The sequence below is a fragment of the Heteronotia binoei genome, chromosome 5 (assembly GCF_032191835.1).
Source record: "Heteronotia binoei isolate CCM8104 ecotype False Entrance Well chromosome 5, APGP_CSIRO_Hbin_v1, whole genome shotgun sequence".
NCBI lineage: Eukaryota > Metazoa > Chordata > Lepidosauria > Squamata > Gekkonidae > Heteronotia > Heteronotia binoei.
Genome location: NC_083227.1, coordinates 23,570,961 through 23,640,360, shown reverse-complemented (window position 1 = coordinate 23,640,360; position 69,400 = coordinate 23,570,961). Strand labels below are relative to the sequence as shown.

At 46.8% G+C, this 69,400-nt stretch overlaps 3 protein-coding genes across 4 annotated transcripts in view; all 3 read left to right on the top strand.

Annotated features, from left to right (window-relative positions):
• The window catches only part of LOC132571849 (dixin-like), a 48,002-nt gene extending 43,112 nt beyond the window's left edge, over positions 1 to 4,890 (top strand). The window contains exon 5 of the mRNA XM_060238643.1: positions 4,793 to 4,890. Coding sequence (XP_060094626.1) covers positions 4,793 to 4,890 — 98 coding nt within the window. The remainder of the gene's footprint in view (positions 1 to 4,792) is intronic.
• A 4,189-nt stretch (positions 4,891 to 9,079) lies between these two features.
• Positions 9,080 to 28,830, top strand: LOC132571197 (zinc finger protein 436-like). Of its 2 annotated transcripts, XM_060237899.1 has the most exons (5): positions 9,080 to 9,203; positions 11,708 to 11,803; positions 18,481 to 18,648; positions 23,566 to 23,694; positions 26,747 to 28,830. In XM_060237899.1, exons 1-5 carry the CDS (start codon positions 9,170 to 9,172, stop codon positions 27,913 to 27,915), a joined length of 1,596 nt encoding a protein of 531 aa, XP_060093882.1. In that variant the 5' UTR covers positions 9,080 to 9,169; the 3' UTR covers positions 27,916 to 28,830. The 2 variants fall into 2 exon arrangements, with proteins under 2 accessions (XP_060093882.1, XP_060093883.1); XM_060237900.1 differs by lacking the exon at positions 18,481 to 18,648.
• A 9,882-nt stretch (positions 28,831 to 38,712) lies between these two features.
• On the top strand, positions 38,713 to 44,070 carry LOC132571848 (uncharacterized). Its single transcript, XM_060238642.1, has 2 exons — positions 38,713 to 39,370; positions 43,369 to 44,070. Exons 1-2 carry the CDS (start codon positions 38,717 to 38,719, stop codon positions 44,068 to 44,070), a joined length of 1,356 nt encoding a protein of 451 aa, XP_060094625.1. The 5' UTR covers positions 38,713 to 38,716.
• The last annotated feature ends 25,330 nt before the right edge of the window (positions 44,071 to 69,400 follow it).

The following is a 69,400-nucleotide window of genomic DNA, read 5'->3' as shown; positions in this document are numbered from 1 at the left end:
GCTTAGCCTCTGAGATCTGATGAGATTGGGCATGCCTGGGCTATCTAGGTCAGAGCCAGGGCTTTTTTTGAGCAGGAACACAGCTCCTGCAGGCTTGGCATCAGGGGTGTGTGGCCTAATATGCAAATGAGTTCCTGCTGGGCTTTTTCTACACAAAAGGACTCATAATATACTTTTAAGCATTCAAAGGTCTTCAGCTACTTTAGCTTACTAGCTTTTAAAATACAACAAAGTTTGAGTCTAGCAGCGCCTTTAAGACCAACGAAGTTTAATTCTGGGCAGAAGCTTTCGCACAGGAAGGCTTATCGCCAAAATTAAACTTTGTCCGTCTTAAAGGCGCTGCTAGACTCAAACTTTGTCCTATTGCTTCAGACCAACACAGCTGCCTACCTGAATCTAGTCTTTAAAATAATGTTGTATTATTCTTTTGTAGATGGGAGCTGATTTAAGGACAGAGACGACATTGCAATCCTAAACAGGTCTACTCAGAAATAAGTTCCATTTTATTCAATGGGATTTACTCCTAGGAAAGGGTTCTTAGGATTTCAGCAATCCGGTAAGTATTGACCAAGATCCGTCTATGGTTCATACTCAACACTGCTGTATTCCAGGATGTTATAGCAGGAAGTTATTTTTTTAAAAATAACAATAATAATAATAGGGAATTGTTTTCAGACCATTTTCTGGAAAACCTTGATCCGGGGGAAAAAAAATCCAGATTATTTTTCCTGGAAAATCCTTCTATGCCCTGCATTGATTAAGATCTCATTTACCATATTTATTGAATTTACACTAAGTTTACAAAACATTTAAAGTGTGCTATGTCTCCACCTCCCACCATAACAACAGAATTAAATTTATGGGGAAAATACTGGACACTGCATTGATTGTGGCTTAAATGCTGCGTTCGAATAAATTAAGAGTTTTACTCAGAAATTATTTTGAGCGGGGTGTTGGTTACAAAAAAAAAGTTCACTCTCTTTCCTATTCAATGCACTGTTAGTAGATATTGAATTAGTTGGCTAAATTTTAATTGTTTGAGCTGAAGTTTTACCGAACTATTTTATTAATTAATGCATGATTTTATTGTTGGATTACATGTTGTAAGCCGCTCTGGGCCCACTTGTGGGGAAGGGTGGGCTACAAGTCTCAAGAATAAAATAAAATAAAAATGGTATTGGAATGCTCTCGTTATGACTTTTACTGCAATATATGGATTGCTCCTGGAGAGCCAGTTTGGTGTAGTGGTTAAGTGTGTGGACTCTTATCTGGGAGAACCAGGTTTGATTCCCCACTCCTCCACTTGCACCTGCTAGCATGGCCTTGGGTCAGCCATAGCTCTGGCAGAGGTTGTCCTTGAAAGGGCAGCTGCTATGAGAGCCCTCTCCAGCCCCACCCACCTCACAGGGTGTCTGTTCTGGGGGAGGAAGGTAAAGGAGATTGTGAGCCGCTCTGAGACTCTTCGGAGTGGAGGGCGGGATATAAATCCAATATCTTCTTCTTCTTCTTAACTAAATTTCCTTTTACCATAACATAAGATAACATAGTTCCCAGTTTGTTGGTAGGTAGAAATCCAAGGGCCACATTGGTAGTGGCCAAATATCTCTCTACCATATTTTCTTTAAAGAAATAGAAGCCCCTCATTTGATGCTCAAGATCATTGGATCAAATGAGTTTGAAGGAAAGGAAAGAGTGTCTGACTAGAACCTGGAAGACCCCAGTTCAAATCCCCTCTCTAGCCTGGAAGCTTGCTGGGTGACTTTGGACTAGGGACACTGACCTACCTCACAGGGTTGTTGCTGTTAAGATAACATTAAGCCATTTTGAGTCTCCACTGAAGAGAAAAGTGGGGTATGAATAAGGTGATCAACCAACAGGTGGCGGCTGAAAAAAAGTTAAAACAGATCTCCAGGTGGACAGAGATCAGGTCATATGGAGAAAATGGCCGCTTTGGAAGGTGGACTCCAAGGTGTTATACTCCATTGAAGTCCCACCCTTCCCCCAAACCTCCTCTCCTCAGGTATTCCCCAAGGCAGCTCAAATGATTAAGGAGATGGAGGTCTCTAAGCCCCATCCCAGTTCTAGGATGCTATGTACTCTGAATGCTTGAAAGCATGGCATAGATCAGAGGTGGCCAAACTTGCTTAACCTAAGAGCCACATAGAATAAACTTCAGTTTTTTGAGAGCCACAAGACATGAACATCAGATGTTTGAGAGCCGCAAGGCAGGCAGGCAGGCAGGCAGGAAGGAAGGAAGGAAGGAAGGAAGAAAGAAAGAAAGAAAGAAAGAAAGAAAGAAAGAAAGAAAGAAAGAAAGAAAGAAAGAAAGAAAGAAAGAAAGAAAGAAAGAAAGAAAGAAAGAAAGAAAGAAGATTGGGGGGACAGAGGTGGAAAGAAAGCAACTTAAACTTTAAATGTGTTCTTCAAGCTGCAGGCTTGCTTGGAGAAGTGATTTGAATAGACAAATACCTTCTCCAAGTCAGCCGATGGGGCAATGGGGGCTTTGAGATGTGTGGAAGAGCCTCATGTGACTCCTGAGCTGCAGTTTGGCCACCTCTGGCATAGATCAAGGCAGCCAGAGTGGTGACATGATAGAGGTTCACAAGATTATGCATGGGATAGAGAAGGTAGAGAAAGAAGTACTTTTCTCTCAATACAAGAACTCATGGGCACTCAATGAAATTGCTGAGCAGTCAGGTTAGAATGGATAAAAGGAAATCCTTCTTCACCCAAAGTGTGATTAACACATGGAATTCACTGCCACAGGAGGTGGCGGTGGCTGCAAGCATAGACAGCTTCAAGAGGAGACTGGATAAACATCTGGAGCAGAGGTTCATCAGTGGCTATTAGCCACAGGGTAGGGATGGAACTGTCTGGGGCAAGTGATGCTCTGTATTCTTGGTGCTTGGGAGGGGCAACAATGTGAAGGCTTTTAGTGTCCTGGCCCCACTGATGGACCTCCTGATGGCATCTGGTTTTTTTGGCCACTGTGTGACAGAGTGTTGGACTGGATGGACCACTGGCCTGATCCAACATGGCTTCTCTTATGTTCTTACGTTGTGTCTGGGACACAAGACTGTCATGGATCGGTCATTGCAGTATGCAGTCCCTAATGTATAATTTTTTGCAGGTGTGTGTACCTTTAAAATAATCACTCTTAAGCCCCTTCAGATTTACATTTATGGTGGCCAGTGCCAACTCTACCTTGGAAAATTCCGGGAGATCTAGGAATAACTTGAGGTGGGCAGAGTTGGGGGAAGGGAGGAAACTCAGCGGGAATGTGATGTCATGGAGTCCACCCTCCAAAATTGGCATTTCCTCCAGGGGGACTGGTCTCTGGAATCTGGGTTGCCAACTCTGGGGTGGGAAATTCCTGTTTATTTGGAAGATATATCTCAATAATGTAACTTTTGAGTTGAACACATTAAGCTGCCTTCTACTGAATAAGACCTTCTGGTCCATCAAAATCAGTTTTGTCAACTTAGATAGGCAGCAGCTTTCCAGGGTCTCAGGCAGAGGCCTTTTACATCACCTTCTACCTCAGGGGTGTTAAACATGCAGCCCGGGGGCCTGCGATCCTATCAGGCCCCTGAGCAACTGGCTGTCATCTGCTTCCTTTTCCCTTTCTCTTGCTTCCTTCCTTCCTTCCTTCCGCATCACAGCACAGCTACAGAGCAAAGCCTCTATTTTCCCCATTTACTGAGACCCATCTCTTGGGGAGAAAGTGGGGGAGGGAGAGCTTGCTTTGCCAGGCTGTCTCAATTGCACAGCAGAACTACTGAGCCAAGCCTCTCTTTCTTCTATTGGCTGAGGCTCCTCCCCCTCCTGGCCCTCTGGGGAAGGAAGGAAAGCACCAGAGCTTCCTTTGCCTAGCTCCCTGGATCCCATGGGAGAGATACAAAGAAAGCACTGTTGAGACCAATAAGTGCTAATGTTTTAATAATGTTTTAAGGTTGTTGTTTTTTTTTTAAACCTTTAATTGTGTTTGTCTGAATTCTTTATAAAGTTTATATCTCTGCTACCTGGCATTGTATTTTATGACACACATGGCCTGGCCCGACAAGGTTTCATTCATGTCATAACAAATGAGTTTGACACCCCTGTCCTACCTGGTCCTTCCAGCTGGAAAAGCTGGGGATTGAATCTGAGAGCTTCTGCAGGCAAAGTAGATGCTCTACCACTGAGCCACATTTTTGTGTATGTTTGTCCTGATGCTAGGGATGCCAAGTCCAATTCAAGAAATATCTGGGGATTTTGGGGGTGGAGTCAGGAGACTTTGGGGGTGGAGCCAGGAGACATTAGGGGTGGAGCCAAGATCAAGGCTGTGACAAGTATAATTGAACTCCAAAGGGAGTTCTGGCCATCACATTTAAAGGGACGGCACACCTTTTCAACTCCTTCCTTCCATAGCAAATAATGAAGAATAGGGGCACCTTCTTTTGGGGCTCATAGAATTGGACCCCCTGGTCCAATCTTTTTGAAACTTGGGGGGTATTTTGGGGAGAGGCACTAGATGCTATACTGAAAATTTGGGGCCTCTACCCCAAAGAACAGCCCCCCTAGAGCCCCAGATACCCGCAGATCAATTCTCCATGATTTTCTATGGGAATAAATCTCCATAGGGAATAACAGAGTTCCCAGCAGACATTTCCCTCCCCTCCCCCCTGCTTTCTGATGACCCTGAAGCGGGGGGAGGGTCTCCAAACTGGGGGATCCCCTGCCCCCACCTGGGGATTGACAACCCTACCTGATGCAGTCTCTGATCCATGGTGTTTGTCTCTTTTTGCTACAGGGAGAAGACCCTTTTGCTACACAGAGCCTTCCAATACAATTGTCTTCCTAGATCTTGTAGCAGCCGGTGGCGTCACCTTATTGATACCACAGGGCTAAGGAGCTGTCTCCCCTGCAGGCGGTCTCTGCCTTAAGAATGAGGGCCGAACAAGGGGACCCTCTGGCTGTGGGTCCACAGCTAGAGGCTGCCCTGGAGCACAAGGTACAAATGAAAGAGCAGGACATGATAGCGAGGAAAGGCCCGCCTGCCGCCCAGGTGAGGGATAACCAGGGATGCTGGGAAAAAATGGAGGAAGCTTTTTCTAATGAGGACCTTGCCTGCTTAGATGCACAAGATCATCAAATGCCGAATCCAGAGCGGCCCACGAAGGAAAGCAGCCCAGAGCAGCTCTGGACGCAGGGGAGCTTGAGTAGGGGGACCGGCTCTGAGATCTGTGGCGTGGAAGACGTTTTCCAGCAGAGGCAGCAGGATGAAGAAGAGGAGCTGGTGAGCACGCTGGTGTTTCCTGAGAGGAAATCAGGTTTTTGAGAAAGACATTCTGCCAGGTGTCTGGTCAAAGCATTCCATAACTCGACCATGGAAAAAACCTAAGAACATAAGAGAAGCCATGTTGGATCAGGCCAATGGCCCATCCAGTCCAACACTCTGTGTCACACAGTGGCCAAAACCCCCAGGTGCCATCAGGAGGTCCATCAGTGGGGCCAGGACCCTAGAAGCCCTCCCACTGTGCCCCCTCCCCCATCACCAAGAATACAGAGCATCACAGCTCCAGACAGAGAGTTCCAACAATACACTGTGGCTAATAACCACTGATGGACCTCTGCTCCATATGTTTATCCAATCCCCTCCATATGTTTATCCAATCATGTGGCCCTTTTGGGATAGGAAAATGATGAAAGATGCCCACTGGATCTGTTACCCTTTCTGGATAAGCAAGGTTTCTTTTTCTGGGAAAATAGGTGCTGGAACTCTCAATAGGGAAATGAAGGAGAAATGTTGACAAACTTACTGTTGACAAACTGGGTACCCCCTCGTGAGTTTTTAAACATTTTTTGAGAATTGTGTTTCCATGAAGAGGTTCCGGAACTCCCTTCCACCACGTTCCCCCAGGAAAAAAGCCCTGTTGATAAGTATCGGATCCTGTCCTCTGCCTCTTTGTTTGCAAAGAGGGGAACCCACCTTGGGGTGTGGACAGAGGATATCAACTGTTTTAGTAATTATGACCAAATATATTGGGATACTTGGTTAATATAGCAGAGTTTTGCCCAGACATGGACGCGAGATTCTGAGTGCAGAAAATAAAACTCCCAAGAAGTATACTGCAAAATAGAGGGGTGGGGTGGAGGGTAAACTTACATTTATTTAAGATCCAGTACACATTCAGGTTGCAGTCGAAAGGAGAGCGAGGAACCTAATCTAAAGAATACCTCCCCTATTAGAAGAAGAAGATACTGGATTTATATCCCGCCCTATACTTTGAATCTCAGAGTCTCAGAGAGGTCACAATCTCCTTTACCTTCCCTCCCCCACAACAGTCACCCTGTGAGGTGGGTGGGGCTGGAGAGGGCTCTCACAGCAGCTGCCCTTTCAAGGACAACCTCTGCGAGAACTATGGCTGACCCAAGGCCATTCCAGCAGGTGCAAGTGGAGGAGTGGGGAATCAAACCCGGTTCTCCCAGATAAAAGTCTGCACACTTAACCACTACACCAAACTGGCCAGCTTGTCTGGCATCATGTCTGTTGCAGTATGAGGGCATTGCCTCTGCATAAAAGACTTGGGCTGCCAAGCTTCCGCTGGGGGCAGAACCCCCCAACCCACCAGCACAGGGCAGGCCACCCGGGGGATCCCTGCCCCCAAAGGCCCCTGTCGTCATGTGATGTCCCTGGCGCAATGACATCACTTCTGGGGGATGTCATCGCACAGTGTACACAAGGTGCATGAGAGAGGAGTCTCCCACTGCAGCAGTGGAGCACTTAGCAACCTTATAAAAGAGTTCTAGAGATGCATGTCTCTGTGGAAGGCCATGTAGAGACTGTGAGGAGAAAGAGGAGAGGGAGAGAGAGAGAGGCAGCTCCCAGGTTAAGACAAAGAGAGGCATCCCATTCAAGGAGATGCCATCTATACACACTTAGAATGATGTAGTCCCCCACTCCCCCATGTCCAGGCATGCCAAGTCACTCACTCCAAGACTCTAGGATTGCCAAGTTCAATTCAAGAAATAACTGGGGACTTTGGGGGTGCAGCCAGGAGATATTGGGAGTGGAGCCAGGAGACATTGGGGTGGAGCCGGCAGCAAGGTTATGACAAGCATAATTGAACTCCAAAGAGAGTTCTGGCCATCACATTTAAAGGGACAGTTCATCTTTTAAATGCCTTCCCTCCATTGGAAATAATGAAAGATAGGGGTACCTTCTTTGGGGACTTATAGAATTGGATCCCGCAGTCCAATCTTTTTGAAATCTGGCGAGTGTTTTGAGTAGAGTCACCAGATGCTATGCTAAAAATTTGGTGCCTCTACCTCAAAAAACAGCCCCCCCCGAGCCCCAGATACCCAAGGATCAATTCTCCATTATATCCTATGGGAATTGGTCTCCATAGGGAATAATGGAGTGCCCAGCATTCATTTCCCTCCCCCTCCCCACTTTCTGATAACCTTGAAGCGGGAGGAGGGTCTCTAAACCAGGGGATCCCCTGCCCCCACCTGGGGATTGGCAACCCTACAACTCTCCCTTGACTTTTATGCCGTCGAGCTTCACAATGTTCTGTGCTGAGTTCCTCATTCCAGCGAAATGGTACCTCCATGTTCAGCAGTATATCTCTGAATATCAGTTGCCTGGGGAGGGCAATAACAGAAGGAGGCACTGTCCTTCTTTTGGGCCCTCCTCAAACTCTTACATGGCCTTATGGGATAATTAGACAAACTCATGAAGGTCTGTTAGGCCTGCTAGAGTCAGTGGAACTTCTTTGTCCCCTCAGTCTAATAGCCGTTGATAGGTTGCCAATCCCTAAGTGGGGACAGGGGATCCCCTGGTTTGGAGGCCCTCCTCCTGCTTCAGGGTGATCAGAAAGTGTGTGGCGGGGGAGGGAAATATCTACTGGGCACTCCATTATTTCCTGTGGAGACTGATTCCTATAGGGTATAATGGAGAATTGATCCATGTGTGTCTGGGGCAGGGATGTTTTTGAGGTAGAGCATTTGCAGCATAGCATCCAGTGCCTTTCCCAAAAAGGCCCTCCAAGTTTCAAAACGATTGGACCAGGGGGTGCAATTCTATGAGCCCCAAAAGAAGGTGCCCCTATCCTTCATTATTTCCTATGGAAGGAAGGCATTGAAAAGGTGTGCCGTCCCTTTAAATGTGATGGCCAGAACTCCCTTTGGAGTTCAATTATGCTTGTCCAACTTTGCTCCTGGCTCCACCCCCAGAGTCTTCTAGCTCCACCCCCAAAGTCCCCAGATATTTCTTGAATTGGACTTGGCAACCCTTACTGTTGACAAACTTATCCTCCATGGATCTATCTCTCAGCCTAATTTACCTCACAAGCAAGGATTCAATAGCACCTTAAACTAACAAAATTTGTGGCAGGGCCAGGGGATGAGCTTTCATGATACTGAAGAACTTAGAAGAGTGACTCATGAACAATGCTCCCTCCAAGCTGAGTTAGTGTGAGGCAGCTCACAGTTTTTTAGCCTCCAGCTCACACACTTTTCTCTTAGCCCAGGAAAAATGTCCCCAGAGCAAACTAATTTATGCAGTAGCTCACATCTTTAATGCCAGAAGCTCACAAAGTAATTTCCACCCCCACCCCCCGCAAGACTCCACAGTTTACAGAGAGTATTGCAAAAGCTCCTCTTCTGCCACAAATTGTGTTAGTCTTTAAAGTGTTCCTGGACTCTGGGGCTCTTTGCTATTGCTACAGACAAACTAACATGGCTACCCATCTTGATTTCCCTCACAAGATTGTTGTGAGGGGAAAATGGAGGCAAGGAGAATGATGTCACCCATTGGGAAGACAGGCAGGCTATGAATGAAGTAGTACAATAAAAATAAAGTGTTGACTTTCTGAATATTCCTATTGTTTCCTATTCAGCAAACACAACTCAAAGGTTAAATGAGACCCTGAGATGATAATCTCTAGGAAAGCCTTTTGAAACATGGAAGGCCGGGCCCAGTCGGAATTCCACCCCTGGGTAATTGCTCCTCCTGCCCACACTGAGATTAGGGGAATCAAGGAAACAGGGTCTGGCCTGGCCTTGTAGACCACTAACCTCCTTCTCCCTTCAGGAAACAGTGACCTTTGAGGAAGTGGCCGTGCGCTTCACAGAGGGAGAGTGGGGTTTACTAGATCCAGGCCAAAGGGCGCTGTATAGAGAAGTCATGGTGGAGAACTATGGGAACGTGGCCTCGTTGGGTAAGCATCTCTTTGCTCTTCCTTGACAAAGCTTATGAAATCTGGTGCTGGTCAGAACTTGGATTGACTGTTCCAATATATTGCATTTTATTACGTTACATAGATCTTATTTTCTTGTTGTTACTGTTATGCAGGGATTTTTGTAGCAGGAACTCCTTTGCATATTAGGCCACACGCCCCTGATGTAGCCCATCCTCCAAGAACTTAAAGGGCTCTTAGTACAGGGCTTACTGTAAGCTTCAGGAGGATGGGCTGCATCAGGGGTGTGTGGCCTAATAGGCAAAGAAGTTCTTGCTACAAAAAAAGCTCTGGGAGAGAGAGAGAGAGCTAGAGAGAGAAGGTTGCCAGCTGCCTGGATTTAAAAAGAAAATGCCCAGGCCATAAGAGAAGCCATGTTGGATCTGGTCAAGGGCCCATCCAGCCCAACACTCTGTGTCACACAGTGGCTAAAACCCAGGTGCCATCAGGAAGTTCACCAGCAGGACCAGAACTCCAGAAGCCCTCCCACTGTTGCGCCCCGCCCCCAAGCACCAAGAAAACTGAGCATCACTGCCCCAGACAGAGTGATCCCTCTCTAGGGGTGTAAAACTCATTTGTCAGGAGGGCCAGATCTGACATAAATGGGACTTTGTGGAGCTGAGCCATGCACGTCCTAAAATGTAATGCCAGAGAGAGGAGATGTACACAGGCAAGGACACAGGCAAACACAAATATATTATTTTAACTTAATATACAAACATGCTTAAAACTCTTGCAAAATTTTGTTTAAAATGGAAAGGTAGGGGAATTGTGGGATTTTGGAATGTAATTTTAGAAATAAAACATCAAGGAAAAGCACAAGGATCACACAGAAAACTAAAAAAAAAATGCTCTCAGCCTGGGAAAACATGAAATGGCAAGGCAAGGCATTGCAAGCTACCCCCCCCTCCCCACATCGACTCAGATTAGCAATGGTTCTCCAGTGTAATATCCCCCTTTGGCTGTGGGTTCCCAAGTTAGAATACTCACTAGCCATTAGTTCTCACTCCATTTGAGAAAAGACAAAGCTGACTCAAAGCATCCACACTTGATTTTCAAGGACACAACTCAAGGAAGCTTCAGCTGGCCATAGGAATGCTGGAAAGTTAAACCTCTCCATTGAAATAAAGTTACAAGGAAAACGTGGAGTGGATTTCCCATTCCAGTCTGCTCTGCCTGTAGGCCCGAATGGGAAATCCATTCCACATTTCCATTGCAGCTTCGCTTCTGCTTTAGCCTCTGCAAAGAGAAGGCAGAAGGAGCTGGGATCATTGGAAGCCTCCGAGCTTTGCAGGGTGAGGACAGGAGGGGGGAGAAGAGAGCCCTGCAGACCTGAGTGAAGTCTTCTGGAGGCCAGTTTGGCCTGCGTGCCACATTTGACACCCCTACTTTACACCTTATGTCTAATAGCCACTAATGGACCTCTGCTCCAGATGTTTATCTAATTCCCTCTTTTTAAAAAACTGTATTCTTAATAATTAACAGATTTTTAGTGCACAATGCAGACATCAATAAACCATCATAACATAGGGTTGCCAAGTCCAATTCAAGAAATATCTGGGGACTTTGGGGGTGGAGCCAGGAGACATTGGGGGCAGAGCCAGGAACAAGGGTGTGACAAACATAATTGAACTCCAAGAGAGTTCTGGCCATCCCATTTAAAGGGACGGCACATCTTTTTAAATGTCTTCCTAACATAGGAAATAATGAAGGTTAGGGGCACCTTCTTTTGGGGCTCATAGAATTGGACCCCCTGGTCCAATTGTTTTGAAACTTGGGGGGTACTTTGGGGAGAGGCACTAGATACTATACTGAAAATTTGGTGCCTCTACCTCAAAAAATAGCTCCCCCAGAGTCCCCGAAACAACCAGATCAATTCCCCATTATACCCTATGAGAATCGATCTCCACACAGGGAATAATGAAGTGCTCAGCAGACGTTTCCCTCTCTCTCCCCCCCCCCCCCCCAACCCTGGTTCTGGTGACTCTGAAGCGAGGGATTGGCCTCTCTACTCACGAGTTGCTTCCAGCTTCTTCACAGCAACACAGACACACCATCCCAAGAGGAAGCCTTTCAGTCGGAGACTGAAGCCTCTGGAGGTGCAAAGGCACATGGTCCTCTGGGGGTGGGCTTCCCCCACTGGCCAGCTGACTGGGGGTGAGAAGCAGCCTGGGAAAGCGGAAGAACCCTGGCTGGGACCTGGGGATTGGCAAGCCTATAATTCCCAATATTCTATGTTGAAACCAATGTATTATTTATTCATCATATCCTGCTTCATTTTCCCTGAACTATCACTATCAAGCAGGGTAAGATGTGTGGTTGGTGAAGACACAGCTGAAGCATACCTGGGATACTAGACTGTCGTCCCTTTGGGGGGAATTTTGCCTCCTGATAGTAACTGAGCTCAGAAATAAGCTGGCTTTCTCTCCCTGAATGTTTTTTCCACACTTGAAAGAGTCACAAATAATCGCTGTTTCCTTCCTTAGAAGGACCTCCAGCAGCCAAACCTGACCTCATTTCTTGGCTGGAAGAAAAAGAAGAGGGATTTGACCAAAACTCTGAAGAAGGGGAAAGACCGGCAGGTATGCTTTTATTTGCTCATTCATTCCCTTGCTTTTCTATCCAACAGAGACCCAAAGCAGCTTACATTGCTCTTAACAGCCTCCATTTTATCCTCACAAGAACAACCCTGTGAGGTAGGTTAGGTTGAGAGCAATACTCCCTCTAAGCTGTGAAGTCTTGTGAGCAAAAAACTCTGCTTTGTGAGCTACTGGCTCACAAATTCTTGAGCTACTGCATAAATTAGTTTGCTCTGGCCTATTTTTTCCTGAGCTCAGACAAAAATGTGTGAGCTGGAGGCTACAAAAATGTGAGCTAGCTCACAGTAACTCAGTTTAGAGGGCACACTGGTTGAGAGGGTCTGAGGCTGGCCTGAAGTGACAGGCTCCATTAGCGCCACTGGGAAGGAGTCTAGGCCTGTAGCGCCCTCAAGTGTTTTCTTTCTTTAATAGGTCTCACCCCACAGCATCTGGATCGAGGTGCTGATGCTGTTAGATTTGTCGGCCGCGTTTGACACGGTCGACCACCGTCTACTTACCCGCCGCCTCGCCGACGTAGGGGTTAGGGGGTTGGCTTTACAATGGCTCTCCTCCTTCCTCGAAGATCGGGGGACAAAGGGTGGCAATCGGGGGTGGGCTGTCCCAGAGGTGCACACTAGATTGTGGGGTGCCTCAGGGAGAGGTTCTCTCACCGATGCTATTTAGTATCTATATGCGCCCTCTTGCCCAGATTGCCCGGAGGTATGGGCTTGGGTGTCACCAATATGCAGATGGCACCCAGCTCTATCTGTTAATGGATGGCTGGCCTGGCTGCGTCCCAGGGAATTTGGACCTGGCACTGCAGGCCGTGGCAACCTGGTTAAGGCTGAGTGGGCTGAAGCTGAATCCAGCGAAGACAGAAGTCTTTTGTGTGGGCCGGGGCGCTCTGGGGAGGGAAATACCTCTTCCTCTGGGGAGGGAAATACCTCTCCTGGGTCAGGAGCTTGGGAGTCCTACTGGAGCCTTCACTATCAATGGAGGCCCAGATAGCAGCCACTGCTAAGTCAGCCTTCTTTCATTTAAGGTGGGCAAGGCAGTTGGCCCCCTTCCTAGAGCGCCAGGACCTAGCAACAGTGATTCATGCAACGGTCACCCCGAGACTGGATTACTGTAATGCCCTCTACATGGGGCTGCATCTGTGCCGAATCCGGAAGCTGCAGCTGGTGCAGAACGTGGCAGCTAGGCTGCTATTGGGGCTCCCAAAGTGGGAGCACATACAGCCGGGGCTACGCGAACTGCACTGGTTGCCAGTTACCTACCGGGTTCGTTACAAAGTGCTGGTTATTACCTTTAAAGCCCTGCCTACCTGAGGACCTGCCTACCTGAGGGACTGTCTTTCCCCATACGAACCCCAGAGTGCACTGAGGTCAGCAGGGAAGAACCTGCTGACTATTCCCGGGCCAAAAGAGGTAAAACTACAGAGTACCCACACTCGGGCCTTCTCTGTTATGGCTCCACGCCTATGGAACCAGCTTCCAGAAGAAATGCGGGCCCTGCGGGACTTTGAACAGTTCCGCGGGGCCTGCAAGACCATCCTCTTCGGTGAAGCCTTCACCGACTTCGCCGACTAAAAGACTGAGAGACTGCTTAAATGATTCTTACCATCTGCTGGAATAGCACCAAGATGTTAATTTTATTGTTTTTAGAATTTTAATTAAATTGTTAGCTATTGTTTAAATCATTGTATAACTCACTGTATTGACTGATGTTGTTAGCCGCCCTGAGCCTGCCTCGGCAGGGAGAGCGAGATATAAATAAAATGATCGATTGATTGATTGATTGAAGAGTCAGAATAGGGCAAGATGGTTGCCTTCAGCCTGATCTAGGGTTACCAACCTCTAGTTGGGGGGCGTGAGATCTAGAATTATAGCTGACCTCCAGACTGCATAGATCACTTATTTGTTCAAAGGATTTATTCTACTTCTCCTGGAGAAAATGGCTGCTTTGGAAGGTGGACTGTATGCAGGACTTTTATTGTAGAAAAAGCCCGGCAGGAACACATTTGCATATTAGGCCACACCCCCTGCCATCTCCACTGTTTCACACAGGGCTTTTGTTGTAGAAAAAGCCCAACAGGAACTCATTTGCATATTAGGCCACACCCTGACTCCACAATTGTTACATACATTAGGAACTTATTTGCATATTAGGCCACATCCCCTGACACCAAGCCAGCTGGAACTGCGTTCCTGTGCGTTCCTGCTCAAAAAAAGGTCCTAAGTGCCGTATTTTTCGGTCCATTGGACGCTCCGGACCATTAGACGCAGGTGCCTGGCTGGGAGACAAGGGCGAGATCGCTCCCTCCGCCCCCACCGCAAACCCAGCACTTTGCAGGGAGCGATCTCGCCGCTTGTCTCCCAGCCAGGCACGCAGGCGCCGGCGTGCTTCCTCCGCGCCTGCGTGCCTGGCTGGGAGACAAGCAGCAAGATCGCTCCCTGCGAAGTGCTGGGTTTGCGGTGGGGGCGGAGGGAGCAATCTCGCCCTTGTCTCCCAGCCAGGCATGCAGGCACGGAAAAAGCACGCCGCCCCCTGCACAGTCGGCGCTCGCGAAGCGCTGGGTTTGCGGAGGGGGTGGGTGCTTCCTCCATGCCTGCCTGCCTGGCTTCAGCTGATGCTTACAGCAAGCCACCAGGATCGCTCCCTCCGCCCTCCGATCCCAGCGCTTGCTATAAGCAGCAGCTGAAGCCGGGCAGACAGGCACAGAGGAAGCACCCGCCCCGTCTGCAAACCCAGCACTTCGCAAGCGCCGGCTGTGGAGGGGGCGGCGTGCTTTCTCCCTGCCTGTTTGCATGGCTTCAGCACTGATGCTTAAAGCAAGCGCTGGGATCGGAGGGCGGAGGGAGCGATTCTGGTGCTTGCTGTAAGCATCAGAGCTGGAGCCAGGCAGGCAGGCGCGGGGAAGCGCTGGGACGGAGGCAGCGGATCCCCCCCCCCCGGAGGAAGGTACGTACGGTACCTTCGCTCTATAAGTCGCACACACTCCCCCCCCCACTTTTTTTTTGGGGGGGGGGAAAGTGCGTCTTATGGTGCGAAAAATACGGTATATGGTATTATACCCCATCGAGGTCCCTCTCCTTCTTAAACTCAACCCTCAACTACCTAGGTATTTCTGACCTCAGAGTTGGAAACCAGATGCTGATCCTTCTCTCCTCTGGCTTCAAAGGCACGGCCTGACCGTTCCTCCTCAGCACTCCCTGGGCTAGCCTAATAAAAGATTGTCCAGGGGTGGGTTGACCCTGGGCTCCCCCAATGTCCTCTCTTCAAGTGCAGACACATGGTGAAGTGGACAGAATCTGACCAATAGCTTCCCTGTCTGGCTTGTCCCTTCTCTTGCCCCGCCCTGCCTTGAGGTTTTAAGCAAACCAAAACACCTCAAAACCTCCCCGGGCAACATGAAAATAAATTAATTACTAGCTCTACTTATCCAATATTTACTAATAATAAACACAGTGAGTTCAATGATAAACAAACAATATTATACAACACAAAATCCCTGCAGAACCAAAAGCACACGCTGTACTATGGAACAATGTCCTGTAGAATGTAATTGAGCTGTAATACAAGTCCGACAATATGCAAAACCGGTCTGATATTGTTTCGAGTTCAAAGTCTCTTCTTCCTGGGACCATCTTCTTCATTGTTAATTCAGTAGGTAAGTGGTGCCTCTTTCTGTTTGTAATGGTCTTGTGTAGCGGAACAAAACATTTTTCTGTAAAGTATATCAAACGTTTGTGATAGTCTCATTATATAGCTAAACACGTTTCTATATAAAATTATGCCGAAAATGTTGTATCTCCTGGACAACCAGTTATTTATACGAATAAAATGTACCAAACTGTTTACTCACTCTCGCTTTCATGGCTCTATTTCTATTTCTCCATTGAACGCCTTACAAATTGCCTTCATGTCCTTTTGAAATGGCGTTCACTACCTCTGCTGTAAGCCATGTAAAAAGCTACCACCCTAACCATGCTCACCTGCTCATTCATTACAATCATTATTTAAAGGCATGTCTCACATTTATTCTAATACATACTGTAAATTATTATCAAATTAATCTCCTGCTAATTAGAAAAAAGAGGAAGGGAAAAAAATCTCTTAAAAATTCTGTATCAGTATCTATCTTCTATCTTCTGTATCAGTATCTATCTTCTAAAGGTATACCTAACATTTCCCCCCCCCCTTGGTCCAGTCATGTATAAGATCAATTGATATTAATTTATAATTAATATTAAGTGTTAGAACAAATGTTAGGTATACCTTTAGAAGATAGATACTGATAAAGGTTTGGTCATGTATTGGACCTATTTTATTATGATACATTGCATGTAATATGCCATTTGCATAGGTTAATTTTATATAGAAACGTTTGTTTAACTGTATAATGTGACTATCACAAATGTTTGGTATACTTTACAGAAAAATGTTTTGTTCCACTACAGAAAAAGGCACCGCTTGCCTACTGAATTAACAACGAAGAAGACGGTCCCAGGAAGAAGAGTCTTTGAACTTGAAAAAATATTGGACCAGTTTTGCATATTGTCGGACTTGTATTACAGCTCAATTACATTCTACAGGACATTGTTCCATAGTACAGTAGGAGCGGCATGTGCTTTTGGTTCTGAAGGGTTTTTGTGTTGTATAATATTGTTTGTTTATCACTGAACTCACTGTTTAGTATTAGTAAATATTGGATAAGTGGAGCTAGTAGTTAATTTATTTTTATGTTGCACGGGGAGGTTTTGCGGTGTTTTGGTTTGCAGTGAAACCTCCATGGTCCCAGTTTGGTTGCCACGTCATCTTTCAGGGACGATGGCTGATAGTATTGAGGTTTTAAGCGGCTGCTGTACCTGCCTGCCGAGTTTCCAGGAGTTCCCAGCTGTTGCTGACCTCCTCTTCTGGACTGTTATTGTCTGCTCCCTGAGCCTGCTGCTGGGGCACTTCTGGGTGTGCCAAATAGGGTTGCCAAGTCCAATTTAAGAAATATCTGGGGACTTCGGGGGTGGAGCCAAGGTTAAGGCTGTGACAAGCATAATTGAACTCCAAAGAGAGTTCTGGCCATCACATTTAAAGGGACGGCACACCTTTTCAATGCCTTCCTTCCATAGGAAATAATGAAGGATAGGGGCACCTTCTTTTAGGGCTCATAGAATTGGATCCCCTGGTCCAGACGTTTTGAAACTTGGGGGATATTTTGGGGAGAGGCACTAGATGCTGTACTGAAAATGTTGTGCCTCTACCTCAAAAAACAGCCCCCCCCCCGAGCCCTGGATACCAGCAGATCAATTCTCCATTATTTTCTATGGGGATAAATCTCCATAGGGAATAATAGAGTTCCCAGCAGACATTTCCCTCCCCTCCCGCCGCTTTTTAATGACCCTGAAGCGGGGGGAGGGCCTCCAAACCGGGGGATCCCCTGCCCTCACCTGGGGAATGGCAACCCTAGTGCCAAAGCTTTTCTGAAGCAGGAACTCCTTTGGATATTAGGCCATACAGCCCTGCTGTAGCCAGTCGGCTTTTCGTACAGGGCCTACTGTAAGCTCCAGGGGGACTGGCTACATCAGAGGTTAGTGGCCTAATAGGCAAAGGAGTTCCTGCCACAAAAGAAGGCCTGGGCCTCACCCTTGTTCCTAGCAGTGTGTCTCTTCTGGAACAGGTGACTGTGTGGGAGGCGGCCTTTCATATGTTCGTCCTCCCCATTGCCTAGTTGGCTTCCATGGCTAAGGACTAAACTTGAGGTTGCCAACCCCCCCCCCCCCCCCAAGTGGATGCAGGGGTCACCCACTGCCAGGCCCCACCTACCCACTGCAGATTAGCTGGCCAGTGAGTGTGGGGGAACTCACCCAGAAAAAGCGGATGATATATCGTCTCTGCCTGTGTGATCTAGACGCGATGTCATCACTTCTGGCACATCAGAGTGAAACTCTGGTATTTGGGAAAAATATCTATGATAGTAGCCAACTTTACTATATGATTTTTGCCCAAATACCAGAGTGTCACCCCAACATCCTGGAAGTGATAATGTCACTTCCAGGTCACATGGGCTGTGATGTAGGCGTGCCTCTGTACATCATCTCTCCTGTTCCTAATAAGTCCCCACCTCATCCCTGGCAACCCTAGCCAACTACGCACGTGAGAGACGGTATGAAGTAGTGGTTAGAGTGTCAGACTAAGATATGAGAGACACGTTCGAATCTCCAGTCTGTCTTGGAAGGTTGCTGGGTGACCTTTGACCAATCACACACTTTTAACCTCCACTACCGCATAGGATTGTTGTGAGGATAAAATGAGAGAGAATCCTGCCATAGACCACTTTGGGACCTTATTTGGGAAGAAAGGTGGAGTATAAATAAAGGGAAAATTCCCCAGTCCAGACTCAGCAACTCAAGGGAGCTGATCCCTCTAGCGTGGAGATCAGTTGTAATTCTTGAAGACTTGAAGGCTGGCAACTATCTTCTGCTGTTTAACCTTATTTGGAATTTAAAATTGATTGGCCATCTGCTGTTTAACCTTATTTGGAATTTAAAATTGATTGGCCATTCTTGTAGGTGTACTACAGAATTAAGATATTAATATTTAAGCCAGTATTCCTCAATAATATCAGTTTCTGGGAAGGGATTTGTTTTGAGGCTTTGTTTTTTCCCTCCTGGCATTCTTAGCAGGCTGTGTTCCAACTGGCGGGGTATGGGACGGCAAAGGTGACACAGAACCCCTTGAGCTGTTGTCCAACAGAAGTGGGAGAGAAGAGGTGGAAGACTTGGGGAATCAAAGCGAGACAACGATGCAGGAGGAAAACCAGCTGATCGAGCTGTGGAGGAAGAAGTCAAATGGTACTTCCTTAGATCGATGGTAGGCCTTTTGGGGGCCTGAGCATTGTGGAGTTTCTTGAATGAGCCTCTTGTCTGTCAATGGGGCAGTTAATGTCTGTTTCCTAGAACAAGAATCACCAACTTTGGGTTGGGAAATTCCTGGAAATTTGGTAATGGAGGCTGGGGAAGGCAGGATTGGAGGCAAGGTTGCCAATCTCCAGATGGCCCACTATTATGACTGATCTCCAGGCAACAGAGGTCAGTTCACCTGGAGAAATGGCTGCTTTGGAAAGTGGATTCTATGCTGGGCTCTTTTTCTAGCAGGAGCTCCTCTGCATATTAGGCCACGCCCCCTGCTGTAGCCAATCCTCCTGGAGCTTACAGTAGGCCCTGTACTAAGAGCCCTCTAAGCTCTTGGAGGATTGGCTACATCAGGGGGCGTGGCCTAATATGCAGAGGAGCTCCAAAGTCCCTTCTCTAAAACCTGCCCTCCTCAGTCTCCACCCACAAAACCTCCAGGTATTTCCCAACCTGGAACTAGCAACCCTACAGGGAGGTCAGGAGGGAGTTGATTCCATGGTGACCACTGTCCAAAGCAGCCATTTTCTCTAGGGAAACACAGAATCATAGAATAGAATCATAGGATCATAGAGTTGGAAGGTACCTCTGGGGTCATCTAGTCCAACCCCTTGCACAATGCAGGAAACTCACAAACACTTCCCCCTAAATTCACAGGATCTTCATTGCTGTCAGATGGCCATCTAGGCTCTGTTTAAAAACCTCCAAGGAAGGAGAGCCCACCACCTCCTGAGGAAGCCTGTTCCACTGAGGAATCGCTTTAACGGTCAGGAAGTTCTTCCTAATGTTGAGCCGGAAACTCTTTTGATTTAATTTCAACCCATTGGTTCTGGTCCTACCTTCTGGGCCCACAGAAAACAATTCCACACCATCCTCTATATGACAAGTACTTGAAGATGGTGATCATATCACCTCTCAGCCGCCTCCTTGTCAGGCTAAACATCCCCAGCTCCTTCAACCTTTCCTCATAGGACTTGGTCTCCAGACCCCTCACCATTTTCGTCGCCCTCCTCTGGACCCATTCCAGCTTGTCTAGATCCTTCTTAAAATGTGGTGCCCAAAACTGAACATGATACTCCAGGTGAGGTCTTACCAGAGCAGAGTAAAGCGATACCATCATATCACGTGAACAGACTATACTTCTGTTGATACAGCCCAAAATTGCATTTGCCTTTTTAGCCACCGCATCACACTGTTGACTCACGTTCAGTGTATGATCCACTAAGACCCCTAGATCCTTTTCACACATACTACTGCTAAGACAAGTCTCCCTCATCCTATAACCATGTATTGTTTTTTTCCTGCCTAAATGCAGAACTTTACATTTATCCCCGTTAAAATTCATTTTACTGATTTTAGCCCAGTTTTCCAGCCTGTCAAGGTCATCCTGTATTCTGTTTCTGTCTTCTTCTGTGTTTGCAACCCCTCCCAATTTAGTATCATCTGCAAATTTAATAAGCATTCCCTCTATTCCTTCATCCAAATCATTGATAAAGATGTTGAACAAAACAGGTCCCAGGACAGATCCTTGAGGTACTCCACTTGTCACTCCTCTCCAAGAGGATGAGGAACCATTCACAAGCACTCTTTGGGTGCGATTTGTCAGCCAGTTACAGATCCACTTAAAGGTAACAGGATTCAACCACATTTTACCAACCTGTCAACAAGGATAGTATGTGGAACTTTATCAGAAGCCTTACTGAAATCAAGATAAACTATGTCTACAGCATTCCCCCAATCCAGCGGGGTAGTCACTTTCTCAAAAAAAGAGATCAGGTTAGTCTGACATGACTTGTTCTTGAGAAAACCATGCTGGCTCTTAGTAATCACATCCATTCTTTCTAAATGTTCCAGGACTGACTGTTTTATGATTTGTTCTAAAACTTTTTCAGGTATAGACGTCAAGCTGATGGGTAGGTAGTTACCTGGATTGTCTTTTTTCCCCTTCTTGAAGATGGAGACAACATTTGCCCACCTCCAATCTTCCGGCACCTCTCCTATTCTCCAAGAATTCTCAAAAATAACAGCCAGAGGCTCAGAAATTACATCCACAAGCTCTTTTAGAACCCTTGGATGCAATTCATCTGGCCCTGAGGACTTAGTTTCATTTAAAGAAACTAGGTGTTTATGTACTACCCCTATGCTGATCCTAGGTTGGAACTTCATACCTCCTTATATATTCTGTTTTTGCCATGTTGAGCACCGTTTCCCTCAGAAGAGAAGACTGAGGAAAAGTAGGAATTGAGCAGTTCCGCCCTCTCTTCATAACCTGTTACAATTTCACTTTCTTGCCCTCACAATGGGCCTACCATGTCCTTGCTCTTTTTCTTACTCTGAACATAAGAAAAGAACTCTTTTTTGTTGTTTTTAGCAACTTTGGTCCGCCTAAGCTCATACCGAGCTTTAGCTTTCCTAACTTTTTCTCTACAAGCACTGGTGATTTGTTTATATTCATTCTTGGTTATAAGGCCCTCCTTCCAATTCCTAAAGGAGTCTTTTTTATTTCTCGGGTCTTTTGAGAGCTGTCCATGGAGCCACTTCGGCTTCTTCGGGCTTTTTCCATTTTTTCTTCTCATAGGAATCATCTGTGATTGCGCTTTCAGTATTTCGCTTTTAAGAAACTCCCACCCCTCCTGAAACCCCTTCCTCCTAAGTATTTCTGACCATGGGATTTTACCCAGCATAGTTCTAAGTTTATCGAAGTTTGCCTTTCTGAAGTCCAATCTATAAGTCTGTCTACTTATAGCTTTTCCCTTCCCTAAGACTGTAAATTCCAAAATCACATGGTCACTACTGTCCAAGGTGCCCACTATTTCCACTTCTTCAATCAATTCTTCCTTGTTGGTGAGAATCAAATCCAAGATAGCAGATCCCCTTGTTTCCTTCTTCACTTTCTGGAAAAGAAGGTTGTCAGCAAGACAAGTCAGGAATTTGTTTGACTTTTCATTTTAGCAGAGTTGGACTTCCAACAGATGTCCGGGTAATTGAAATCTCCCATGATCACTGTATCTCTTCTCTTGGAGAACTTTGCAATCTGCTGTAGAAGTATCTCATCCAAGTCCTCTGCCTGACTTGGTGGTCTATAGCAGACCCTCACAATAATATCACTGTTATTTCTTACTCTTATTTCTTACTCTTACTCTTACCAGCGACTCTCAACTGAGCTGCCATGCTCAGATTCACATATTTCCTCACAAGTATATACCTCCTTCACATATACTGCTACGCCTTCACCCTTTCTCATTTGCCTGTCCCTTTTAAATCAGTTGTACCCCTGAATCCTAATATTCCAGTTGTGAATGTCATCCCACCAAGTTTCAGTAAGGCCTATTGTGTCATAATCTCCGCAGTGTGTAGTGTGGAGATAATTTGTATTGATCCACCAAGGAATATATTCCTCCCTTCCCATCTTCTGTTCTGAGAGTTCATGTCTCAGAACAGAATTTAGGGTTGCCAATTCCCAGGTGGGGGCAGGGGATCCCCCAGTTTAGAGGCCCTTTCCCCCGCTTCAGGGTTATCAGAAAGCAGGGGGGAGGGAAATATCTGCTGAGTGCTCCATTATTCCCTATGGAGACCGATTCCCATAGGGTACAATGGAGAATTGATCTGTGGGTATCTGGGGCTATGGGGGACTAGTTTTTGAGGCGGAAGCACCAAATTTTCAGCATAGCACCCAGTACCTCTCCTCAAAACGACCCCCAAGTTTCAAAAATATTGGACCAGGAATCACATACTATGAGCCCCCCAAAAAAGTGTCCCTATCCTTCATTATTTCCAAAGGAGGGGAGGCATTTAAAAGGTGTGCGATCCTTTTAAATGTGATGGCCAGAAGTCCCTTTGGAGTTCAATTGTGCTTGTCACAACCTTGCTCCTGGCTCCACCACCAAAGTCCCGATATTTCTTTAATTGGACTTGGCAACCCTATATCAGATGTGACCTGCTTAGTATCGCACCTAGATGGTAGAACTGAGGGAAATTCAAGTGGGCTTTCTCCCTGCTGGATTAACTAAATCTGCATTTGCCATAGGGGTATTGAGAAGGTGAATAAATATTTTTGTGTTTAAACGTGATGGTGCAGCAGATTTTAAATATCGATACATACATATTTTTACATGTAATTTGTAAACATAATTTTTGTTAACTGCATCCTTAAAAAAAAATAAACTAATCAACAGCTAACCAGTAGAAAAAACAATAACAAAATGCAGATAAAAGTCAATAGCCAGGTCAAACTATATCCCAGCAGTACAAGAGAAAATGGGACAGTCTTGGCCAGGCAGTCAAAATATACTAGAGAACATGCGGAGTGACCTTTCTTTGGCTGAATGTTTATAATCAGGGTGTCACTACCAGAAAGCCCTTTCCGCGATAGCTGTTTGTCTAACTTCAAAAAGTGGACTAATACAGAGAACTGACTTGGACAATGATCTTAACAACCATGTAAGTTAATATGGATATGAAATGTAATGTAATGATTGAATTATGCCCAGAAACAAACAGGGGACTTATCAAAATCTTTGATTGTGTTTTTATACTTGTATCACTGCAGCTGGCTTTCTTTTTAATATAAGCTGCCTTATAGATTTAGGGTTGCCAGGGTGTGCCTGGCAATGGGGAGGGGGGGATTTCACTTTCAGGAAAAGCCGGAAGTAGTGTCAGGTTTTACCATAGAGTTTCTGGCAATTCCTAGAGTTACCTGATGCCACTTGCGGGTTTTCCCTGGAGGAGACACTGCAGCACAGATAATACTGACAGGGGCGTGGGAGCCCTGTATAGATGTTTTGATAGAGGTATTAAGGTAATAGATATTTCTGCCAAAGGGTTTGTTTTCAAGGTTCTCTTTCCGTCTGTCTCCCAAAGATGGCGACATTGTGACAATGACCGGGGAAGAGAATTTTCAACAGGAAGGCCTCATATTGGAAGAGTCACCAGAGCCTTTACCAGGAGGGTCCCAGCAGACAGCTTCCTTCCCAGCCAAAGCTACTGAGAGTAAGTACCCATTACAGAAGAGGAAGTCAGGGCAAATCCCTGAGAGAAATCTTGTTGGCTGTTTCCAGTGGGTAGCCATTAGGGTTGCCAAGTCCAATTCAAGAAATAGCTGGGGACTTTGGGGGTGGAGCCAGGAGACTTTGGGGATGGAGCCAGGAGACATTGGGGGCGGAGCCAGGAGCAAGGGTGTGACAAGCATAATTGAACTCCAAGGGAGTTCTGGCCATCACATTTAAAGGGACAGCACACCTTTTTAAATGCCTTCCTTCCAGAGGAAATGATGAACAATAGGGGCACCTTCTTTTGGTTCTCATAGAATTGGACCCCCTGGTCCAATCATTTTGAAACTTGGGGGAATATTTTGGGGAGAGGCACTAGATGCTATATTGAAAATTTGGTGCCTCTACCTCAAAACACAGCCCCCCCTCAGAGCCCCCGATACCTCCAGACCAATTCCCCATTATACCCTATGAGTATCGATCTTCAGATAGGGAATAATGAAGTGCCCTGCAGACATTTCCCTCCCCCCCTCCCCCGCCCCTTTCTGGCTACTCTGAAGTTAGGGATTGGCGTCTCTACTCACGAGTTGCTGCCAACTTCTTCAAAGTAACACGGACACACCATCCCAAGAGGATGCCTTTCCAATCGGAGACTGAAGCCTCTGGAGGTGGAAAGTCACATGGTGGCTTTAGGGGTGGGGTTCCACCCCCCCCCCCCGCTGGGCAGCTGGGGGCCTGGGAAAGTGGAAGGACCCCCGCTGGGAACTGGGGATTGTCAAGCCTAGTAGCCATGTTAGTTTGTAGTAGTAGAACAAAATTCAAGTGCAGTAGCACCTTAAAGACTAACACAGTTTCCCAGAGTATAGGTTTTTGTGAGCCCAAGGTCACTTTGTTATATTTAACATGAACAGGGGTGCAAGTGAGCTCATGAAAGCTCATACCCTGAAAAATCGTGTTGGTCTTTAAGGGACTATTGAACTTGGGTTCGGTTGTCTGTCACACTTATATCCCAACTTTCCTTCAAGGGCCTTCCCCCAAGGTTCTCCCATCCATCTCATCTTCACAACAACCCTGTGAGGTGGGTTAGGTTGAGAACAACAAACCTGAGGTCACCCAGTGAGCTTCACTGCATAGTAAAAGGGGAGATTTGAAGCATGGTCTCCTCAATTCAACATTCTCAGAACTATGAGGAAAGGCTGAGGGACTTGGGAATGTTCAGTCTGGAGGAGAGGAGGTTGAGTGGGGACATAATTGCTCTCTTTAAGTATTTGAAGGGCTGTCACTTAGAGGAAAGGAAAGAGCTGTTCCTGTTGGCAGCACCCACCATAATAGGTTTAAATAAGAGCAGGAAGGTAGCGGCTGGATATTAGGAAAAACTTTTTTATAGTAAGAGTTGTTGAATAGTGGAATCAGCTACTTAGGGAGGTGGTGAGCTCCCCCTCACTGGCAGTCTTTGACCAGTAGCTGGACAAACACTGTCAGGGATGCTCTAGGCTGATCCTGCATTGAGCAGGGAGCTGGACTAGATGGCCTGCGTGGCCCCTTCCAACTCGGTAATGCTACGATTCTACAATTCACTACCATTGAAGTGACTGAATGTTACAGAAAGACTCCCTGTACATAAAAAACTAGGGAAAGGGTTAAGCTTCACCCCTAAAATGCTAGTTTTCTATGTTCAGGAGTTTTTTTTAAACTGTAATCTTCCTCCGCTGGATTGTCTTCCATTTTATATACTTATTTTTATATCCCGCTTTTCTCCCCAATGGAAGTCCAAAGAATTTGACATCATTCTCTCCTCCATTTTATTTTCATGACAACCCTTTGAGGTAGAAGAAGAAGATATTAGATTTATATCCTGCCCTATACTCTGAATCTCACAGTAGGGTTGCCAAGTCCAATTCAAGAAATAGCTGGGGACTTTGGGGGAGGAGCCAGGAGACTTTGGGGGTGGAGCCAGGATACATTAGGGGTGGAGCCAGGAGACTTTGGGGGGTGGAGCCAGGAGACATTAGGGGTGGAGCCAAGATCAAGGCTGTGACAAGTATAATTGAACTCCAAAGGGAGTTCTGGTCATCACATTTAAAGGGACAGCACAGCTTTTCAATTCCTTCCTTCCATAGGAAATAATGAAGGATAGGGGCACCTTCTTTTGGGGCTCATAGAACTGGACCTCCTGGTCCAATCTTTTTGAAACTTGGGGGGTATTTTGGAGAGAGGCACTAGATGCTATACTGAAAATTTGGTGCCTCTACCCCAAAACACAGCCCCCCCAGAGCCCCAGATACCCGTGGATCAATGCTCCATGATTTCCTATGGGAATAAATCTCCATAGGGAATAATAGAGTTCCCAGCAGACATTTCTCTCCCCTCCCCCCACTTTCTGACGACCCTGAAGCTGGGGGAGGGTCTCCAAACCAGGGGATCCCCTGCCTCTACCTGGGGATTGGCAACCCTATCCCACAGTCTCAGAGCGGTTATAATCCCCTTTACCTTCCCCTCCTAAAACAGATACCCTGTGAGGTAGCTGTGGCTGAGAGAGCACTTACAGCAGCTGCCCTTTCAAGGACAACTCCTACGAGAGTTATGGCTGACCCAAGGCCATCCCAGCAGCTGCAAGTGGAGGAGTGGGGAATCAAACCCAGTTCTCCCAAATAAAATTCCACACACTTATACACCAAACTGGCTGCAGAGGATGGTGCAGAATTGTTTTTTGTTGCCCCAGAAGGTCGGAACAGAACCAATGGGTTGAAATTAAATCAGAAGAGTTTCCAGCTCAACATTAGGAAGAACTTCCTGACGGTTAGAGTGTTTCCTCAGTGGAACAGGCTTCCCTGGGAGGTCGTGGGTTCCCCTTCCTTGGAGGTTTTTAAGCAGAGGCTAGATTTCCATCAAACAGCAATGCTGATCCTGTGAATTTATGGGGAGGTATTTGTGAATTTTCTGCATTGTAATGGGAGTTGGACAAGTTGACCCTGGGGGTACCTTCCAACTCTATGATTCTGTGATTCTATCTCATCCTGTGCTCTTACTGATTTCTGTCTTTCTTTCACAAGCTGATGATATCGAGAGCGAGAGTGAGTGGGAACCCGGAGAGATGATGTCTGAAGAAACAGAGGATGAAGATACAGAACAGAACTATGGGAGTCAGAATGGACCAGAAAGGCAGGAAGAAGACCCATCAGCAATGTGGAGAAACAAAACCCCTGATAACCAGGCTAACAACTTCCACGGAGCACTAGCTCAGAAGAAAACATACAAAGGAAAGAGAAAGAACCAGTGCAAAGTTTGTGGGAAAAGCTTCACTCGTAAGTCAAGCCTTAAGGTGCACCAGAGAATCCACACGGGTGAAAAGCCTTACAAATGTACAGTCTGTAGCAAGGGTTTTTGTGATAAAACCAGCTTTCTCAGGCACCAGAGGATCCATACTGGTGAGAAACCTTATAAGTGCCCAGATTGTGGGAAAAGCTTCAATCGGACCACCAACCTTATCACACACCAGAAAACCCACGTGGAGACTCGAGAGAAAACGTTCCACTGCTCCAGCTGCAGCAAGAGTTTTTACAACAAGTACAGCCTCAAGACGCACTGGCGCAGCCACACCGGGGAGAAGCCCTACAAATGCTCCAGCTGCAGCAAGAGCTTTTGCGACAAATCCAACCTGGAGGCCCACTGGCGGGTGCACACAGGCGAGAGGCCCTTCGAATGCTCGGAATGCGGGAAGACCTTCAGCGACCGCCGGACCCTCCTGCGGCACCAGCGCATCCACACCGGGGAGAAGCCCTACCGGTGCTCAGAGTGTGGGAAGAGCTTCAACGATCTTGCTACACTCCTGCGGCACCAGAAGATCCACACAGGGGAGAAGCCATACCGGTGCACAGAATGCGGGAAGAGCTTCAACCAGAGTTCACACTTGATCCGCCACCAGGCAACGCATGAGCAACGCCAGAGGGGCACCTCACGTGGGGCCAAAGCGGCTTCCATTGGAACCAATATTGGAACCAATATCTTTTTGGACATAGGTGATTTCTCCCAGGAGGGCTACTACAGGTACACTCACCCAACAGAAACCTTCCACTGGCCACTCACATCATACTCCCCTTCCACAGATACAGGAGGCGGAGGTGGCATTACAAATGTCTGGACTATTGCGGAGTCTCCTGTTGGAGATCAACCCATCTTAGTTATGAAAGAACTCCCAGAGGACCGAACCATCACCCTGTGAGCACTTTGTACGCACAAGGGGGTTTCCTTTCTTCCTTTCAGCGGAGACTTCCCCATTGAGCATTACAGTCCGGTCAAGAGAGGATTCTGATCGTTGTCTAGACGCTCCTAAAAGTGACCATGGTCCTAAAAGTGACCATGGTTCCAAGATTAAATTTCTCAACCCTCAATGAGGTAGCCTTATACAAATGGACCTGCTACCGGGGACTGGCACAAATGGAGAAAAAAAAATCCAGATAGAAAAGTCTCTGGGAAGATGCCATGTTAGTTCCAGTAGTGAAAGACAGGCACGGAGTCTGTGATATTTCACTCCTCTGTCTTCTTGGCCGGCATCCGTTATCTATATTTATTAGAGCAATCCGCTTCTTGACAGTTCCCATAGCAATGCATGCCTTAGAAAAGGAATTGAGATGGATCATGGGAGATTATGCAATTCTGAATGGCCTTCAATGAAAGGTTCAGACTTTCCATTTCACAGCACTATTTAGATTGACTGAGATTGGACAACCTACGGAGTGACTTGGAAATCATCTCTCTGGAAGACCAGACCATGGTTTGAGGGTTGTAAAGATCTTTGCCCCTCCTCCCCCTTTCATCTCATAAGGTTTTCAAATCAGCTTATCTTTAACTTGAGAGAAAAGAAACAAATTAGAAACGGGTATCTTTGATTTGTTCTGATTAACACCACATTTGAAAAGGATGTCTAAAAAAAAGGCTTGTTGTTTCTTGGCTGGTTAGATGAGGCAGTAGATAGTTGAATTTGCCACAGCATGTATCTAAAAAGTTGTCAAGAATATATTGGAATGCAGCTTCTCGTATCAGAAGAAATTTGCTTTTTAAAAAATAAGTGGGTAGAAGGCATATGGAAATATACCAACCAGAATCCCATAAGGGTGTCCAGTGCAAGAGATTATTTTTTTTTTTTTAAAAAAGGTAAATTAATACAATTCTTTTAAATCTTATATTCCAAGCTAGTTAACAGCCTGGACCAAAAATTTCATACAGGCCTAGGAACCCTTTAAACTGAGGAATAGAGAATAGCTCCCTTTCAGATAACTGGTTTCCAGTATTCAGTTTTGGGATAAAAACTATCCTCTGTGAAAATGAGTATATAGATATTGGCGCATGTATATGAGAGAGAACGTATGGGATTTCCCAAGGCATTGGCATGCTTTTTAATACATAAGACTTGTACATACATACTAATGTGTTTCATTCATGATTCAATAGAGATTAGATATAAGGGTGTGTTGTTGTGTGTGGAAATCAAGAGGTGTCATCTGCCCATTTAGAAAGCCCCCCCTCCGGGGGAAGGAAGAGATCTTGATTAGGATTTTGTAGCAGGAACTCCTTTGCATATTAGGCCACACACCCCTGATATAGCCAATCCTCCTGGAGCTTACAGTAGGCCCTGTACTAATAGCCCTGTAAGCTCTTGGAGGATTGGCTACACCAGGGGGTGTGGCCTAATATGCAAAGGAGTTCCTGCTTCCAAAAAAGCACTGATTAGGACTGTGATGCTGGAGAGGATAATATTTTCCTATTAGGGCTTGATGTGACTGGACTATTGCAGCATTTCTGATCAAGGAGACAGTGCAGGCATTTTTACTCCAAAATAAATCGCAGCAGTATGTATCTAACCATCCACAGACTTCACGAATGGCACTATTGCACTTCCCACTATTGACATCTTGAGACACACCCACACACCAGAGTTTTGTTCCTGGGGATCAGTGGACCCTAAGAATAGCAGTGGAGGCAAAGCGGAGAGGGTGTCTACGGTGGGAGCAGCGGGGTGGAATTCTAGCAGGAGCTCCTTTGCATATTAAGCCACACACCCCTGATGTAGTCAGTCCTCCAGGATCTTACAAGGCTCTTTTTTGTAAGCTCTTGGAGGATTGGCTACATCAGGGATGGGTGGCCTAATATGCAAAGGAGCTCCTGTTAGAATCCCACCCCTGAAAAGGGATGTGCTGGAAACTGCCCAAAGTCTAAAGACGAGTGCTATTTTAGTGTTCTGAACTGCGTGGTTGGATACAGAGAAGCAAGTCCAATGAGACTTCAGGTCAGGCTACAGGTGATACTGGAGTGTCAGGACTAAATCTTTTAATTATTAAAAGCCCCCCTCCCTCCAACAGAATCCTCATCCATGGATTGGGAAGGGGGATTGTGACTGTTATTTAGAGTTAAATTAGATGCCTGAGGTTTCACCTGTTTAACCCAAAATCTCCTTGGAGTCACTGTGGCCTACTTTTAAGTAAGCACACCTGGGCTTAATAGTGCAATCCCATACATACTTATTAGGAAATAAATTCCACTGAAATCTGTGAGATTCGTTGCTGAACAAATGAGGTTAGGAGCGGATTGTGACTATGCTCAGTTTGGCAATGAGTTGTGACCACTGGGAAATGTAACTTAAAAAGCATATGCTGGGAAATTACTTCAGCTAGTGTAAAAAATAAATAATTAGGACTTGTTTCAGCCATGCCAGAGAATAAGGGGGTAGCAGGCTGCAGGCAATGGAGATTGGCATTGAACATGCTTTGCATTTTAGAAAAACCTCCCTGCAAGCAGAAAAGTAGCACCAAAGGTTTCAGCTACCTCTGTTGGCTTGTGGAACTAGCTTTTCTATTGACAGAGGGCTTTTGACATGGAGAAGTATTCCTGTGTTACACTGCCTTCTGTCTGAAGCAGTGCGGTCCATTCTGCCCTCTTTGCCCACCTTCTTCTGCATGTGTGAACTGGGCCTCCTGGAGGATTCCATACATCCAAGAATTCTGGGGTCGCAATAGGGCTGCTAAGCCCCCGGGCCAGGCCAGGATTCTCCCATCCAGGAACCTCCCCTGACATTGCCAGCGCGATGATGTCACCCGTGAGTGACGTCATCGCACTGGCGATGTCATACACTGGCCACTCTAGGCATTTCCAGGAAAACTCTCATGGTTTTCCCAGACGCTCTAGCATTTTGGGAGGGAAAATGCTACGGTACAATAGGTACCATAGAGGTTTTACCTCCCAAAATGCTAGCGTGTCCAGAAAAACCATAGTTTTCCAAGAAATGCCTAGAGCAGCCAGTGTGCGACATCACCAGCACAATGACATCACTCACAAGTCCACCACCAGATGTCTCCCAAAATTCTAGTGGCCAGAAAAACCAGAGTTTTCCCGGAAATGCCTAGAGCGGCCGGTGTGCGACATCACCAGCACAATGACATCACTCATGAGCCCACCACCAGATGCCACAGGGGACTTGGCAACCCTAGGTTGCAAACAGGCCCCAAAGGAACCAACTAGAAGTGTTTTCCACAGAAGAAAGTCTTAACAAGCAAGCTGGTGTTAACTGCTAGTGAGAAGCCAGAATTCATCAAGCTGTGCTGAGTTCTGCCAAATTAACCCTACGATTGGTGCTCTTTTGCAAAAAGCATGGAAACGTGATTATTTTGACATGCCGCAGAGCATGGGATGGTTGCCCCTTTCATGGGGGGTGCTCACTTCTCTCCTTTAGTTTTTAAGTTCTCAATTTGTATAATAGGCTAGAGCAAAGCTAATGGGGAGGCAAGAAGGGAGGGAAATGCATGAGATTTTTTGAATAGTACTAAAGGGCAGAGGAGTGTAAAGAAAGGGTCTCTGGGTGTGTATCCTCATCCATGAAAGCCTTATGAGTTAAACAAAGCTTGTGAACACTGCAAGATCTTATAACCATTAAATAAATTTCCTGCAAGTTTAAAACAAAAACTTGCAAATATACAAGGGGCTATAATGCATGACCTTCAGTTCTAAATTATTTGTGAACCGTCTCTCACCGAAGAGATATCTAGAGTAGCAGTAGGAGGTATTAGATTTGAAAATGGATTTTTTTTCTTTTCAAAATCCTGTAGGTTTCCAAGGCTGTCATAGTAAATGCTCATGTTTACTTAAATAACTGGAAAATAATCGGGTCTTTTTTTTTGTTTGACGTCATTTGGCTTTTCTTAAAGTGTTCCAATGAATGCTAGAAATGCACACCTTTGTCATGGTTACTGTCCACTTTTCCCCAATTTCATTTTTACGTTCTGAAGAAACTTGGTTAATCTTGAGATTTGCCAGAACGTACCTGGAAATTATTGGATCGTGAAGCTTGTTGTGTAAACAAATCAGTAGCAAAGGTTATCGTTTTTATCTGCAAACGGCGATGTAAACACTGATGCAATTAAATCATTTACAGAAAGCACTGGTTGATCCTGAGCTATGCCGGCCAATATCAGAATTCTGTCAAATTACCATGACATTTCCCTCATATCTTTTTTAGGATCATCCCAAAACAGCAGCAACTTTCTGACTTTTGACTATAACATAATACATTCTGTATATTCCCTTTTATTTTGGGTCTTTTTTATAATAGTATTTTTATTCATCCTTGTTTAGCTCATATCGTTAAGTATTTATATCCTTTTTGAAATCTCCTTTTAATGCCATTTCACTTAACATTGTTTGAATGCTTATTAGTTGCGTGGTAAAGAGCATCTATTTAAATACACCACGCAACGATATATAAAAATGGATGCAAGCAAAAGTCGATGAGAAGGGGTGGGGAAGACCTGCCATGCTGCCTTTGATAAATTTGGGCCAGGGCGGGGGGGGGGGGAGGCCTGGAATACTGAACTCGATGCAACACTTCAAAGACAGCTGAATTAACAACTTTAAAGGTCTCGGGCTACGGCTTTGTAAGCAATTGGCAAATGACTCTTCACTTGCGCAGCCCCCCCTTTTCCCATGCAGCTTTGCAACCCAACGGAGATGTCCATCTCTAAATCGGCCCCTTTGTGTCCTGGTTAGCCCCTACTGGGGGGAATTTTGTGTCTACGTCTTTTTACATAGCTGGATGTCCTGGCTTTTGTTATGCATGGTAATTTTAAGAGGACTGTACTGTATTCTTTTTTTGTGTATTGGTCAATAAACAATAAGGAATAGTAATTCCTCCCCAAGGCCCTAATATTAAACATTTTGATTTTTTATCACAGTCTTCCTTCCATGAGTTCAGAGCAGTGTATATTGTCTTCATTTCATCTTCATGAGGCCCCCTTACAAAGTAGTTTAAGCTGAAAGGTAACCATTAGTTACATGAGAGCCAGTTTGGTGTAGTGGTTAAGTGAGCGGGCTCTTATTTATTTTTTATTCGGGATTTATATCCCGCCCTTCTCACGAATGGCTCAGGGCGGCTAGGAGAACCGGGTTTGATTCCCCACTTGATTTCCCAGTCCTCCACTTACAGCTGGAATGGCCTTGGGTTAGCCATAGCTATCACAGGAGTTGTCCTTCAAAGGCCAGTTGCTGTGAGAGCCCTCTCAGCCCCACCCACCTCATAGGGTATCTGTTGTGGGGGGAGAAAATATAGGAGACTGTAAGCCGCTCTGAGTCTGATTCAGAGAAAAGGGCAGGGTATAAATCTGCAGTCTTCTTCCTGATGGCGTTTGGTTTTTTGGCCGCTGTTTGGCACCGAGTGTTGGTTGGACTGGATGGGCCATTGGCCTGATCCAACATGACTTCTCTTATGTTCTTATGTAGTTCAAGGGTAACCAGGAGGCTCTATGGGTGACCAGAGATTTGAACTTCAGTCTCTCAGCTCCTAGTCTAGCATTCTGACCACAAAAGTTGCCAGCCTCCAGATGGCACCTGGAGATCTCCCACAATTACAGTTGATCTCCAGATGACCAAGATCAGTTCCCCTGGAGAAAATGGCTGCTTTGGAAGGTGGTCTTGACAGCATCATCTGCTGCTGAGGTCCCTTCTATGCCCAAACTTTGCCCACCTCCCAAATCTCCAAGTATTTTCCAATCCAGAGCTGGCAACCCAACCACCACACTATGCATATACAACATGGCAGGGGTGGCCAACGGTAGCTCTCCAGATGTTTTTTGCCTACAACTCCCATCAGCCCCAGCCAGCATGGCCAAAAATCATCTGGAGAGCTACCGTTGGCCACCCCTGCAATATGGGATGCTCTGCTCTGTCTAGTGTATTACACACAAAATCCGGTGTCTGAATTTTGGAGATAACCCCTGCATCATACTCAGGATAACATTCTGGAGTAGATTCAGGTGAGTAGCTATGTTGGTCTGACGCAGAAGAACAAAATTTGAATCCAATGGCACCTTTAAGACCAACAAAGTCTTATTCAAATAATGTAGTCCTGGGTAGGCTTGCCAGACCCCCAGTACAGGTGGAGGTCCCCTACCACCCAGCCCTACTCCAAGCTGCTGATTAGTTGATCAGTGGGTGGGACCAGGAGAAAGCCTAGGCGTCCTACTCCAAAGTTGCACAGGAAATGATGTCACCATTCCAGCGATGTCCAGATGACACTCGTATTTGGGCAAAAATCCTACAGTAGAAGCTGATTTTTACCTGTGGAATGCTGGTGACAAGGCCTTTCTCTTTCTCCTTCTAAGTAACCCCCCCATCCCCTGCTGGTTGCCAGGAGAGCCCCGGGGCTCCTGAAACCTGTTGTGTGGAAATGTTTTGGGACCTTTGAGAAAGGAAAATGTCAGCCACAAGAGCTAGGACTGATCTCAAAATGGCTGCCCTCAGAAGTAGGACTGATCACGAAATGGCTGCCCTCAGAAGTAAGACTGATAATAAAATCGCTGTGCTGAAAGGTGGGATCGATCACAAAATGGCTGCCATGGGCAAGGCACTCCCAAAATGTTGGGGTGTTCCAAGCTGAGCATTCTTTTATGATGGAGGTAGTGGTTTCTGAAGGGTTAAAAATATTTTTTTTTAAAAGAATTTTTCCTCAGAAGCACAGTTTTATGTAGTATCCCTGATCCTCTGTGATTCTCACTTCAAGGAAAAATGTTGTTCAATCAAATTACAAAGATGATCTAATGATAACAAGAGAAAGACATTTTACATTTAAAAAAACCTAGAAGCACATCTTGCATAACACATTCATGTACGTTCATTTAATGTATTGTGAAAAGATTAACTTCTAAGAAGTTAAACTACCTCTGCTCATCTCTTGCCTTGAATGGCGGTCAATAGGCTGTGACTCGGTGGCATGTTGCCGTTCTTAAGTAAAAATGTGCACACTCCTATCTTGTTGCTGAGCTCACAGATGGGTCTTACTCTTCTCTCCCTTCAGACTTACAGGTGAAAACTAACTCCAGTTACCTGTGACATAGGTATTTTCCAAATGGGGCTAGGCTTCCATGGTTTCCAGTTCCACAGTGGTAACGGATAGCACATGGCAAGTTTCTCTGTCATTTCCCTATCCTAGTCTATTGGCCATGATCATTCTCTTCTCAACACAGCATTTTTTTTAAAAAGGCTGAATATTACCATATCATAATGTTATAGCAGTCTATGTATTCGATTCTCTGAATCCCAAGTTTTCATTTTGTTCAAAAAAAATGTCTAGTGCCTTTTGTTGCCTTTTCCCATTTCCTCAAAACAAAACAGGCTACAGACTTAAAAAAACTGAAGCTGAAAATTCAAAGAATATACTGATTATTATATCAATATAGCAGTATTTATTTACAAGTTAAAAAAAGCAACACCCCTGATAGCAGGGGGAGGCCATGTCTGCTGCAGGGACGGGATGGGGAATTGGCTGCCCTGTGGGAAGAACTGGGAAAATCTAAAGAGGAGAAGGAGAGGAGGAGATTGGGTTTATATACCACCCTTCCCTACCCAAAGGAGTCTGAGTGGCTTACAATCTCCTTTCCCTTCCTCTCCCCACAACAGACACCCTGTGAGGCAGGTGGAGCTGAGAGAGCTCTGACAGAAATTGCTCTCGAGAGGAACAGCTCTGCGAGAACTTGTGACTGACTCAAGATCACATCAGCAGGTGCACGTGGAGGAGAGGGGAATCAAACCCGATTCTCCCAGATAAGAGTCTGCACACTTCACCACTACACCAAACTAGCCATTAAAGTTTGCTGCCCTTCCTAAAACACAGCAGAAAAGCAAGTTTGGGAACAAGTGGAGAAAAAAATGGCAGGAAACCAGAAGGCACATGAACCTACTAGGATGGTACCATCTGTCCATCAAGATCAGCTTTGTCAAGATCAGACTGGTAGCAATTCTCCAGGGTCTCTGGCAGAGGTCTTTCACATCACCTACTGCCTAGTCCTTTTCTGATGGAGATGCTGGGGACTGACTCCGGGACCCTCTGCATGCCAAGCAGATGCCCTGGCACTGAATGGCAGCAGCTCTTCAGGACCTCCGAAAGAGAAAAGGTATTTTCCAAGACTTGGCAACTGAGATCATTTTTCTAAACGGAGATGGCAGGGATTTGAATTTGGGATGTTTCGCACACAAAGCAGTGTTGTCAGCTTGGGAAATTCCCAGAGATTTGGGTCCAATGCTTGGGGATGGCGAGATGCCACCAATCCTTCCTGCAGCAGAGGTCTATCAGTGGCTATTAGCCACAGCGTATTGTTGGAACTCTCTGGAGCAAGGGATGCTCTGTATTCTTGGTGCTTGGGGGGGCACAGTAGGAGGTCTTCTAGTGTCCTGGCCCCACTGATGGACCTCCTGATGGCGCCTGGATTTTTTTTGCCACTATGTGACGCAGAGTATTGGACTGGATGAGCCATTGGTCTGATCCAACATGGCTTCTCTTACATTCAGCCGGGAAGTCCACATGGCTTTTGTGTGTTTGCACACTTCTTCAGTTTGGGTTCCAATGAAAGATTACACCCAGAATGAAAACCTTTTGGTGCCCCTGGACTCAAAAACTTATTCTCCTGCTGCAGACCAACGCAGTTACTCACCTGAATCTATCATTTCTTCCCGGGCAACTGATCTCTACAATCAGAATAAAAAGAGAAAATTGGCAATCAGAATGAAAAAGGAAAACTATTTTTTTTTCCTGGACCAAAAGATCACCACTCTGATCCACTACAGCACCCTGACATTCTTGCTTTGCAATTCTGAGCCACACTTTCTAGCCTCGCTCACTTCAAAGGGCTGTTGTGAGGCTAGAACCACGTGCCCTTCTCTGAGTGCCTCGGCTTGGGGAAAAGAGGGGGAGAAAGAACTCTAGCCCTCTAGCACCATGCAAAGACCGAAAATCGAACTCGATCGTTTTTGATGCAGTGCTTTCAGTCGGGGCATTGCGGCAATTCCACCCCCCCCCCCCAAAATCTTTCCAGTCTACTCAAGCTAGTGCGTTTCCCTCCGCCACTGCCGTTGCCAACCTCCAGGTGGGGCCTGGGGAGCTCCCGAAATCAGTTGATCTCCAAAGATCAGTTTCCCTTGAGAGAACGACAGCTATGAAGGAGAGACTCTATGGTATTATACACCACTGAGGTCCCTCCCCAAGCTCCATTCCTGAACCTCCCAGGATTTCCCACCCCGGAGCTGGCAACCCTACCCTCCACCGTCGCCGTCCCCCGCCATGACTTGCTACTCCTCTCCGGGCAGCAGTCAACTGCAGTCTACACAGAAAGGTGAGAAGGCTAGATCGCAAAAGGGGAGCAAAGACACAGGAAGTGCGGTCGTCATTTGCCTCCCCCCCTCCAATGTGAAGCCTCTCTAGGAACCCGATCTCTCTGGCCAGTGGAAGTGCTGCGGACACGAGCAAGAGCGCCTGGAGGCTAGCCGCTGCCTGCTCTTTCCCAGTGCAATCCCTCTCCTTCTCTTGCGCGCTTTTGCGCATGGGAAAGGAACGGCGCAGCGCACCTCTGCCGCGATCCGGAGGTATCCACGTGCAGTAAGGGGTCCTGAGTTCTTAATAAGCAGAAGCCAGAGAGTAAGGAGGCTTTCGGGGGGGGGGGGGAGAGATGAGTTCAAGAGAGGTGAAGAGAAAACCAGGCATGGTATGGAGGAAGCAGCTGGAGGAGCGGCCGCTGGGCGAGAGAGCGAAATGGAACTTCTGTGCCCAGGGGCAGTCTATCTCTGAACGCTAGTTAAGTCCGGGAGGCGAAGCATTGGCGCAGAGAGGATCCGGCTTTCACCGCCGCTGTGGCTGCAGAGGCATGAGTGTGGGCGACAGAGCTTCCACACGCTGAGGTATTTGGCGCATTTTCTCCATCTTTCCTCCCTGCGATTCTTCCTTCCCTTCTGCACCTGCTCCACACCAACTCACATCGGCCCTTAAGGGTGTGGACATCGTATGTCCCGTGGCAGCTCACCACCCTCTCTTCTCCACTTTTTAAATTCACTCATGCACCATATGCAAGAAGAGCCCTATTATTAGTTTTTATTTACACCCCACTCCCGCCCCCTTCTGCGGACTCAGAGTGGCTTATGACATTCTTTTCTCTTACACCTTGTCCTTGCGATGATGACTCTGTGAGGCAAGTGAGGCCAAGAGATTGTGATGGGCCCAAGGTCGCCTGGCGGGCTTTCATGGCAGAGTGTGAATTCGAACCTGGCTCTCCGAGGCCTTAGCTTGCTGCTTTGACTACTGCACTGTGCCAGCTATACACAGAGTGTTTCTTTGCCTGAAATACTGCTTGCTTTTTTCCCCATCTTACTTGGCACATGGGAAGATCCCTGCATTGTGCAGTTGGAAATGATCTGCTGCACATTTTAAGTCCTGTCCCTTGGAGTCTGAAATGTTTGCTTGTGAAGTGAATTCCTGCAGTGGGCCTGCAGGCCATAGCTCAGTGGTAAAACATCTGCTAGGCAAGCAGAACGTTCCAGGTTCGTTCCCTGGCATCTCCAGTTAAAAGGTTTGGCTGAGAGGTGATGGGAAAGATGTCCGTTTGAGACCCTTTGAGAGCAGCCGCCTGTCAGAATAGACGATACTGACCTTGATAGACTGATGGCCCAATTCTGTATAAGGCAGTTTCCTGTGTGTTCGTGCAACCTTTAAAACCATGGATGGGGAAAGTGCATGGTCGGAGACCAGCGGCCAAGCCAAGATGTCCCCTCTCCTCAGTTTTTACCACTTGTTGCTGGATGTCATGCTTTGTGCTCTGAGGAGCAGCTTAGACCTTTGTCTGGTGCTTCTGCGTCACCAACACGAGAGGAGAAAAAGATCCCGGGGGTGGATCACCTCTTGCCACAAGGTTCTCCACAGCAAGGTGAGAAGATGTCCCCGTCACACGGCCAGGTTTCCTCGGAAAGGCTCCGTCAGGTCGCACTGGTACGCCCTTGCCGAAGTGGGTAACCCCCGTCGTTGGTGGGTGTACCCCTGCCGCGAGGACTGGTGGGAGAAGTTTGTTGCAGAGGTCTGGGACGCTGAAAAATGGATCGAGAGTTTCCGCATGACCCGAGGGACGCTGTTCAGCATCGTGGAAGTCCTCAGGCCGCGGATTGAGCGCCAGCGCACGGTCATGAGGGCACCGATAGCGACGGAAAAGAGGGTTGCCATCACGGTGTGGTGGCTTGCCAACAGGGAGTGCTACCGCATTGTGGGCCAGCAGTTTGGCGTTGCCCGGTCTACGGTGGCGGAGATAGTCTTGGAGGTGTGCTTCGCTTTGGGACTAGACCTGCTTCGCAAGACCGTGTGCCTTGGGGAGGTGGATAAGGTAAGGTGGCCCTCATACCACTGTGCTCCTGGGGCTTTTCCTAAATCCTGAGTCCCTTCCTCCCCCCATTTTTTTTCTCACATTAACTACCATTTCTCACATTAACACAATACAGTGTGTCCAAAATGGCCTCACCTAATAACCTGTGGGCAGTGATCAGAGACATGGTTTTTTCGGTGGGGGCACCTTGCCTGTGGAGGATCCATCCCTTTGAGGCTTGCCTGGCACTTACACTGGTGTCTTTTGGGTAGCTTGCCAATACTTACTCAAGCTTTTAACTAAGGGGTTTGATCTTTTGAATTAGGGGTGGCCAGACTGCAGCTTTGGAGCTGCATGTGACTTCCACACATATTGTGTGGCTCTCAAAGCCCCACCCCGCAGCTGGCTTGGAGAAGGCATTTCTCTCTTTAAATCACTTTGCCAAGCCAGCTGGCGGCTAGGAAAATACATTTAAAGTTAAAGTTGCTTTCTTTCCACCTCTCTCCATTCCACCTATCTATTTGCTTTCCTTCCTGTGTTGTGGCTCTCAAACACCTGACATTCATGTCTTGTGGCTCTCAAACATCTGATGTTTATTCTATGTGGTTCTTACATTAAGCAAATTTGGCCACCTCTGCTTTTAATTGTTTTAAAGCCTGAAGACCGCTAGGAGGATCATTTTAGGCTGGCAAATGTTCCACGCTCTGGGTTTTTAAATGTGTGTTTATACTTCTCACTTAATCTGAATGCTCTTTTTGGTTCTGTCTTTTATTTTGTGCACTGCTCACTTTATTTTGTGAGTGGTTTCAGAAGAAATACAGATATTTTCTAAATCAGGGGTCCCCAGCACCGAGCTGCAGACTGGTACCGGTCCATGGCTTGCTAGCAACCAGGCTGCAGAGTGAGGCAGAGGCGCTGCACTGCCCCCGCCCGCCCAAGACCACCATTCCCTCTAAGCTGAGTTAGTGTCAGCTAGTTCACCGTTTTTTAGCCTCCGACTCACACATTTTTGTCTTAGGAGAAACGGTTCTAAAGCAAGCTAATTCATGCAGTAGCTTACCACTTTCATGCCAGTAGCTCACGAAGTGGAATTTTTGCTCACAAGGCTCCACAGCTTAGAGCAGGGGTGGGGAACCTGCGTCCCGAGGGCCGAGGTCACTTGGTGTGGCCCTCGGGGATTTCTGGACCGAACCAAGCCATGTGGTAGCCTCCCTGGGGCCTGGCTGGCCAGCGAGGATCATGGGGCCCAGCTGCACTGTGCAGCAGCCTCCCCAAGGCCAGGCAGGGATCACAGGGCCCAGATGTACTGTGCGGCAGCCTCCCTGGGGCCTGGCTGGTTGGCCAGAATTGCTGCAGGGCCTGGAAAAGTTACTGTCACAGTTATAATAATATAATAATAACTTTTTATTTCTATCCCGCCCTCCCCGCCGGGGCAGGCTCAGGGCGGCTCACAACATAAAATACATTATACATCAATTTACTTATAAAATCACAGTTAAAACAATTTACAAATTATTAAAATTAACAATAACAATATCAACATGGTGCTAAGCGTTAGATCTTCAGCAGAATTCAGTAATTAAAAGCATTTTCAATGGCACTTCCCGGGTTCAGTTCAGTTTGCACTTGATTATCCCAGATGGTGTGGCCTAATATGCTAATATTAGGGGGTGTGGTCTAATATGCTACTGAGTTCCTGCTGGACTTTTTCTACAAAAAAGTCCTGGACCTATGCATTTGCCTAGGGTGGCAAGCCGGGTGTGTGTGTGTGTGCGTGCCAGATTAGGCTCTCCCCACGTGACTTCAAATAGAAAAACAATTATTTGCATTAATTTTGCTGGCTTGAATCATTCTCCCTCGGCGGAGCACTGTTTTTTAAGCTGATAATTTTTTATGGCCTGTGAATGATGTTATAAGTATCCATATGGCCCTTGGCAGAAAAAAACATTCCCCACCCTTGGCTTAGAGGGAATATGTTCTGGAGACCCTGGAGAGCCGCTGCCAGTCTGAGAAGACAATACTGACTTTGATGGACCAAGGGTCTGATTCAGTATAAGGCAGCTTCATATGTTCTGTCCTGTTCCGAGTGTGTTTGGCATATAGATCTACCATTTTTTCGTTACCTTTTCTGTTGATGTGAAGCATTATCGTAATTTATGGCACCCTCTCACGGGGCTTTCAGGGCAAGAGGTGAGCAGAGGTGGTTTGGCATTCCCTGCCTCTTCGTAGCAACCCCGATTTCCTTCGTGGTCTCCCATCCCAAGCATTAACCGGGGCTGACCCTCCTTAGCTTCTGAGATGATGAGGATGATGATATTGGATTTATATCCCGCCCTCCCCTCAGAATCTCAGAAGCAGCTCACAATCTCCTTTATCTTCCTCCCCAACAACAGACACCCTGTGAGGTGGGTGGGGCTGAGAGAGCTCTCACAGATGCTGCCGTGGAGCCAGTTTGGTGTAGTGGTTAAGTGCGTGGACTCTTATCTGGGAGAACCGGGTTTGATTCCCCACTCGTCTACTTGCACCTGCTAGAATGGCCTTGGGTCAGCCATAGCTCTTGCAAGAGTTGTCCTTGAAAGGGCAGCTGCTGTGAGAGCTCTCTCAGCCCTACTAACCTCACAGGGTGTCTGTTGCGGGGGAAGAAGATAAAGGAGATTGAATCACTCTGAGACTCTGATTCAGAGAGAAGGGTGGGGTATAAATCTGCGGTCTTCTTCTTCTTTAAGGACAAACTCCAAGAGAGCTATGGCTGACCCAAGGCCGTTCCAGCAGGTGCAAGTGGAGGAGTGGGGAATCAAACTCGGTTCTCCCAGATAAGAGTCTGCACATTTAACCACTACACCAAAGTGGCTCTCTGATAAGATCAGGCCAGCCTAGATCATCCAGGTCAGGGCAAGAGAGAAACAGAGGTGGTTTCGCCACTGCCCGCCTCTGCACAGTGACCCTGGACTTCCTTGGGGGTTTCCCATCCAGGTACTAACCAGGGTTGTCCCTGCTTAGCTTCCAAGATCTGACCAGTTCAGGGCTAGCCTGGGCCATCCTTGTCAGGGCTGTCGTTCCGTATGTTTTGTAAATAGAGGCAAGTTGGCTAGTGGAAGGTGTTCCTCTGCACATTTTTATTTGGGTTTCTTCATGTTTCCCACTTGTGGAAAAAAACAAGATGGTTGTTCCATGTGCCCAACTTCATTGCTGGTGTTCCTAGAGCAGGGGTGGCCAAACTGAGGCTCAGGAGCCACATGTGGCTCTTTCACACATATTATGTGGCTCTTGAAGCCCCCACTGTCCTGTTGGCTGGCTTGGAGAATGCATTTAAAGTTAAAGCTTTCTTTCCACCTCTACCTCACTCTCCCTATCTATTTCCTTCCTTCCTTCCTTCCTTCCTTCCTTCCTTCCTTCCTTCCTTCCTTCCTTCCTTCCTTCCTTCCTTCCTTCCTTCCTTCCTTCCTTCCTTCCTTCCTTCCTTCCCTCCCTCCCTCCCTCCCTCCCTCCCTTCTTGCGGTTCTAAAACATTAGATGTTTATGTCTTCCAGCTCTCAACATCTGGCTTTTATTCTATGTGGCTTTTACATTAAGCAAGTTTGGCCACCACTGTCCTAGAGCACCAGGGAACTGACTTGCTTTTCCCCTCTTCAAGTAATCAGTAATCCATAATTCAGTAATCAAATTCTTATCTGGGAGAATCAGGTTTGATTCCCCACTCCTCTGCATGCACCTGCTGATGTGACCATGAGTCAGTCACAAGTTCTCACAGAATTGTTCCTCTCAAGAACAGTTTCTGTCAGAGCTCTCTCAGCTCCACCTGCCTCACAGGGTGACTGTTTTGGGGAGGGGAAGAGAAAGGAGATTGTAAGCTGCTCTGAGACTCCTTTGGGTAGTGAAGGGCAGGGTATAAATCCAGTCTCCTCTTCTCTAATTCATAAAGGACCAGGTCTGCCACAACTAGTGTCTGTAGGGATGTTCCCTTTACCTGCTTCTGCGACCTTTTCAGCCTGGCTTCTCTCTTCACTTCTCCTGTTCAGATCATGGAAGGCTTCCGACACCTGGGCTTCCCGCACTGCATTGGGGCCCTTGGCGAGACCCTCATCCCCATCAGAGCACCAATTCGACATGCTGAAGAATCCAAGCAGTTTTGCTCCATACTCCTTCAGGGAATAACGGACCATACTGGTCGCTTCATCGATGTGGAGGTCGGATGGAGCAACCAGAATCACGATGCCCACATCTTCAGGAACTCTGCCATCTGTGCAGCTATGGATGCTGGGGCTTTTGTGCCCGGGAATCCAACAATTGCCATTGGGGGTGTGCAAGTTCCACCCTTGATTGTAACCAGCAGGGGCTATCCGATGCGGCGCTGGCTTATGAAGCCCTACAGGGATCATGATGATAGCCATCGGTCCCTCTTCGATGACCGGCTCAGCAAGGCCCAGAGTGTGGTCGAGTGTGCCTTCCGGCGACTCAGGGCCCGCTGGCAGTGCCTGACGGTGCTCCCTGTGGCCGAGGAGAATGCCACAGCGGTGGTGACAGCCTGCGTGATCCTGCACAACATCTGCGAGGAGAGAGGGCACGCTGTCCAAGGAGACCTGTGTGAGCCGCAGGCTGTGCTTTCCCCAGCAAATGAAGGAACATATAAATGCATTGAGGATGACCGCTCTTCTGTGGCTGGGAACACTGTGCGGGATGCCATCTCTGCATTTATGCAGACACCTCAGACTAGGTCGTGAAATTCAGGTTTGACATCAGTTTTGCTTTCTCCTATTTTTACGTTTTTGCTTCATTTAGGTTATTTATTGTCTGCCTTTCTTGATGAGACTCAAGGCCGATTATACAGATTTTGCGGCCGCCTCTTTAAAGATCTCTTCCCCCATATCTGCTTGTATATAGGGAGGGACAGCAGCCCTGTGGTGCAGAGTGGTAAAACTGCAATGCTACAGTCCTAAGCTCTGCTCACAACCTGAGTTCAATCATGGCGGAAGCTGGGTTCAGCTAGCTGGCTCAAGGTAGGCTCAGCCTTCCATCCTTCCGAGGTCGGTAAAACAAGTCCCCAGCTTGCTGCGGGGAGAACATAAGAGAAGCCATGTTGGATCAGGCCAATGGCCCATCTAGTCCAACACTCCGTGTCACACAGTGGCCAAAAAAATTATATATATATATATACACACACACACACTGTGGCTAATAGCCACTGGTGGATCTCTGCTCCATATTTTTATCTAAACCCTTCTTGAAAGTGGCCATGCTTGTGGCCGCCACCACCTCCTGTGGCAGTGAATTCCACATGTTAATCACCCTTTGGGTGAAGAAGTACTTCCTTTTATCCATTTTAACCTGTCTGCTCAGCAGTTTCATCGAATGCCCACGAGTTCTTGTATTGTGAGAAAGGGAGAAAAGTACCTCTTTCTCTACTTTCTCCATCCCATGCATTATCTTGTAAACCTCTATCATGTCACCCCGCAGTCGACGTTACTCCAAGCTAAAGAGTCCCAAGCGTTTCAACCTTTCTTCATAGGGAGAAGTGTAGATGACTGGGGAAGGTAATGGAAAACCATCCTGTAAAAAAGTCTGCCATGAAAACGTGATGCGACATCACCCCAGAGTCGGAAGCAACTGGTGCTTGCACAGGGGACTACCTTTTTTAATAGGGAGGAATAGTATAAGAATATAAGAAGAGCCTAGCTGGATCAGACTAATAGTGCGTCTTGCCCAGCATCATGTCTTACATAGTGGCCAACCAGTTCCTCTGAAGGGCCAACAAGCATAGAAGCAGAGGTCTTCCCGTGATGTTACCTTCTGGTTCTGGGATTCAGAGGATTAGTGCCTCTGAATGTGGAGATTCCCCTCAGTCACCATGGCTAGTAACCATCAATAGACTTATCCTCCATGAATCTATCGAATCCCCTTTTAAAGTTGTTTGTTCCTGTGGCCTTCGCTACATCCTTTGTAAATAATAAAAAAAAACCGCTAAGAGACACCATAAATTTTAAACAACATATGAACATATGAAGCTGCCTTATACTGAATCAGACCTTTGGTCCATCAAAGTCAGTATTGTCTACTCAGACTGGCAGCGGCTCTCCAGGGTCTCAAGCTGAGGCTTTTCACACCTATTTGCCTAGGCCCTTTTTTGGAGATGCGGGGGATTGAACCTAGGACCTTCTGCTTCCCAAGCAGATGCTCTACCACTGAGCCACCGTCCCTCCCCAACCATCCCTCCCCAACAAGACAGTGTAATGTAAAGGTCAGTGGTGTTCTGACAAAGCTTGCACATAGAACTTGAAATAGAAAAGAGCATGTAGCAAAAAAAACATTAACAGAAGACAGTTCAAAAGCAGTCTTTCCAATCACAAAGGAGTGACAATATTCCAGTATTTAGTTCATGGAACTAAAAGAAGCCCTTCCAAAGACGTCTGTTCTAGATATCAAGACGTTTCATCCGTCTTGCTTCCGTTTGGAAGCTTATTTATCACTGGAACCCAATCTTTACAATACATTTACAGGAGACCAACAGGGTCCAGAACATGTCGATAAGATTTCCAGGTTTTGAACCACTGACCTTTACATTACACTGTCTTGTTGTTTAAAATCTATGGTGTCTCTTAGCGTTTTTTTTATTTACACAGCTGTACGCTAAGATCCTATAGTTTCGCTTCACTACATCCTTGGCAGCAGATTCCACATGTTCATCACTCTCTGTGTAAAGCAGTTTCTTTTTGTCATTCTGAATCTCCTGCCCATGAGCTACATTGGATGCCCTCAAGTTCTAGTATTTTGGGAGAGGGAGAAAAATTTCTCTTTATCAACTCTCTCCAGTCTATGCATAATTTTATAAACTTCTTTCATGTCCCCCCTTAATTGTCTCCTTTCTACACTGGAAAGTCCCAGGCTCTTCAGCCTTTCCTCGCAGGGAAGGTGCTCCAACCAAGGGAGGAATGGTCCCTGTCCATCCGTAGCTGGTAGCTGTGGGAGTCTTCTTGGCTTACAGGACATGTCAGGACAGGAGCTTGGATCCAGCTGGATGCTTCCACTAGTGGAAGGATTGCTGCCTATGGAGCACCAGGCTTCCCATCTCCCAAGATGCCCCCCTTTACTATCCTCAGGGCATCCCTGTCCCCCACCACTGCTGGAACACCATTTGATGGGGAGCATCTGGGGCTGCTGCAAGATGGTGGATGCAAGAAAGTCGTGCTGTACGGGTAGGAGTTCTGCTCACAGAAATGTTCAGCTGCATCTAAGCTAAGAACATAAGAGAAGCCATGTTAGATCAGGCCAATGGCCCATCTAGTCCAACACTCTGTGTCACACAGTGACAATTATATATATATATATATATACACACACACACACACACACACACACTGTGGCTAATAGCCACTGATGGACCTCTGCTCCATATTTTTATCTAAACCCCTCTTGAAGATGGCTATGCTTGTGGCCGCCACCACCTCCTGTGGCAGTGAATTCCACATGTTAATCACCCTTTGGGTGAAGAAGTACTTCCTTTTATCCATTTTAACCTGTCTGCTCAGCAATTTCATCGAATGCCCACGAGTTCTTGTATTGTGAGAAAGGGAGAAAAGTACCTCTTTCTCTACTTTCTCCATCCCATGCATTATCTTGTAAACCTCTATCATGTCACCCCGCAGTCGACGTTTCTCCAAGCTAAAGAGTCCCAAGCTGATGTATATTTTCCTTTTTTCAGGGGTGGAATTCTAGCAGGAGCTCCTTTGCATATAAGGCCACACACCCCTGATGTAGCCAATCCTCCAAGAGCTTACAAAAAAGAGTCTTGTAAGATCTTGGAGGATTGGCTACATCAGGGAGGTGTGGCCTAATATGCAAAGGAGCTCCTGCTAGAATTCCACCCCTGACTTTTTTTTTTTTACAGCAGGGGTTGCCATCTTGGCGCCCGTGAGTGTCATGGTGTCCGCTGATACCTTTCCGGGGGCCCTCCAAAGTGTTTTAAAAAGTGGGTGTGGCCAGGTGTGGCTTTTGCCATTGGTAGGGCTGCCATTCCCCAGGTGGGACACATAGATATACACAACCAAATGGTTATAGTGTCCAAATGACTAATATATTGTGACAAATAACAATATAATAATATAATAAACAATGAAGAAAACCAAGTCCCTGATAAAGTCCACGAACAGTGTATCAATCTATTGTTCCCCAACAGTAATCAATGGAGGTAGCCTCTTCTTGTAGCAATATATTCAGTTCCAGCATATAGGACAAATACTTCTTGGAATTCCCTGGACAGGTTGTTGACTTCTGCCACACCTGTTTCACAGCCTTTGTCAACAAGGGACATTCCACAATGTTTATGAATATCCAATATTGCAGTATTATAACAACTCGTAGGGATAACAAGTCTCCCAAGACGTTCTCTCAATAACAGGCTCATGCTCAAAAAGGCTCGAAACGGAGGGAGAAAGAGATGGAGCAAAAGGCAGTTAAAATTCAGTTAAATTGGGGTTTTTGGGCTGACTGACTTGAACAAAATTCCTTTGGTTACCTCATGAGCAGACACTTTCACACTGCAAGAATCCATGTACTTACACTAAATGAAAAATCTGTTTGATCGGTTTTTTGGATTTGAGCTCACCTCAGTTAGGCTGAGAGTAGGGACAATTCACATAATAATTCCCACCCCATGCTACTTGGTCATCTGTCTGTTTACTTGTGTATTCTACCCAGGCCAGGTCTCCACAGTCACGAAGGGGGCGTTCTAGTTCCTAACCACTGTACTACAGTGATAACAAGGGAAGTCACTTTGTTGGTGTGTTGATGGATTTATTCTTTCAGCACAGTTACATAAGCCAGGGTCTAAAATGAATAAATTACCCAGGTATATGATATTTTTTTAAAGGTCCAAATGTTTATATTTTTATTTAAGACATTTTAATACTGCCTTTCCAGCCTATCAGGACCCCCAGCGTTGGTACACATAAAAACATTACAATACATGAGCAGTTAAAAATGATGATAGAATGATACAATAATTCAATAAAAACACAGAAATAAACAAATTGCATGTGGTGATTTTGAAAACCTGAAGTGACTGGGAGGGTGCTGTGTTTTCCTTCAATTTCTCTTAAAATCTCTCAGAATCCCCTATTTTCTTTCTTTTTCCTCATTAGATCCTCCTTTGTGTTCATATTGGGCCTCCATATCATAGCATAGCATTTGGGAAGGTGGAAAAAGTCCAGGAAAAACCAGCCCCAGAGGCCAAGATGGAGAAGACCTGCACAGCTACCATATATTTCCTTTTGTGCTGAGGTAGGTGGGCACAAAGGACACCCACACACTGCAGAAGACCAGCACGCTGAAGGAGATCAGCTTGGCTTCACTGAAGGATCCAGGCAGCTTCTTGGCCTGGAAGGCCACTATGAAATGAACAGCAGTCAGAAAGCCCACGTATCCAGGTGCCCTACAGAACATGGCAACAGACCTTTCATTGCCCTGCTGTGTGATCTCTCCAGGCTGGAAGTGTAAGTCAGTGTCTGGAAAGGAGAATGGAGATTAGCAGCCAGATAGTGCAAATGGCAGCTTGAAGGCTAAATCAGGAAATGACAGTGCACTTTTCCAGGCTCTTCCCCAGCCATTTCTTCATTGTGTTCCCTGGCTTTGTGGCCAGGAAGGCCGTCACCCATGTAATGGCTTTGGCCAAAACAGAAGAGGCAGCAGTGTCGAAGGTGGTGCTGAAGGCAGTCTGTTGGGAGGAGGCAAGTCACCTTCTCAGGCTAGTCAATGAAGAGGAGGGAGGACAGGAAGCAGAGCAGGAGGGAGATGTGGGGAATGTAGGTGAGATCGTGGTTGGCTGTGACCACTGGAGTTTCCCGGAAGTTAAGAAAGATTCCGGAAACAGCACCTGCTGTCAGAAATGAGTAGTGCAATGAAAGTCAAGATGGTCGCCAAAGGATCTTCATAGGAAAGGAAGAGGATCTTCTTGGAAACATGCTGATCCTTGTCCTCATTGGAAGACTGATCTTCTGGATACTCATCACAATGAACTGAATCTGAAAACAAAATTCAGTCAAAAGCTTTTGGCTGTAATTTGATCACGCCCTAACCTTGCCCCCCCCCAAATATTTTATTATTCTGTTAAGAATGTAAGAGAAGCCATGTTGGATCCGGCTAGTGGCCGATCCAGTCCAACCCTCTGTGTCACACAGTGGCCAGAACCCAGCTGCCATCAGGAGGTCTATCAGTGGGGCCAGAACTCTCAGAAGCCCTCCCACTGTTGCCCTCCAAGCACCAAGAATACAGAGCATCCCTGCCCCAGCATGCTCCATCTATGTTAACTCTTTCCAAGTCCATCTTAGTTTTCTCCAGCACTCTGCCAAACAAAATTCTTGTTTTTATTAGGCTTTTGATCCCTTACCATCTTTCTGATGTTTCCTGCTGTTTTTGCATTATGCTGTTGTCTTTATTGGCTGCTGGAGTGCTTTGCTGTTTTGGCTAGTTTCATTTTGCTTTGGCTGTTTTACATTTGATGTGAACATTTTTAATTATTTTTGTAAGCTGCCTCAAGCCGTTCATGGAAAAGGAGGCATACACGTTTTATAAACAAAACAAAATGCACATAAATGGCTGTCCTTTCCTCTTTGTTTCCCCTCCCAACAGCCCTATGAGGTGGTTTAGGCCGAGAGAGAGAAAAGCCCACCCAAGTCCATACAACAAGCTTTGCAGCATGGCAGGTGGGTGGGTTTACAGCATGTGGTGACTTGAGCAATAATCTTTCAGCCTATGCTGTTACTCTGACCATTGCACTACACTGATTGTTGTCATAAAACCATCTGGGACCCATTTATTCCGATATCCAAGATACAGAGTACAGAAATGTACCCCAGTAACAAGGAGCCAATGAGAGCAGTGCTTGGACCCAGCCAATAAGAGGTGAGTTCTGGGAAACAGTGAAGCTCTGACAGAGGGATGTTTAGTCAGGCTTTGAGATTTTCAGTTTGTGGGTTGGGAGGGAGTTGGTTACCAGGAGTGTGAATTTCATGATTTGTGGAGATATCAGATCTTTGGTTAACTACCCACTTTTGGTAAGTGAGTGTAGAAAGGTGTAGCAATATGCCACCAGATGGTCCTGGCTTGTAATTTAGTTGCTTCAGAGTGTTGTATTTCTTTGCACAGACTTAGAAGGAAAAATTATGAAAAAACACAATCTACAAACAAAATACAACAGATGCTATGATCAGTAAAACAGAAAAGACCCCCTCACTTCTGCGGAAGTATACTGCATACCCTGCAGTTGTGGACAGGTTTACATCAGGACCACACAATGTAGCATCCAGACGAATAAAAGAACACGAAAGACGCTGCAGACTTGGCCAACCTGAAAAATCAGTGGCTGAACATAGCTACACTCAAACAGGAAACAGTATCTTATTCCAAGACACTGTAACGCTGGACAGCACATCCAGTTACCATGTAAGATTACACAGGGAAGCAATTGAAATCTATAAACATAAACACAATTTCAACAGGAAAGAAAAGAGTTTAAAAATGAATAGGGCATGGTTTCCAGTCCTGAAAAACACAAAATGCTCTACAGCTTACAACAGCACTACAGATAAGATTAGAATTTCAACAGCCAATCCATATGCAAAAGAACCTCCTCAGGAAAGCTCCTCCATTAGCATGTCACATCTTGGGAAACTCCTGCAAGATAATGACTCAGCCCTACCCCACCTTCCGAAGATATCCAAAGTTGAGCCAGGCAGTTCTAACCGAAGCCAAGTTGGGGGTGGAGAGGAAGGTCATCTGGAGCCAAGAGTCAGGAAGCTGGAGAGTTCGATCAGGAGCGCAAGAGCCAGGGTGGATGTGAGTTATCACGGATGCGACTTGTTGCTTCCATGGAGAGCCCAGCCCCAAGTAGGGGGGCTAAATGGACCTCTGGCAATGTTCCTATTTGTGCGTGATGAAGCTTCTTTCAAAACTCAGGACTCAGCGACTGCCTTCCTTGCAGGCGTGTGTCCCTCCAACGGGTTGCTAAGTCTTGGCAGAGTTGCTCCCTCAGCCAAGCTACCCACCGGGGTGATGCCAAAAGTCATTACAAAAATATTCTAAATAAAGATTCCTAAAGAAACACAGATTCCGAAAGGGTTATTTAAATAAATAAATCATAGAATTGGAAGGGACCGTCAGGGTTATCTAGTCCAACCCCCTGCACAATGCAGAAAATTCACATTACCTCCTCATTATCTGCCTAATTCACAGAATCAGCATTGCTGTTAGATGGCCATGTAGCCTGTATTTGAAATCCTCCAAAGAAAGAGCCCACCATCTCCCAAGGAAGCCGGTTCCTCTGAGGAACCACTCTGTCAGGAAGTTCTTCCTAATGTTTAGTTGAAAACTCTTGATTTAATTTTAACCTGTTGGTTCTAGCCCAGTCTTCTGGAACAACAGAAAAAAACTGCACATCATCCTCTATATGACAGTCCTTCAGGTGCTTGAAGATGGTGATCATATCGCTTCTCAGTCGTCTCCTCTCCAGACTAAACATACCCAGCTCCTTCAGCTTTTCCTAGTAGGATTCACTCTCCAGACCCCTGACAAGGGTTTCTTTTTTAAGCAGGAACACACAGGAATTCAGTTCTGGCTGGCTTTGGCATCAAGGGTGTGGCCTAATATGCAATAGAGTTCCTGTGTGAAACAATGGTGATGGGGTGTTGCCTAATATGCAAATGAATTCTTGCTGGGTTTTTTTCTACAAAAAAAAGCCCTGCCCTTCACCATCGTTGCCCTCTTCTGGACACATTCCAGTTTGTATCCTTTTTAAATTGTGGTGCCCAAAACTGAACATAATACTCTAGGTGAGGACTAACCAGAGCAGAGTAAAGCGATAGGATCACTTTCTGTGATCTGGACACTACTTCTGCTAACACTGCACACATTTTTTTTCCTTTTTAGCTGCTGCATCACACTGCTGACTCACGTTTAATGTACAGTCCACTAATACTCCTACATCCTTTTCACACAAACTGCTACTAAATAAAGAGAAGGAAACAGAAAAGGGGGAGAGGATATGGGGGCTGCCAGCAGCAAAGAGAGAGAAAATAGTATAGGAAGAAGATACAGTGGGAAATGAAGTGACTCACACAAATTCTTGTGGATTCATCGCTTGTCAGTGTATTGTCTGATAAACTGAAAATATGGGGAAATGCTGCTCTTGGGGTTAGGGTTGCAGAACACATGGGGCAGACGATACCAAAGCATGTACATTCATAAGAGAGCCCTCATATTTCACCAAAATGAAGATGGGACTCTAGGAGCGCTCCACTCACTTTGAAAGCTCTCCCCATCATGATAAAAGGGAAGCATCATGAATAGGTATATGAATTGGTCCCTTCTCCACTCAAAAACACAGCCAATGTCTCAAGGATTAGCTTTGATAACACACCTCAATGCACAGAAGCATCAGGTTGGCAATCATCCCATCTTAAGCAAGCCTATTGTTGCCCCAGGATACGATCCTCAGTTCAGGCCTTTGTCCTCACTTCAGACCAGCCAGTGACCAGTTCAAGTGATCAGGTGTCTCCAGTTACTTACTCTCAGTGTTTGGTGTGTCACCCCCCCCCCCCTTGCTCTTCATTGCCTATGTGAAACCCTTAGGCCAAATCATTTGTAGTTTAGGGTTGGTCATTGCCCATTTGCATATGTATTTATTAAATTTATTTTTATTTATTAGATTATTTTAGTTGCCACTCACCTGAAGGGTCTCATGGTGTCTTAAAACATTAAATCACATAAGTGTCAGGCATCCCCCCTGGTTACTCAATAAACAGTCCATCTATTTTAAAAGGTTCCATTTATTAAGAGGTTCAGGTAGGTCTATGCTCAGACAGTTTCTGAGTCAGAACTGGAGCGAGGTACTTTTACAATCAATAATATAGTTTCAGCAGAAGGGAATAGCAAGCAATGATAAGCCCCCTCCTTTTCTTCCCTCATAGCATTACTTTAGAGCAGTGGTCCCCAACCTTTTTGGCACCAGGGACTGGCCTTGTGGAAGGCAATTTTTCCAAGGACCAGGGGGAGGGGGTGTGTGATGGTTCAGGATGACACAATTGTGCACTTTATTTCTATTAGCTTGGTGTAGTGGTTAAGTGCATGGACTATTATCTGGGAGAACCAGGTTTGATTCCCCACTCCTCCACTTGCAGCTGCTGGAATGGCCTTGGGTCAGCCATAGCTCTAGCAGAGTTGTCCTTGAAAGAACAACTTCTGTGAGAGCTCTCTCAGCCTCACCTACTTCACAAGGTGTCTGTTGTGGGGGAGGAAGATAAAGGAGATTGTAAGCCACTCAGATTCAGAGTGGAGCGCAGGATCTAAATCTTCTTCCACTGTAATATATCAGGCATGTCCAACTTCGAACGGGTCATGATGTATTTTTTCCGGACAAAAGTGCTGGTGATCTACCACCATGAAAATTAAGTTTCAAATTAGATTTTAACCCACCAAAGTTGGGTTCCACCGTGCGCCCCCCCCCTCGCAATTTACAATGCACCTTCTGTCATTTACTGGTAAACAAAATAAGCAAAAACAAAACAGAGACGAAGATCAAGAAAGAACTGCGAACAGTTTTTCTTACCTTTTTATTGTTATAACTTTCTTTAACTGTCTTAATAACTTTCTTTAACTTTTATTGAGTAATTTGTGTTAAATGTAGGTCAAATATTGATCCAGGCTGATCTTGCGCAATCTTTAAAACTTTGCTTTTGCTAGTCAGTGAGACGTCTGAGCCTGCATTTCATCCACCAGCTTTTTGAAATTGGGTGAATATTGCATGAGGGCCAGTCTCAAGGAATCCTGGAGATGTTCATCTGTCATGATGGAACGCTGTGTACTCTGTCTTTTTCAGATGGGGAAATGCAGATTCACACAAATAAGTTGAACGGAAACAGGAGTGTACAGCTTCACTGCATCTTCTCAAGTTGGGAAATTTGTCTCCAGGCACTAGCTTCCAAAATGATTCTTGCTCAGCATGGGTCTTGAGAAAAATGTCATTTTTAAGGGTTACTATTTCGTTTTCAAGAGATGCCTTGTTCAATGAGTAATTTTTACTGATAGCAGCTGCAGTTTCCTTAATGTCCATATCTGCTTTGAATGGGTATGGCAAGTACTCCACAACTTTTTCAATTCTTTGGAAGCCACAGAATCTTTTTTCGAATACCTGGATAACAGAGCAGATTTCTGTCACATACTTCTCATTCTGAAAAACAAAATTTGGTTATTGTCCCAAATAGTCCTGCTTATTAGGAAAATGATCAAAAGTGTTGTTTGCAAGGTCAGTCATCATTAGCTCAAATTTGCTCTTGTAGGATGAAACTGTACTCATCATCTTGCCAATGCATTTGTTTTTACCTCGTAGTTCAATGTTCATATCACTTAGTTTGCCTGTAAAGTCAGCAAGAAATGCCAGATCGCATAACCACTCCTCATCTTCCAACTCTGCTTTGTCATCTCCCCTCTCCTTCAAAAACCTTCTTATTTCATTCAGCAAATCATGAAATCTTTGCAGAAATTTGTGCCTATTTAGCCACCTTACATCTGTGCAAAATGATTTCCGCTGCCCCTTCATCAAGAGTATGATTGAAAAGCCATCTTTGAAGCGATCTTCCATGAACTGAATTTACAATTTTGAAAGTGATGTCCATGACAGTCTTTGTATTGAGTCTCTTGCTTGCCAAAATTTGCTGGTGAATGATGTAGTATAAGAAAGGAAATCTGGAAGCATTAACCTCACCTGTCATTGCTCTTGCTCCATCAGTAGTGATGGAAACAAGTTTATGCAATGGAAGATTACACTTTGTCACAAAAGAATGGAAAGAGCTGAATATTTCCTGACCAGTAGTTCTCCCTTTTAAAGAATTCATTCCAAGTAGCTCTTCTTTAACACTGATGTCTTCAAAAACCATCCGGATAAAGACTAGTAACTGGGCTATCACTTATGTCTGTAGATTCATCCAGTTGGAGTGAGAAAGCAACACAAACTGAAATATCCTCCAACAGTTGTTCAGTTGTGTCTCCACACATCTTTTCTATTTGCCACACAATGATGTTTCTTGAAAATTGAACAGCAGCTTGAACATCTTGAACAGCAGCTATGATCTCTTTCTTATTCTTAAGTCCTTCAAAAAGATTGTCTGCTGCTTCAAGAAAACAATCTTTTACAAATTCTCCTTCATTGAAAGGTTTGCATTTCTTTGCGATCAGGTTGCTGACCTTGAAGGATGCCATGGTTGCATTGACCGAAATTGACCTTGGCTTTACCATCAACTGTTACTGTGCAGCCAATTTAGATTTAAGTTCTTTGAACTTTAGTTTACAGATTTCTCTTTTGGGTGGAAAATCAGCATCAAACTTATTGCTATGCAGAGCCTTATAATGACGCTCCAGATTACCCTTTTTGGGCAAGGATATAGCGGCGTTACAAAGTAGACAACAACACTTGTCTTTCACCATGATGAAGTAGTCCATTTCCTATTCATCATGAAAGTGGTAGATTTTGCTCTTCTTTGGAACACTCATCTTTGTTATACTGGGGTGGCTGGGGTGCTAAGTTAACACTGGCTGAATCTGGTCCAAAACTGTCACTGTCTCAAAGTATTAAAGGTCAACAGGAACTGAAGACCTCTAGATGATGCCAAAACCACACATGCAGTTCTAAAAGGGGGAGGGACGGTGGCTCGGTGGTAGAGCATCTGCTTGGTAAGCAGAAGGTCCCAGGTTCAATCCCTGGCATCTCCAAAAAGGGTCCAGGCAAGTAGGCGTGAAAAACCTCAGCTTGAGACCCTGGAGAGCCGCTGCCAGTCTGAGTAGACAATACTGACTTTGATGGACCCAGGGTCTGATTCAGTATAAGGCAGCTTCATATGTTCAAAGTAAAAATAAGAATTTATCATACTGGCACCAATAATCAAATACCACCACACCAAACAATCATTAAAAAACCCCAAACACCTTTCCAGCAAACCATGAGACCAAGTGGAACTGGTGATCTACCCCTGACCCCTCTGTGATCTATTGGTAGATCGCAATCTACCCGTTGGACATACCTGTAATATATAATAAAATAATTATACATCTCATGGCCCGGTTGCTAACAGGCCATGGACCGGTACCAGTCCACGGACCGGAGGTTGGGAACCTCTGCTTTAGGACTTTGGTTTCACTTCCCACAAGTTCCAAGGCTGTGTTACAAGCAAAGGCCACTAGACCAAATAGCAGGTGTGTGAAGAGCTGTCCTGGGAAAGCAGCAACAGATAACAGCATGGGGAAAATACAGTGTAAACACAAGTACAGTAGTAACACTCTCTCAGCTTGACTTCGCGAACGAAGATTTAAGAAAGGTGCAGTAGTCCACGTCTGCTGCAGGCTCGCTGGTGGCTGACAAGACCAATGCGGGACAGGCAGATCCGGCCACAATGGCTGCAGGGAAAAGTCTGATTTGGGGTTGGTGCTGTAGCAGTGCGATTCTTCCTCAATCTCCTTTTGTCCTCAAGACCAGCTAGGGTGGCCAGACCGTCCCGGTCTCCCGGGACTTTCCCGGTTCTGGCCACCCAATCCCGGCTCCCGGGCTGCCTATACCGGGACCATTACAAAGTCCCGGTATAGCCAGCGGGGAGCCGGCGGGCCGCGCGTGCGGGCCGGGAAGGCGGGGAGTGAGGCAGCCAGCGTCCCTGCGCGTGCGCACAGCGGTGTGCGCACGCGCAGGGATGCTGGCTGCCTCACTCCCCGCCTTCCCCGCCCGCGCGCGGGGTCCGGAGAGGCCGGCGCTGGTCCCTGGAGGCCTCCAGAGGCCAGCGCCGGCAGCGTGGAGAGGCCGGCGCTGGTCCCTGGAGGCCTCCAGAGGCCAGCGGAGGCTTCGTGGAGAGGCCGGCGCTGGTCCCTGGAGGCCTCCAGAGGCCAGCGCCGGCAGCGTGGAGAGGCCTCCGCTGGTCCCTGGAGGCCTCCAGAGGCCAGCGGAGGCTTCGTGGAGAGGCCTCCAGAGGCCAGCGGAGGCTTCGTGGAGAGGCGTCCGCTGGTCCCTGGAGGCCTCCAGAGGCCAGCGGAGGCATCGTGGAGAGGCCTCCGCTGGTCCCTGGAGGCCTCCAGAGGCCAGTGGAGGCTTCGTGGAGAGGCCTCCGCTGGTCCCTGGAGGCCTCCAGAGGCCAGCGGAGGCTTCGTGGAGAGGCCTCCGCTGGTCCCTGGAGGCCTCCAGAGGCCAGCGGAGGCATCGTGGAGCGGCCTCCGCTGGTCCCTGGAGGCCTCCAGAGGCCAGCGGAGGCTTCGTGGAGAGGCCTGCGCTGGTCCCTGGAGGCCTCCAGAGGCCAGCGGAGGCATCGTGGAGAGGCCTGTGCTGGTCCCTGGAGGCCTCCAGAGGCCAGCGAAGGCTTCGTGGAGAGGCCTGCGCTGGTCCCTGGAGGCCTCCAGAGGCCAGCGGAGGCTTCGTGGAGAGGCCTGCGCTGGTCCCTGGAGGCCTCCAGAGGCCAGCGGAGGCTTCGTGGAGAGGCCTCCGCTGGTCCCTGGAGGCCTCCAGAGGCCAGCGGAGGCATCGTGGAGCGGCCTCCGCTGGTCCCTGGAGGCCTCCAGAGGCCAGCGGAGGCTTCGTGGAGAGGCCTGCGCTGGTCCCTGGAGGCCTCCAGAGGCCAGCGGAGGCATCGTGGAGAGGCCTGCGCTGGTCCCTGGAGGCCTCCAGAGGCCAGCGAAGGCTTCGTGGAGAGGCCTGCGCTGGTCCCTGGAGGCCTCCAGAGGCCAGCGGAGGCTTCGTGGAGAGGCCAGCGCTGGTCCCTGGAGGCCTCCAGAGACCAGCGCCGGCCTCTCCGGCCTCCGCAGCCGCCGCCAGCCCCGCCAGCAGCCCGGAGGAGAGGCCGCCACTGCCCTGGATCCAGGTAAGCCAAAAGCGGGGGGGGGGGGGGCTGGCGGGGGGGGGCGGCTGGCGGGGGGGGGCGGCTGGACTTCTTTCCTTCCCTCCCTCCCTCCTTCCTCCCTCCCTCCTTCCTTTCTTCCTTCCTTCCCTCACTCCTCCCTTCCTTCCTTTCTTCCTTCCCTCCCTCCTCCCTTCCTTCCTTCCCTCCCTCCTCCCTTCCTTCCCTCCCTCCCTTCCTTCCCTCCCTCCCTCCCTCCCTCCTCCCTTCCTTCCTTCCTTCCTTCCCTCCCTCCCTCCCTTCCTTCCTTCCTTCCTTCCCTCCCTCCCTCCCTCCTCCCTTCCCTCCCTCCTTCCCTCCCTCCCTCCCTCCTCCCTTCCCTCCCTTCCTTCCCTCCCTCCCTCCCTCCTCCCTCCTCCCTTCCTGACTGAATGGGCCACTGGCCTGATCCAACAGGGCTTCTCTTATGTTCTTATGTGACACAGTGTGTTGGACTGGATGGGCCACTGGCCTGATCCAACAGGGCTTCTCTTATGTTCTTATGTGACGCAGAGTGTTGGACTGGATGGGCCACTGGCCTGATCCAACAGGGCTTCTCTTATGTTCTTATGTGACAATACTGACTTTGGTGGACCCAAGCACTGATTCAGTGTAAGGGAGCTTTGTGTTTGTGACTGGAGTGGACAATACTGACTTTGGTGGACCCAAGCACTGATTCAGTGTAAGGGAGCTTTGTGTTTGTGACTGGAGTGGACAATACTGACTTTGGTGGACCCAAGCACTGATTCAGTGTAAGGGAGCTTTGTGTTTGTGACTGGAGTGGACAATACTGACTTTGGTGGACCCAAGCACTGATTCAGTGTAAGGGAGCTTTGTGTTTGTGACTGGAGTGGACAATACTGACTTTGGTGGACCCAAGCACTGATTCAGTGTAAGGGAGCTTTGTGTTTGTGACTGGAGTGGACAATACTGACTTTGGTGGACCCAAGCACTGATTCAGTGTAAGGGAGCTTTGTGTTTGTGACTGGAGTAGACAATACTGACTTTGGTGGACCCAAGCACTGATTCAGTGAAAGGGAGCTTTGTGTTTGTGTCTTCTGGTGCAATTTTGTTCTCAGATCCTGTATTTACTTCATCAGTATATGGGATAAGGCACTTTCTCAACTGTGCTGCATAATGCAGCCTATTTATTTTGTCCTGTTTGCTCTGTTGGCTCTATCTGCGCCACCTTCATCACTTTCGGGGTGTGGATCCCCCAGTGGGGTGGTCTCGCGACTCCCTCCGCCGGCTGTTTCTGATAGCCCTGCGCCCCCTCTTTCATTTGATATGTGTCCCGTGCGGATGCCACCCTCCCGCCGGGAGATGCCGCAAAATGAGCCCCCTTGAGGCTTATGGTGGCAGGGCTCGGGGGAAGCGAGCTAGACTGCTGTTCTTTTGAGGGGTCATAGAGTGTTTCGAGCCCGTCCCTGTGGCATCGGTCCCATCGTTGTGGGGCCCAGGGGGCCGGCGCAGCGGCACGCTGAAGCAGCCTGTCGGTCACTTCCGGGTTCCTGTCCTGCATCTCGACCTGTGACAGGCTGCTTGGTCGTTCAGGGTGGTGCCGAAAAATGTTTTTGTCTCCAGGTCAGCATCAGGCGACCAATACCCTGAACTGCCTACATGCAGGATCGGGACTGCGGCTTCCAGTGGCATCTTCCACCTGCCGTTTCACACTTTGCCCATCGCTGTAGGACTTGGTATGTTGTGGGTTGTGGATGTGGATACCCTTTAGGCCTGCGCAGAGGAATTTTTAGGTGAAGCGCAGTGTGCGCAGTACTGGCTCCACCCTTTCACCATGGGGTCATCTGCCATGGCCCAGTAAGCCGGGATGCCGGCAGCGAGTCCTCCAAGTGGTAGATGTTACATTAACGAGCTCTGTCTGCCCGGGCTTGATGTTAGAGTTTTCCTTCTCTTGGCTGGCGAGGTTGGTGAGCCCAGCCTGCCTATCCGGTTATACCGCCAGACATTCGGTCGCACCATAACGTGGCAAACTCTGTGAAAACGGGGGGACCAGCGAGAAGGTGTTGCCACGGATGCAGTAATGTAGGAGAGGCCATTGCAATGACCATATGCCAGGCATAGCCAGACAGTGACCACGCAGCGTTCACTACACCGGGAAAGGAGAGGTGATGTATTGCGCATGCACTTTCCCGGGGGGGGGGGCAGGACACGCAGAGGGAGCCCCCCCCCCTGGATGGTGGTACTGGCAGGGAAATTGCTATTTGGCCCCATTGCTTTCAACTATGGGGTCCCACAAGGATTCACCATGTTTGGTGGTGGTGGGGGAGTAGAAAAAGGTATCTCCAGTCATGAAGAGGAAATATCTGTTTTCCACTTTGCATTTTTTTAAATATATTTTAAAGAGTGTCAGGTTAGGTTTTCAAATGACAACTATGGAGGGCCAATTCCCAGGTTCTGCAGGAACCAATTTTAATAAGGAGAGCAGGATGAGGCACAAAAGAATTCAGCCTTCCAACTTTGCAGTCATTTCCACCTGAAACATCTGTCCCATGGCCTCTATTGAAACAGCCTCTGCATCACTTGGGAAATTAGTCATAATAAAGCACTTCCATTTGAATGCATGACATTTTGAAATCCCACATCTAGTTTGAACCTCCATTGAATTAGCTGGTGCTGGATGGAAAACAAGTTTCAATGTGTACCAAGTGGTACCAGACAGTGAATCCAGCAGGATATTTCACTTAGTAAGTCATGGTGGATTTTCAGGATAATTTGACACAGATCAACTATATATGTGCTGGCATTTTTTGTGTCTGGAAGTCAGAAATGTTGCTTCTTTTCCTCAGTGATTCCAAGAAATGTACACTTTTCCCTTTCATCCATACTGCTGCCAGGTTAGGTGAGGGTTCCTGTAGACGAGTCTGTCATATTTTGCCCTGTGCCTCCCATGTGGTGGTCAAAATCTGAAGGTCGCCTCCTTCCCCCTCCATCTGATCTTTCAGCTGCCTTCGATGGGGGATGTGAAGACATGGACATAATAAGTTGCCTTATACTGTTATCAGACCATTGGTGCATCAAAGTCAGTATTGTCTACCCAGACTAACAGTAGCTTTCCAGGGTCTCTGGTGGAGGTCTTTGACATCATCTACTACATCATCCCTTAATCTGGAGATGCTGGGGATGAGAGAGGAGTTTGTGCTTTTTATATTTCACTGTATCATCATTGATCTGAGTTGCCTCAGCAGTTCTGCAGAGAACTTAAAATATGTAATAAATATTTGTCATTTTTAATCTTCATGGTTTTTCAATAGGTGCACATTTTTGGATTCTCTCTCCATTTCAAAATCTGCATTTTTAAAAGTGTTGTCTTTGCCTTCTGTGGTTATTTTTATCCAATTAATGGACTGGTGCTTTTGTGTTCTTGAAGCTTGTTGCCTTGTTACTGACTTTGAGCCCAAAGACAGACAGGGGAGGGAATGCTATAAATGTCTATCAAAGATTTCAGGTTTTCACGGCTGGTAACATCATTAGGGTTTGTAGAATCTTTCGGGATCAAGTGCCGTGTTCTACTGGAGAAAGTTTTCCTTCCAGACGTTTCGTTCTCAGCTGCGGACAACATCCTCAGTGGCGTTGCAGCCGGAGCAGGCGCTCTGACCTTCTTGGCTGCTGTGCATTGAGTCGGGCCAGGGCTGCTGGAGAGCTGCTGGAGAGCTGCCATCGGCTCACCTACCTACGCCATAGCCAAACACTTGACCGGCCTTCTTCAATCCCTTGTGGGCAACACCACCTCTTACATTAGGGACTCATCACATTTTTTGGAAAAAATCAAACCCCTAAAACTCCAACCCAGCGATCTTTTAGTAAGCTTCGATGTCGTCTCATTGTTCACCTTGGTTCCCGTCAAAGAAACCCTTGTTCAACTACAACACATCTTTCCTGATGACATCACTGCCCTATTCCACCACGTGCTAACCACTACCTACTTCCAATGGAACAATAACTTTTATGAACAGATCGATGGAGTTGCCATGGGAAGCCCCCTTAGCCCTGTCAGCGCTAACTTTTACATGGAAACCTTCGAAGATACAGCACTAAGATCTGCCTTTCTAAAACCATGTTGCTGGCTCCGATATGTGGATGATGTTTTTGCCATCTGGAGTCATGGAGAGGCTGCTTTGAATAACTTTCTCCTTCATCTGAATTCAGTCCATCCTCATATCCAGTTCACCGTGGAGAAAGAAAACAATGGTCAACTTGCCTTTCTTGACGTCCTCATTATCAGGAAAGATGACGAAAAACTCGGCCACACTGTATTCAGGAAACCCACACACACCAATCGCTATCTAAATAAGAATTCCAATCATCATCCTCGCCAAAAATATACAGTCGTAAAAACCCTCATTCACCGTGCATCACGCATCTGTGAACCAAGCCAACTCCAACAGGAACTACACCACCTCAAACAGTCACTGCAGGCCAATGGATACTCCCAACAAGAAATTAGAAGAGCCCTCCATCCCAGGAGACCATCCACACCAAATCCCGAGCCACACACAAATGTGGGTACAGCCTTCCTGCCCTACATAAAATCTGTCACCGACCGCATTGGCAAAATTCTCAAACGCCATAATGTTGACACAGTCTTCAAGCCCACACAACAGATCCACCACATGCTGTGCTCGGCCAAAGATATGAGAGATCCACTTTCAACCCCTGGAGTCTACAAAATACCCTGCTCCTGTGGTGCAGTCTACATTGGCACTACCCAACGCAGTATCAACACCCGTCTCACCGAACACAAGAGACACTGTCGCTTGTTTCAGCCAGAAAAATCAGCTGTAGCTGAACATGCACTTCAAGAAGGAGACCACGTTATCCACTTTGAAAGAACTGAAGTCCTTTCTACGGTCTCACATTATCATACCCGCCTGAACAGAGAAGCTATTGAGATTTACAAACACCAGCACAATTTTAACAAAAAGGAAGAAGGCATTTTCATCCACCAATCTTGGTACCCAGCTCTGCAAAACACCCTACAGACTATAAATTGCAGAAAGTCTCAGCAAATTCCACAGAACAATCAGCACAGTCAACAACCATCTTCCTTATCTTCAAACCCCTTCCAACCCTCCCAGCAATTAACACAGAACAATGGTCACATTCAACAGCCAGTTTCCTTATCACTACCCTTCCAGGAAGCCCCACCAAACAATGGGCACATCCACAAACCAATTGCCCTTTCATCATACCCCCTCCAGCCTAGAAATAGCAGCTCTCCAGCAGCCCTGGCCCCACTCAATGCACAGCAGCCAAGAAGGTCAGAGCGCCTGCTCCGGCTGCAACGCCACTGAGGATGTTCTCCGCAGCTGAGAACGAAACGTCTGGAAGGAAAACTTTCTCCAGTAGAACACGGCACTTGAGCCCGAAAGATTCTACAAACCCTATAAATGTCTGTCTGTCTGTCTGCCTGCCTGCCTGCCTGTCTATCTATCTATCTAATTTCTCACCTTATGCATAGGCTTTATGGAATTTAAAGGAGTAAACATTGTTGTGGAAATGAACAAGACATACAGGATGCTGAAGTCACTCTTTTTCTTTCCAGATGCAGATCGTTGCACCAAGTGCCCAGAAGATCAGCATCCCAACCTCAACCACACTCAGTGCATTCCCAAAGATATAATTTTCCTTTCTTATGAGGAGACTTTGGGAATTATCCTCATTGTTTTGGTCCTGTTCTTCTCCATAGTCACACTTCTAATTCTAGCAATCTTCATTAAATATATTGATACTCCAATAGTTAAAGCCAACAACCGAGACCTCACCTACATTCTTCTCATCTCCCTCCTGCTTTCCTTTCTGTCCCCCCTTGTCTTCATCGGCCAGCCAAGAAGGGTGACCTGCCTTCTCCGACAAAGTGCCTTCAGCACCATCTTCTCCATTGCCGTCTCTTCCGTGTTGGCTAAAACGATCACTGTGGTGGTGGCCTTCATGGCCACCAAGCCAGGAAACAGGAAGAGGAAATGGCTGGGGAAGAGTCTGGCAAACTCTATTGTCATTTTGTGTTCCATTTTTCAAATGGGCCTCTGCATCATCTGGCTGGGCACCTCTTAGGGTTGCCAAGTCCAATTAAAGAAAAATCTGGGGACTTTGGGGGCGGAGCCAGGAGACTTTGGGGGTGGAGCCAGGAGACCTTGGGGGTGGAGCCAGGAACAAGGATGTGACAAGCATAATTGAACTCCAAGGGAGTTCTGGCCATCACATTTAAAGGGACAGCTCACCTTTTTAAATGCCTTTCTTCCATAGGAAATAATTAAGGATAGGGGCACCATCTTTTGGGGCTCATAGAATTGGACCCTCTGGTCCAATCGTTTTGAAACTTGGGGGGTATTTTGGGGAGAGGCACTAGATGCTATACTAAAAATTTGGTGCCTCTACCTCAAAAAATAGCCCCCCCAGAGCCCTCAATACCCACGGATCAATTCCCTATTATTCCCTATGGGAATTGTTCTCCATAGGGAATAATAGAGTGCCTAGTAGACATTTCCCTCCCCCCCCACGCTTTCTAAAGGAAGGGGGAGGGCCTCCATACCAGGGAATTCCCCCCTCCCTGCCCCCTCCCTCTCTCACACACACAAACAAACACTTACCGCACTTGGTCTTCTTCCCTCTGCCTGCTCTGAAAACGAAAGCAAAGAAAGGGCGGGGCCGTTCTCCGAAGCCCTTCCTGTTTCCTCCTTCCTGCCCAGCCTTAAAGGGGCAGAAATTTTACAAACTGCTCAGGACTCAGGAGCTCTACACCAACATGAACGCTTCAGGTATGTTCTCCCCCCCCCTCCACCCCCCCACCCCCCGCTTCCTGATTTCTGGAGACCGGGGGATGAAGCTGGGAACCCAGGAGCCTCCCGGAAAAGCGGGGGGATTGGGAAGCCTAGCACCTCTCCTCCCTTCCCAGAGTTTGACCTCCACTCCCATCATGGAGAGATGATACCGCAATGCAATGAAGGGTCTGTGGCCCTGTTTTATGGTGCCCTGGGCTACATGGGCTTCCTGGCTGCTGTCTCCTTCACAGTGGCTTTCCTGGCCAGGAAGCTTCCTGGGGCCTTCAATGAAGCCAAGCTGATCACCTTCAGCATGCTGGTCTTCTGCAGCGTGTGGGTGTCCTTTGTGCCTACCTTTCTGAGCACCAAGGGGAAATACATGGTAGCTGTGCAGATCTTCTCCATCCTGGCCTCCAGTGCTGGACTGCTGGGTTGCATCTTCATCCCCAAATGTTACATTATTTTAATACGGCCTGATCTGAATGTTAAAGATCATCTCATGATGAAAAGTCAAGATGGAATTTGATTCTCAGTACAGGGTTTTTCATTTTTGCAATTGTAATGTCTGTGTTTTTCATGAACGTGCCTCACAACTGAAGTCTTTAGTATGTTACTGAATGAGCAATGCTTCCACAATGAAGAAAATTTCCTTCACATACTTCATGACAGTCACATATCATGAAGACAAAAGCTTAACACATAGCTATGGCGACAGTGAATTTCCTTAGTAGTATTTGTTGATCTCAGCCTGCTTCCCAGTTGATTTGTGTTTTTATGTCCTTACTCAATTGTATAGATCAGCTAGTCAATGTAGGCTTGTGAGTTGGGAGAGTGGCAACTGGGGAAGATTACCTGCGCTCTCGTTGATTACTTTATTTTAAACATCTTTATAATGTCCTACCCATTCAGGCTCCCCAAGGCAATGAGCATGAAAAAATTAAAACATTTTGATGGAGCTCAGCCAACCAATGGAGGGAATGGGAAAGGGTAGTGATGTTTAATTCTTACTCAGCACTGCAGTATTGTCTGTCTTTCCACATCAACACCACCACTGACATGGGGTTTTATTTCTCCCATGTGGGACACATTCCCATTAAAACAGACACATCCGAAACTCAGAGTCTCTTTGTCTGTTGCAAACCAATACATTATCCAGGAGTACATTGACGGTACTGAAAGGATTGTTTTCTCTTATGACCTATCTCTGACAGTGAATCAACCCTCTGAGTGAACAGAAGTTTATTTATACTTCTAATATATACTTTTATTTATACTTCTAAATAAATAAATAAATAAAATAAAATCTCAGGTATTAAATGAACATTTTTTATCCCAGCCAAAGATCACTCCTGTTATGATTTAAATTTACGGACAATTAATCTGAGAATTCTTGAAATGACTGAATATCTAAAAATTTCAATGATGGCAAAAAACATTTGCATGGATGAATGATTATCATACACTGAGAAGTCACCTTAAATCTTGAGGAAAAGGTGGGGTAGAGATGTTTTAATCATGTAATTCAGGGTTTTCCAAACTTTTCTTTCCTGTGGCCCGGTTATTTTTACACTTCTCCTTTATGGCCTACTAAAATTTGGGGGTGGAGCCAAGAGACTTTGGGGGTGGAGCCGGAAGACAGGAATTATGTCATTTCCTGTGGTGTCAAGGGCCAAGTGATGTCACTTCCAGGGCACACTGAACCAAAACTCCACCTTTTCCTGTGATGTCACTTCCAGGGCACTCCCTCAAACCTGCCTCTTTGTCTGAAGTAACTTCATTCTCAGAAAAATCTCTCTGAAACTCATACTGAGCCAAAATGGGGATGAAAAGTGGGCGGTCCTCTCTTTCCACTCCCACACCTGCATGCACCTATCTATTTGTGTGTTCTTCTCCAGCTTGCAAGCACTCCTAATGCCCATGTACAATTGCCTTGCCCACCTACACACCCCTTCCTCAACAGCACTGGCCAGTGTATGCAGTTGGGAGTGCTGTTGCCATTGCCAACAGGAATGACAACACTGTGTATCACCCCCACTGGGCCCTGGCAGCTGCTGTATCTCAAAATGTGCTGAAATATTTGGCAGGCCCTTTCATCAGCTGCTACAACTGGAACCCTGACTCAAGCTATAACCAAACTTGCCTGCTTTCAAGAAAATTTTTCAACAGCTATTTTTCATACTTTTCTTTGGCTGAAACACTGGGAAATTGCTGTGAAAGGTAGCAGAGAATTGTACTGCAATTAATGAATTAATTCCAGTTATATGAAGTTCATATAACTTTTCTGTAGTTATCCCAAAAAGGATATTTATGAGGGGCCTGCAGCTTTTTACTGGCTGTGTTTCCCATGCCTTTAAAGACAACCTGTTTTGCAGATATTTAGCCAGTGAACTTCTTTCATCCTTTTTAATATCTACAGGAGGAGTTTAATTTTGGTGTCAGACAGCTGTTAAAAGCAGGGCCAGTAAAATGGTGCCAAGTTTATAGTACCATCACTTCCAGTGCTGTTGAGCTATACTGCAGTATTAGGGTTTGTAGAATTTTTCGGGCTCAAGTGCCGTGTTCTACTGGAGAAAGTTTTTCTTCCAGACGTTTCGTTCTCAGCTGCGGAGAACATCCTCAGTGGCGTTGCAGCCAGAGCAGGCGCTCAGACCTTCTTGGCTGCTGCGCATTGAGTGAGGACAATGTGCATTGTCGTTCTTGGCTGCTGTGCATTGACATATTTGCTCACTCAGTGCACAGCAGCCAAGAAGGTCAGAGCGCCTGCTCCAGCTGCAACGCTACTGAGGATGTTCTCCGCAGCTGAGAACGAAATGTCTGGAAGAAAAACATTCTCCAGTAGAACAGGGCACTTGAGCCCGAAAGATTCTACAAACCCTAATGATGATGCCAGCCGTGAAAACCTTCAACTTCTTATGTCAGTCCTTGAAAGCAGGCTCTTGGGAGGGGAAAGGTGCAAGCTGACAGAGAGTATGATCTTGCCTCTGCTTCTTCTGCTTCTGCTGCTACTTTTTACAGCCTTTTTTTACAGCAGTGGACTCTAACTTGGAGAACCAGGTTTGATTCCCCCTGCTACCACATGCAGCTGCTGGGTGACCTTAGGAAGTCACAAGTTCTCTCAGAGCTGTTCTCTCACAGTTCTCTCAGCCCCACCTGCCTCACAGGGTATCTGTTGTGAGGAGAGAAAGGGAAAGGAGATTGTGAACTGCTCTGAGACTCAGAGTGAAGGGCAGGGTATAAATCCATTTTCCTTCTCCTCTTCTTCTTAAGTAATAGGCAACAATGCAGTGGTGTAGGTCAGAACAATTCTTTTGATCTGGGCAAAAAGCTCTTTGGAAAAATGACATTTTGACCAATTTCTGACTAGGCTTATTCCAATCTCAGAGCCCTTTTCCTCCTGGCACTTCTGTCCAATTTAGCACAAGCTGCTGCAGGGCTGTGACTTGCCCTGCCTCTTTCCCGGGGCAAGCAAGATCCTCTGAAAGCTGTTTTCTGCTTTCCACGGGAAAGAGGCGGGGCAAGTTGTAGCCCCGCAGCAGCTTGTGCGAAGTTGGACAGAAGTGCTGGGGGGGGGGGGGAGGAAAGGGCTCAAAGACAAGAACAAGCCTACTGAGAAATTGGTCGTTGCCTACTTTGTAGAAAGTCAGGTGAGTGGGAGTCTTCCGAACCTCGTCCGTGAGGCCATTCCATAAAGTGGGGGCCACAAGAAGAGATTGAACAAGTATTGGTGTTTACCGACTTTATCCACTGGCAGAAGGTTTTGCTGGGATGAGTGTGTTGGGTGCTTTTATTGCTGTCATTGGGTTGGCTAGTGTTAAGGTTTGCTCTGTGTGTGTGTGTGTGTGTGTGTGTGAACCTGTAGCTCTCTGAGTGCGTCCTGCTTTTCTTGATCTATTTTTCTAAAGAAAGATTTAGCCTTTGATTCTGTTTTCTGCCTGCTTTACTTTTGGGAACTTCCCCATGCCCATAGTGAGCGGCTACTACCAAATTCTGGACTGTAGTGTACAAAAGGCAAGAATCCCTAATTTAATTTTACCTGGATACAGGCATGTGTGCTTTTAACATACAAGGGGGATGCAGCAAAATGGGGTATGTTTCATAAACATGTAGGCCGTTTAGGTAGCACAGAACCCTTACTGAATGGTATTGCAAACACAGCAAGCCAGAGGGCTGGAAGGCAGAGTGAGCTCATTAACAGTTAATGGAGAGTGTCGATTTGAAGATATCTGAAAAAGCGATTTGCTCAAACGAAGAAACTTCAGTCTCTTAAAGACAACTTGAGGATATATGAAATTAAATAAGAAACGAGAGTATATTTAGATCAGAAGTGTGCATAAAATATCGAGCGGGTTGTAGTAAGAGAAGAAACCGCTTGTCATGACTCT

What these genes read in the sequence shown, in the direction of transcription:
- LOC132571848 (XM_060238642.1), top strand. Translation starts at nt 38,717, where the DNA reads ATGGATGGGGAAAGTGCATGGTCGGAGACCAGCGGCCAAGCCAAGATG. An exon ending in GCCTTGGGGAGGTGGATAAG is followed by an intron (nt 39,371 to 43,368) that starts GTAAGGTGGCCC and finishes TCTCCTGTTCAG; the next exon opens with ATCATGGAAGGCTTCCGACA.
- LOC132571197 (XM_060237899.1), top strand. Translation starts at nt 9,170, where the DNA reads ATGGTGGAGAACTATGGGAACGTGGCCTCGTTGG. An exon ending in AGAAGGGGAAAGACCGGCAG is followed by an intron (nt 11,804 to 18,480) that starts GTATGCTTTTAT and finishes CATTCTTAGCAG; the next exon opens with GCTGTGTTCCAACTGGCGGG. An exon ending in CCCAGCCAAAGCTACTGAGA is followed by an intron (nt 23,695 to 26,746) that starts GTAAGTACCCAT and finishes TTCTTTCACAAG; the next exon opens with CTGATGATATCGAGAGCGAG.